We start from the raw sequence: 72,089 nt of genomic DNA, 5'->3' as shown, positions 1-72,089 counted from the left end.
ATAAAATATCAAATGTTAATTGCTGGAGATGTGGTGAGAATATAGAAGCAGACTAGTTGCATATGATGCTGGAATGTTAAATAATATGTGAACTTTGGAAGGAATTTAAAACATTTTTGAAGCATTGTGGTCAGAAAAATGTATAATAAGAAATTCATTAATATTATTTAATGCTCCATTTCCAGAAGTTACTCCAAGAACACAAGTGTTTCTTTTATGGTCAATTTAAGTAATTGCAAGGAAAGTAGTTACTTTAACTTGCAAATGTAAAAATATTACATTATTCTCTGAATTTATAAATCTAGCAAAAAGTGTATGCATAAAAGAATTGTTAACCATTAAGATAAGAACACCTAATATCACGATCAATATGTTGCATGGAAAACGTTGAGTGATTTAATTGTAAAATACGCATGATATTTGTATTAATTTTTAACAAAAACCTTGATATGGATGGTTTTAAATAGTTTCTATTTATGTTTTAATAATATGTTTGCTTTGATATATTGTGATTGTTGTTAAAAAAAATAAAAAAATTTAAAAGGAAGAATTATGTGCTATTTGGTATTCAGATATTATGCTAATTAAATGCCCAGATTTTAAAATGAATGTTACTTTTCACAGATCTTTGTTCTTATTTTCACTGTCTGCAGTTCAAGAGGTATGATCACACTTGTGGTTTCTCCTTCAGAACTTCAGCATTACCATTTTTGTTGATCATTATAATGACAATACACAGTTATTATGAAAAGGTCATTAAAAATATCCACCATTTGCAGTCTTTATTTATCTTGACTGTCTCTTTATCTATATTAGTAATGAATGCGTCTACCTTATAACCAGTGGCATAGCTAGAGTTTTTGCTGCCTGGGGACTGTCTTTGAGTTTGACACCCCTCACAAAATCAAGGTCAAATGGGGCCCCCCAAACACAGCCCTCCCACCGTGCAGCCATTCCAGTGTCCTATTACGTGGCTATTTCACCTCATTTACCATAAACAATGTAATGTACATAATGTTTTCTGCTTTACTTCTACAATGATTATTTGGATTTAATTTGATACACATTTGCTAAACAAAGCAATACAGTCTCACAATGAAAACAGACTTAGCATTAAAACTTATATCACAACCAGAAAAAATAAAAAATATAGTCCAAATATAACATCCGAAAACAGGATCCAACACAGATTTATTGGATAGTCTCTATCTAGCGCCTCGGCTTTCGACTTCAAGGAGAATACTATCAAATACATTTACACACATGTTTATAGAATAAAAAATTAATTAAACAATTTAACAATTAATTACAAAAAAACTTTCCAGTTGCATTCTGCATTAATTCCACTAGGTGTCATAGTACCATATTTTAATATAAAAACTGTTTCTTTATATAAAAGTTTCTTTTTAACTATTTTATCATTTTTATCTACAACAATATGTTCTAGAATAGTAGCAGACATGCCTTGTGGGTCACTATTATGATAATCCTTAAAATGCATTGCAAGAGAACTTTCTATTTTTTTCTTTTTAATGTCTCTTACATGCTCCTGCAACCTCACTTTAAAGGCACGTTTACTTTCCCCTTTGTAAAATAATCCACACGGACACTTCAATGCATATACAACTGCTTCTGTGTTGCATGAAAATTTTCCAGAAGATTTAAAACATTTCCCATTTATATACTCAAATGTTTTACTTACATACTGACAAGAAATACATTTCCCACATTGCTAAGTTCCCATTAACTTCACATCAATATTTAAATTCACCTTTCGGGTAAGAAATCCAGCATGAACCAACATGGCTTAAGGTTTCTACCTCTCTTGTAGGAAAAAATAATATTTTTGGAAACATATCTATCAAATCTTTATACTTAAATAATGAAGTCCAATAAAATTGAATTGCCTGTCTGACTTCTTCCGATAACAAATCATAAGTCATTACCATATAAACTTTTTCTAAATGTTTAGATTTTTGTTTCCTATCAAAATATTTATTTATTTTCTTACCCCCTTGTTATATTTAGCATTAAAACTTCTCTGCCCTTGAAACTCACATTCATTGAAACAGCATTGAAACCCACATTCAAAGAAAAAGCATCTAGCCAGTGGTGGATAAAGTTTACCTTTGGGCTGTTTTCAGATCATAGCCCCTTGCACACATATTTAGGACAATGCAAACTTACATGTGTTCATTGATTCACCATCCTGAGTGTATTAAATTATATTCCTTGTATAATACAGCACACTTGTTAGACTATATTTTACACTTACTGTTTTGAACATTTTTCCAGTAAGCAATGAAACAAAATGTATGAACCAATAATGACAAAACTACCCAATTCAGAACATTTCAATTATAGAAGTTTACTCAAATTTCTGTCATTACAATCCACCAATATCAGTAAATATGCACAATCTCTGCAGAAGTAAATGTAATCTAAATAATTCCACATTAAAGATATTGAAGAAGAGGTTGCTGCTAGCAAGCAACTTTATATTTCATTGTTTCATCTACAAATAAAGTGCCTATTGCACTTTTTGCATTTAATTACTTAATCATACACTTTGTCATCAGTATATACACATATGGTTACCTATCAAAACATCTACTCTTCATAATATCTAAACTCAAAACATCAAGAACATAACATCTAATTTTCAAAACATCTAAAGCTCATAATATCAAATCTCAAAACATTGAAAACTACAAAGCAACTATAAATAACATCCCACACACTGTTTGCTACATTTATGCAGGGGAGCAAGCCCCCTGCACCCCCCCAAGTGGGGGGCTCCTCCCCCACACACCCCGTAAATTAAATATACCAATTCCAAGGTCGCAATACAGTGGAGTTAGGAAATTAACTTTTTCCCCCACTGTAGTGCGACCTTGGAGTTGGTATATTTAATTTATGCAGAGCTCCCCCACATGGGGGTGGCAGGTGGCTTGCCCCCCTGCATAAACATAGTAAAAACTCTGTGGGATGTTATTTATAGTTGCTTTGTAGTTTTCAATGTTTTGAGATTCGATGTTATGAGTTTTAGATGTTTTGAAGTTTAGATGTTATGATCTTGATGTTTTGAGTTTAGATGTTATGAAGAGTAGATGTTTTGATAGGTAACCATATATATATATATATATATATATATATATATATATATATATATAAAACACATATATATATATATATATATAAAACACATATATATATATATATATATATATATATATATATATACTAAGAAATGAACTTCGTGACAATAAAAGCATTCAATAAAATAGTAAATAACACCAACAACTCTTGTAGAACTTTAACGCTTTCATCTTATTTATTATCAAGACTTCTTCAGAAAGACATGTTTCATAAGTATGAACAACCATTTTCACTTCCTTTATATACATTAGTTCTAGCAGGCCATTTAAATTAACAACAGTTCCTTTCCAATAGAAAAGTGTGAACAAGCAGGGTGATGTGTGCATTTTCATTAACATTACAATTGCAGTTACATAAGGCAAATTGGTCAGACAGTAATAGCCTTGTGGTGCCGTGTGCATACTAAAAGGGATTAGTGTGCAAAAAGGGATCGTGTGCAAAAAAGGGATTGTGTGCAAAAAGGGATCGTGTGCAAAAAAGGGGATTGTGTGCAAAAAGGGACTGTGTGCAAAAAGGGATTGTGTGCAAAAAAAAAAAAAAAAAAGGTTGGGGGGGGGGTCAAATAGATGATCTGCAAACACACATCCTGCAGGATCCTACATTTATTGACTTCGCGGAAATGTGGGACAATGTACCACACAAAATTACTAGGCATGTGGCGGCACTGATTGAACGCAAGAAAGGCAAATTGCTTAGGGACATTAAACAATATGAGGAAGGAAAAGCATACCCGATCAGGCCCACACGCTCCTTACACACACGGAGAAGGCCAGACAGATATCCCACAAACAATCCATTGTCCACAACTGAACTAAGGCTTACGACAGAATTACAAGAACCCACAAATGGACCCAACACACCAGAGGTGGATAGACTACTCATCACATCCAGCCCACTAGCAGGGAGTAGTTCCCAGATGATGGTGCATATTCCTGCTAGGGGACAGCCAAGACCAGAAATGCCTCTCCAGAATCAGCCGACACAGAGAGATCCAGACACCAGCGAACGTGACCACCACGACAACAACGAGGACAACAACAATACAAACCGCAGGACACCGGACAGTGCGATCAATCAAGAAAGGGTTTATCAGACCCCACAAATCAACGACCAGTCTTCCAACAACAGCACAAGTAGCAACAACAATGTTTTTTTATCTTCAGCAGGACTCACAACCAGAACCAGGACTTATACCAGGTTCAGACCTGGGGGTAATGAACGAAACTGGAACCACAACACCAACAATATTGAGGGAAGGAGGGGGAACAACAATCACAGGGGAAGAAGGAGCGGGAACGGGATACAGTACTAGTATTACTGGGGTGGACCACCCTGCTCACCCTCCCCATTCACTGATACCAGCACCTGATAGCACTGACTTCAGGTCTCCAGCAGGGGTAGGTGACATCTTTAACCTCACCACACGAGATTTCTCGGAAAGCCATCATAAGGTACTGAAGAAAGGCTTTTCTTTCATCCCGGCGCAGAGAGCCAACACGGCGGATGTTATCCTGGACCTCAAGTGCTACCTGAGAAAGTTACAACTAAAATTAGATATACAACAATATGAAGAGGAAGAAGATGAGGAAAGCTCGGAAGATAACAACAGACCCCTTACCATGAAGAGCCTGTACACCCCTGCACTCTCCAACACACTGAGCCTCTTTGCGAGTACCTGCGAAAGGGACATCAGGAAACTCCTTTCTGATAAGCCCTCAGCAAAGTGGCACAACCTGAACAGGGAAGAAAGACAGGCTTGGAAGGAACTGAGTCAGGACAAATCCCTACGGATCATGAAGGCTGACAATGGATCCGGGATAGTAGTGATGGAGCAGGAGAGATATATCCAAACACTTGAAGCATCCCTCATGAATAACCAGTTCTACAAAAAGGTCAACATCAACCAGGTACAACAGAACTTTAAACAAATTGACAACCTACTGTTGGAATTGTACCTCAGGGATGAGATCTCTCAAGACGAAAAAGACTTCATGCAGGTTATGACACCCAGCCTTGGAAAATTTTTCGGAATCCCCAAGGTTCACAAGAACCCTGAAAATCCACCTTTCCGCCATGTGGTATCGAACCGAAGGACAAAAACAGAAAAGATTTCACAATACGTGGACCACATCCTTAACCCCATTGTACAGAACAGCAAATACTACATCAAGGACTCCTGGGCTTTTCTAAATGACATCTTCAAACTAAGGCTGGATGGAGGGGAATATTTACTGGTCACCCTAGATGTAGAAGCACTCTACACAAACATCCCCACGCCAAAGGACTGACCCTCACCAGACAGTACCTGAACAGGCACTCCAACCTAAGCGGGACTAAGATTAATACTGTATGCAGGTTAACAGAAGCAGTATTAAGAAATAACTTCTTTCAATTCAACGGGAAGATTTACCACCAACAGAAAGGGGTAGCCATGGGGTCCAAAATGGCCCCAGCATATGCAAACTTAGTCCTCAGTGCCTGTGAAATGGATAAGGTTGAATCACTACCCGGGTTTAACAACACCATAATGTACAGGCGTTATATTGATGACGTCTTTTTTGTCTGGAAGGGGGACAGACTTTCTCTGAGCAATTTTCTGGAAACCCTTTTCCAGAGTCTGGACTTCCTGACCCTCACGGTAGGACATATCGGAACCACCACTCAATTCCTGGATATCCACCTCACTATAGACCCGGAAAATGGACAGTTTGACTCCAACATCTACCGCAAGCCCACTTTCCGGAATAACTATCTAGAGTTCAGCAGCCAGCATCCCCATTTCATGAAAAAGAATATTGTAAAAGGACAATTCATCCGGTTATCCAGACTCATTTTAGGGACGAGGTTTTCATCAAGGAAGGTTTTTACCTCAGAAACTTGTTCCTAGAAAGAAAATACCCAGAGTATCTAGTGGACAACCTGTTCCAAGAGATCATACAGCACAGACACTCCAGGTACCCACCAATCCTGGAAAAGGGATTCACAGCAAGGGCACAGAACGGACCGAACAAAAGGACTGGGTGTCAAGTTTCCCCTTCCAATTTCCACTGATATGTTTGGAATTAGAGGGTCCTCACCAACAATTGGGACATCTTGGGAGGAGAAAAGGTCTGACAAAGTTACTTGGGACATCCCCAAACTTCTGTTTCAAACGAACCTCTTCTTTTGGTGGTGCGTCGAGAGGAATAAAAGCCCATCCCCACAGAGCAAGTATCGACAGAACCTGGAATGTCTGACTGCGGTAAGTGTGTTGCCTGTGTACACATACGAAAAACAACAATGTCACCTTCCGCACTGCAACAGAACTGTCGGTCTACATGACCACTATGACTGCAACACAAAAATGTAGTCTACTGTGCTTTCAAGAACACTGTGGGAATTTCTATATCGGCAAAACGAACAGGAAGCTGAGTAGCCATATTAAAGAACACACTGCAGCAATACACAAACAGGACAGTTTGAATGCCTTGGCTAAACACAGTACTATTTGCCCAAACTTCACAGGATTCAAATTCACAGTGCTGGAAAAATAACAGAATTTGTAGGGGACATGGACACATTCCTGCAAGTCCGGGAATTAAAATGGCAGATAGAACTGAGAGCTGATGTCTATCCAGGTCTCAATGAGACACTGAACATTAAATGTGCACTTAAATGGTATAGAGATTGAAATGTGATAGGGTTTGAAGAACTGTGCAAGAGGGTTTGAAGAATTGTGCAAGTAGATTTAATGTGTTTATGGATTTACAACTGTGCAAGTGAATATAATGTGTTTCCTCTCTCTCTCTCCCTGACTTTTGACTCCCCATACCCCTGAACACATGCTCCCACTCTCTCTGACTTTTGACTCCCCATACCCCCTACACACATGCTACCAATCACCAGGCTAGCCCCCGTTGACCCCACCAACTATACCCCCCGGTCTCACATTTTCACGCAGCCATTCAAGGGGTGATACCACCCAAACCAGCCCACGGGTGGTACCATCTGCACTGACAGTCTTCTGGGGGACACTGTTATTCATAGGCTCCTTGTCATGGGCGGCCCCCTAACAGCCCCCCCTCAAGTCCACACCACATTCCTCCCACTCCCCCATCAGGTGGCATACCCACACATTTCTCTACACACACACCGATGCCAAAGCATAGTAGAACTCTCTACCTGACTCCTCCACCTTCCTCCGTTCCCTTCTTTACTTACCTTTGGAGGCAAACACTCATAAGTTACGTGTTTATATTAGAATCATCACAGCATGACTGTCATCTTTCCTGGTTCCCCCCCCCCCCCCAACCTTTTTTTTTTTTTTTTTTTTGCACACAATCCCTTTTTGCACACAGTCCCCTTTGTTGCACACAATCGCTTTTTGCGCACGATCCTTTTGCACACAATCCCTTTTTGCACACAATCCCTTTTTTGCACACTATCCCTTTTAGTATGCACACGGCACCACAAGGCTATTACTGTCTGACCAATTTGCCTTATGTAACTGCAATTGTAATGTTAATGAAAATGCACACATCACCCTGCTTGTTCACACTTTTCTATTGGAAAGGAACTGTTGTTAATTTAAATGGCCTGCTAGAACTAATGTATATAAAGGAAGTGAAAATGGTTGTTCATACTTATGAAACATGTCTTTCTGAAGAAGTCTTGATAATAAATAAGACGAAAGCGCTAAAGTTCTACAAGAGTTGTTGGTGTTATTTACTATTTTATTGAATGCTTTTATTGTCACGAAGTTCATTTCTTAGTTAAAATTTCTTCTCTTCGTTCAATTTTTTTGAGTGCGGTTAATTTTAGATATATATATATATATATATATATACAAATAAATATATATATATATATATATATATATATATATATATATATATATATACAAACATATATATATATATATATATATATACAAACATATATATATATATATATATATATATATATATATATATATATACATACAAACATATATATATATATATATATATATATATATATATATATATATATATCATACTAAAGGAGCTAGTTGGGCTGGGTCATGATCTGGACAGTCAAGCAAGGGACACCTGACACCCCCAAACACTGTTCTATGTTACTGAGAATGCTATTATTTCTTAAATGCCTTTCATTGGATGATATTAATTAATATAAGTTAAGTCTCTTCTTAGTCGACGTATAGCTACTGACCCTCAAGCAATAATAAGCCTGTCATGGCATTTTTGCATAAACACATTGTGTGATTTTATTAGCTGAGAGAGCTCACTGCCTAAGACAAAAAGAGTGGTTCATGAAATGGTCACTTTTTCCCAAAGCCAACGTGACTTTGAACTAAGAATAATAAATGAGTGCAGGGTATGCCCTTTTTGTCTAGTTTCCATGTGATGTCATTGCACAATCATTGTGAGAATAGAATGTTAATGATTATATCATATTTATTCTCATGTAGGTAGTTTTGTGCAATCAGAACATCTAATTCTGTGTTTAATGGTGTTGGGTTTCATGGTATTATAGTGAAACCTATAGAGTTGCTTCATATGTCTGAAATGAACTGGCTTTCTCAGAATAGCTCTATCATATATTCTGAAGATGAAGGCTACTGTTATAAGACTATTCAGTATGTGCAGTATGACCAGTTATACATCTAAAATTATAACCATTCCCAAATGTAACCCCACTGTAATACAGTCCAACTGCAATTCAGCTAGCTCTAGCCATTCAGTTGCCACTTGCAGTCATCCTTGTTTTTGAAGTCATTAAACACTATTGTCGCGTGAAGTGCATATTTGTGCTCAGCACCCTAGTGCAAGAAGCAAATTCTCACTCTATGGAAAATGCCGCTTGGGGCATTTTACACACACACACACACACACACACACACACACACACACACACACACATATATATGCGCGTGCACACACACACACATACACACACACACACACACACACACACACACACACACACACACACACACACACACACAAAGCAAATGATCTTATCTTGTAGCAGAAAATACGCATTGATCCTTGCAAGCAATGAATAGTAAGAAATGGTCACAAGGCTGCTTTTGTTACCAGAGGCATCTGTTGGAAACTAAAATGCAGTTACTATGACAGCACTTTCACTGTATAACATTTTTTTCAAAATGTAATTCCTGTTTCCTAAAATTGCTCTGAGTGAATTACCCACCAAAAGTGTAAAAGGCTATAGAAGAGATGACTCCATGACTGCAATCATCACATTTAACAAACACTTTTCAGAGAGCAAATAACTCTCTGTAGAAGTTTATTTTCCTAACTGTCCACACTCAACATGTAAACAAACTGTATATAAGAAAGGAAAAACAAATGGTTACGGTGAAGCTTACCTGTCTGTTGTACTGATAAAAGAAGAGTTGCACAGGATGTAGGAAATATAGAAATGCAGACAGGGACACAAGAACAGAGCATCTTCTTGTATTTAAAATTGCATGTGGGTAGAAAGGAAGAACAGGACGTTTGTGCAACAATGCATGCACAGGCATGACATGACATGACAGGTGTGTGACCAGGCCATTCTTAAAGAAGAATGCCCTTAAAAACAAAACCAGTATTTTTTTAATTAAAATGTAAATATGACAGACCGCCTCTCTCACCCTACCCCACCCCCAACTACACCACTATTTATAGTTCAGCTCATGTTGAAAATGGTCCCGAACCATTACCCAGTAAATAAATAAACTAAAGCGAAATAATAACTTTGGCATTAAATACAGTATCCAGAATGTCAACACAAGCAGTTAGTGAGTAATAAGGTTGTTATATTAATGCTTATGAAATCAGATGTAACAAATTCACCAAATCAGTTAATTCAGCTCTGAATTAAACCTGCTACAGAAGTGCTTCATTACAAAACTCAGGAAACCCACTACTGGTGACTGTTGTTTCTGCTGTAGACTGCCATCTAGTGGTAAACATGTACTGCTTAAACATGGATAAAGTCAACATAAAATTCTCTAGCAGCTTCATTTAAATTTCTCTATTGAAAACCTTTTAACAAATGAAGATTTTTAAAATCATAACTGGAGTTATGAACTTAGCTTAATAGAAAATTAAACTTGAGCATTGAGTATCAAGGACAATGAACTAGAAAGAGAAGTAATAAAAATGAATGTGTTAAATGTAGTGACTTTCTACAGCATTAGTTCTACTAAAGTCTTTGTTTCAAATGTTTTGTTGTATTAAAATCCACAATACTTGAAGTAGCGCGTGGTCTCACAGTGCCTATGTGTAGGTTAGCATTTTAACTGCTTAGCACTTAAAAATATGAAAAAATCTTTTTTACTAGTTCCATGAAAACATAATCTACACATGGTATAAATTCTCGGATTTACTCATGACAGCTATACAGTTACAATTTCATTTGCACTTCAGGTACAATTGCAGCTGTGAGTAAATGTAAGTATAATTCACTGCTTATTGTAGCTTTTTGCTGTGAGGAGAGTTCCCAAAGCAATAGGGTTGTACTTGATATATGTGACTTGTTGAGGAAGGTGACCCAGAAAAAAACCTTTGAATATGGTGTGCAGATTCCTGTTGTTGCTACATTGTGGATAGCCAAATTACCACTAAAAGCATACAGCAATGGCAGATAGTGACACAAAGTGGCTGCACCACTAATTTGCATGCATTAACCCTTACTGTAGTAACATACTGAGTGACTGACAGCACCCAGCTTGCAGTGATAGTCAAAGTTAATTAGCCATATGACTGGAGGTTGCATTTGGAGATCCAAGAAGTACACGATAAACAGAAGGGTTCCCCGTACTGATCTCTGATAAATGCCACTAGTCATCCTTTTTCTGCAGTGACACCTGATACTTTAACTATGTGTTTTCTATCTGTCAGCCAGTTTGCTATATCTTAAAACTCACGTATCTTCATTTAGGCCTTTTAGCTTATTTTGGGCTCCTACCTAAAACCTGTTTCTCTCATCATCATCCATTTCAGATTTTATTTTTTTTATTTTATTTTTATTTAACATTTGTTGACCGGGAAAGTCCAACTAGGCTCCACAGAGCCTGTTTTCCGCGGAGGCCTGGGGAGAAATGCTCCAGATGCATGTCTTTGGAATGTGGAAGGAAACCGGAGTACCTGGAGGAAACCCACGCAAACACAAGGAGAACATGCAAACTCCACACAGAAGGCACCCCAGCCGAGAATCGAACCAGAGAACCTCTTGCTGTGAGGCGACAATGTTCACCGCTGCCCCACTGCGCTGCCCTAGTCTCAGATAATTTTTTTTGTGCCATTTGTCCATGACTAGAAACATTTATTCAAAATCAGATAAGCCCGAGTCCGCCTAAGTGCCACGTCAGGTGAAGAAAACATAAAACATCTGATTCAAGAATATCCATAACGTCACTGAAAACTAAAACTGTATAAAACTTCAGTAAAACAAGACCTGAACATTAAGACACTTGCACACTGTCTACAGCTTCAATGCCTTTCTCAAAGAAGTTCACTGAATTCAACAGACAGGATCTCCATTTGAGAAAACCATACTGTTGTGGGTTCATAGCAGTAAGATTTTTTTATATTAATGCTTATGAAATCAAATGTAACACATTCAACAGTTTTGCAAATTAGGCTTGTTAGGCTGATAGTCCTGTAATTCAGCTAATGAGTCTAAAGTTCCTGTGATCTGAGGTGGGGCCCTCTTCACTGAATGGCATAATGGTAGCAATGTTCAATGCCTCAAGGAATATAGTCTGCTGCATAAACTGAATGTTTTTAAGAAGACATCAGAAAGGGTGTGTTTACTGCTCTTGATTAAACAACCAGAAATATTGTTGATCTGCATGGAGGTGATAGTTTTAGCTTTACAGATTGTGTTTAGGACATGTTCCATAATAATCTTGCGGGAAGATGGGATTTGTTGAGCTTCAGTGATTATTTCTGGTATGAAGAAAACACTAAATTTATCTTGTATTAGCAATAACTTTATGGTTCTAATTGCTACCAGCACTATGAATTAATTAAGAGCATTGTTGAGCGTTGTTTATTAATTATCTAATTTAGTTAAATAAGGACTTATTGTTCTTAACTTCTGATGGTAATTTTAATTTGTGTTCCACTTTGATCTTCTTTCTCGTAGCTTTCATATTTTGTTATCTTTTTGATAAACTCTTTAATGGGGTAAATTTTGATTTATTATAGGCCTCAGTTAGCTTTTATCATTTATCATACAACTTATTAATGCTGATTTTCCACCAAGGTGGTTTATTTTCATATTCTCCAATAGATCTGGTTCCAATTGAGATTGTTTGGTTTAAGCTATTTTCTTTAGACAGGAGTAAAATTCAGCAGCATCTGTGACACCTGAACCATTGTGGGACCAGAAATCTGCAAGTTTATTTTAACAACTCATCATATAATTTTAATTGGTTTGCCTTTTTAAAATCTTTGAATTTAGAGGTGTTCAATGTGGTGCATTTAGATGCCCTAAAGGAGGAAATCCCTAAAGGAGGAGTATTGAAATCGGACGATGAGGTCAGGACGATGATTTTGACCCCTAATGGACGGTTTCATTATTTGTATAAAGGAGTAACATATTAATTGGTTGGCAGTGGTGGGATATCCACATCACATATTAATTGGTTGGCAGTGGTGGAATATCCACATCACATATTGGGATTCAGTGGTGTGGATACTGAAGTCCTGTACCCTGAGTGGTCACTAAATAAGGTGTTTGTACTCTCAAGGAGCCACAGGGTAGACATTCAGAGTTTCATATCACAATAGTTTTATTTATTTTTTGTTAGCTTAGTTAGTCAGGGAGAGCAGGCAAGGATGTCAGCAGAGGAGTATGGCAAGTTGACAATGAGCCATTTGGCTGAAATGTGCCAAGCCAAAGGACTGGTCCATGCTAACCTGACTAAAGTGGAAATGATTGCAACTTTAACCATGGGTGCAGCACAGACCAGCAACCAGGAAGACAACCAGACTGACCTTGGGGTTGCACAACTCTCAGAAAATGGACAGTTCAATTTTTCCTCAGAGGAATTAAAAATCTGTCTGGAGTTAAAAGGACTTGAACTGGAAGCCAAACATTTGGAACTAGAATCAGTAGAGAGACTGCAGCATTTGAAGGCTGAAGAAAAGGAGAAATAGATGGTATTAGAATCAGCAGGGAGACTGAGATGTCTAGAAGCTGAAGAAAATGAGAGGCAGAGGCAACATGAAAAGGAAATGCTGACTCTTCACCAGGGTCATGGAGGCAACGGGGAAGGGAGTAACCAAACCCCAGAAGCAATAAAGGTCAGTAAATTTCTTCCACAATTTACAGAAGATGATCATTTTGATAGTTTTATTCATATGTTTGAATGGGTATGTAAACAGTATAACGCTGACTAAGGGCTCTTGGTACAGTTCCTGACCCCCTTACTCCATGGTAAAGGTGTAACTTGTGTTTCTAAATTGTCTGATACTGATTGCTTAAATTATAATACACTTAAAAATTGTTTATTGGAATGCTTTAAGTTAACACATGAAGCTTATAGAAAAACTTTTGTGAGCATAGACACAAGGCAGATGAAAGTGTGTGTGATTATATTGCTGAGTTAAGTACTTATTTTCATAGGTGGGTGAGTGGGTGTCAGGCTACCACTTTTGAAAAGCTGACAGACCTTCTGCTGAGGGAACAACCCCTTATCACTCTGCTTGAGTACATGAGACTCTGGCTGGCAGATTGAGAATGCAACACCCCAAATGAGTTTGGGGAGAAAAGGAGACCTATACCTAGCAAGCAGGACATCATTGTATAGGAAATGGATATCCAGTGCTGCACGTGGGTATAAGGGAACCCATAGTGGGCAGCCTAAATCACCCCAACAGAGGCCATCAGTAACAGGGGAAGCCACTAGTTCAGGTACACAGCCAGGATCAAGGGTTAAATGTTTTAAATGTTATCAGTGGGGCCATGTAGCATATAGATGTCCATGGAGGCAAAGTGGGGAACAAAATATAGGGGAGCCAGTAAGTGGGAATGACAGAATGCCAGTGGTTGTCTGGAGATAACAAGGGTACCAAACTACCACAAGAGGTTATATCCTATTTTAGGGAATGGGAAAGAGGCCATGGCTAAGAGAGAGAGACACAGCCTCAGACCTCACCATTGTGATGCCTGCAATGGTTACAGAGAAGCACTACTTGCCTGGGCAATCTACTCTAGCCAGACCTTTAGGAGGGACCCTATTCCATATACCTTTGGCAAGGGTTCACCTTGACTGAGAAGGTGGAAAAGGAAGCAAGCAAGTAGGTGTGTCTGAGGATATCTCTATGTCCTGATAGGGAATGATTTTAATAATGCAGTACCTTGTGTGCATGCAGTTACATGCAGTCAGGCTTGGAAACAGGCATGTGGATCTGGTAGCCTGGGGACCCAGACAGACTGCACACTTGAAGCCAGGACTGGTGAGGTGGCCACTTTAGAGAGGGAGCTACCCTGTAGCGGTGAGACTCAGGGTGAGTCACAGCTGCTGGTGGGTACTGATGCTCCCTTGAACAGAGTGACTGCAAGGGCAGAGATGAGTAGTAGTACCCAGGCTGACAGTGAGGCATCGCTGTCAGAGAATACCATACTTCCTGTGGAAGGGGAGCTGGGAAGGGTTACAAAGAGAGAGTTGAGACAGGCTCAGCTCTCAGACCCTACATTACAAGGCTTGAGAGGGGTAGTTTGGAGCACACAGAGACATATTATGCAGAACTTTTATTGGCCTGGGATTTCCAGGGATGTAACATGGTACTGCAGGACCTGTGAGCAATGCCAAAAAGTAGGCAAAGCAGGAGACAAAGTCAAAGCTCCTTTGGTGCCTTTGCCTGTGATTGAGGAGTCATTTCAGAGGGTAGCTATGAATATTGTGGGGCCTCTGAGTACCCTAAGTTCCACAGGGAAGAAGTATATCCTAGTGGTAGTAGATTATGCTACCATATACCCCGAGGCAGTGGCTCTGTCCTCCACTAAAGCAGAAAAGGTGGCAAATGCTTTGTTAGAGATTTTCAACAGGGTAGGTTCTCAAAATCAATACTAACTGACAGAGGTGCCGATTTCATGTCAGACTTGCTGGCTTGTCTGTCGAAGCACTGTGGGGTGAAGCACCTAAACACCACCCCCTACCATCCCCAGACTAATGGTCTGATGGAGAGGTTAAACTCTACACTTAAGACCATGCTACATGCATTTGCAAACCAGTTTAAGAGGGAGTGGGACAAATATTTGCCCCATCTGTTGTTTGCTTACAGAGAGGTGCCCCAGAAATCCACAGTTTTTCACCCTTTGAGTTGCTGTATGGGCATAGGGTGAGGGGACCTCTAGATTTGATTTGTAATGAGTGGGAGGGTGAGTGTAAATTTCACAGGAGTCTGTTGTGGCATATGTCCTAAACCTCAGGACAATGCTCAGGTAACTCATGGACTTAGTCCAGGAGAACCTGGCAGAAGCCCAATTGCAGATAAAGGTCTGGTAAGACAGGAATACTTGAACCAGAGAGTATGCTGTGGGGCAGCAGGTTATGGTTCTCATTCCTGTTAGTCACAACAAGCTGCAGCAGCTTGGGAGGGACCCTTCAAAGTGGCAAAGAAGGTCAGTGATGTTAGCTACATGGTAGAACTGCTAAGCAGGAGGCAGGGGCACAAACTGTACCATGTTAACATGATGAAACCTTACCATGATAGAGATGCCCTGGAACTATTTTCATTACAAGGCAGGAGGAGTCTGAGGGGGATCTATGGCTACAGGGAGGCAGCCAACAAAATCCCAAGTTACTATGATGGAGCCAAGGGTTGCAGGCATATGATATGACAGTGCAGCACTGTACTGGGGTCAGCAATGCCAAGGCAGGTGGAATCTCAAGACAGTAAATGGGGTAATGTATTCCCAGATAGGCTCATCCCTCTTAAGCAACATTTCTCAAGGGTCACTTGAAAAACTAGTTTGAGTCTTCAAAGAGAGGAAGAAGTGTGACAAAAAGAGGTACTGCCAGAACAGGTAGCTGAAATTTTGTAAATAATTATATGTCATTTGTGAATATCAAACTAATTTATATAAGATGATTGTGTTACAAATGTATTAGAACTGTATGTCATGTGTATATCAGGTATTTGTAAAGTGATTGTGCTTAAAATATATCCACAGAGTGCCCTACTGGAAGAGAACAGAAATGTACATACACTATTGTAACCGTTTAAATGGTTATGTTAACAGAGTAAACCGGAGGGACACCCTCAGTCCAGCAAACTTTAGAAAAATATTTGAAATTAAATTACTTTATAGGTTAGGCCATAAAGAGGCTATCTGACAGGTTTCAATGCAGCTAGAGAAACAAAGTCTGTGCTAGTAAGCTTTCTATATTGTCTTTAGGTTGAACTAATTGCTACTTTGGAAGCATAAAGGAATGCAATTCTTTTATGACTTCCAAGATCTGAGCAAAAACCCTTGTATGAGTATGTTTACAGGTAGATGCTAGATACTGCCAGCTTCAGCAATGGGGGTTTTGCCTGGGAACTAGAAGTCAGATGACCAGAAATAATGTCATTCTGCAATTTATCCCAAAAGTAATATTTTAGATATCATTTTGAGAAGTCTCTTAGAGAGACAGAGCATTCTGCATTCTGTCTTGGACCTGACAACAACAATGAGAACCATTCACCACATCTGCCTTGCTCTAATAAAGTTACTTTCTAGGGAATAGTATAATTCTCTTAGATTCAATCAGAAATATAGTGAAGCTTAGTTTAGATGCTTTTCTTTATTTGTGTGAGCCTGTACTGCAATGTTATTTTAAATATCTCATGTGGTTCTGAACTCTGATATCAATGTAAATATAGATTTAGCATTGTCTTGTTCTTTTATTATTTATTGTTAAATATATTTAAACCTTTCATTATGTCTGATCTCTGTAGAAATATTTCAGTTTTGAGAATGCTTGCATATTTGTTTGGTGACACTGTGTGGGCCACTCCTAATAGCCTTGCTCTTGGTAAAACTACCATTTGTATTAATATTAATATTACACAGTAAGATTGGACACCCTTTGTTAACGGCCTTAAAATAGCTGATAAGGAGTGACTGGTGGCAGTGATGACTACCTTATAGTATGGGAAGAATAGGGCATAGCTAGTGAACCTGTGACAGCGTTTCCCAGATGTGTGTATGTGTTTGTGTGTGTGTGTGTGTGTGTGTGTGTGTGTGTGTGTGTGTGTGTGTGTGTGTGTGTGTGTGTGTGTGTATGTGTGTGTGTGCGTGTGCGTGTGTGTGTGTGTGTGTGTGTGTGTGTGTGTGTGTGTGTGTGTGTGTGTGTGTGGGTGTGTGTGTGTGTGTAAATCAAACCTCAAAGACAGGGGCACAAAGCACTAGTTGGACAGAGACGGTGCTGGAGGTCTTGACTTGGTCACTCATCTGAGATCTCAACTCTATAGTTGTGCAGTAGGGAGTCTTATTGGGGATCTGGAGAAAAGGGAACCAGCTCTGGACTGACTGTGGTCTCTGTGTGCTCTTAAGGGAAATTGGACTTGATGCAGAGAGATGCATCTAGAAATACTGTGTGTGTGTGTGTGTGTGTGTGTGTGTGTGTGTGTGTGTGTGTGTGTGTGTGTGTGTGTGTGTGTGTGTATGTGTGTGTGTACCTGTTATCCTCCCAGTAAATGTCCTGCACTGTTGCCAGTGGTGAGGACTGAGGCTCCTTGATTACTGGTTGGCAGTTGTGAGTTGTCACATATTAATTGGTGGTTAGTATTTACTAAGTCAAAAATGTTTTGGCATACCCTGATAAATAAATGCATTAAATTAGTAATTTAAAAAAGACTGCTAAGATGTGGTGATGTTCTTCATCTCACATTGCTGCAGTCCTTACACTTGGGTAGTCCGCTGTCCTCGGTCGGCCCGAATATCAAAGTATAAGGCTGACGTCGGTCAAGGCGCATTTGACTGACATCAGGACGTCAGGGTACAAATGCGCATGACCGACGTCATATCCTCAGTCTTTTTGCCGCATGGTCCGATGCAGAAGCAGCGTTGCAAGTGCCGGTTGGCGTTCTGAAATTGTTCGATTTCGGAGTTTCAGACCGAGTCAAAGTTGGCTAAGTACCCCGTTGGGGAATATTTTAGTTTTTTCTTGCCTCAGTGGTTTACCGGATGTCAGAAAAAGTGAATAATTGTATTTCTTGTGGGAAACAGATACCGCATAGAGACTACCATACTTTGTGTATTCCTTGTTTAGGGTCTGAGCACGACGTTGTTGGGTGTCGCTCTTGTGCTAGATTCAATAAGCGCACTATTAAGAGAAGATTAGATTGTGCCAGGTTAGTCTTCGGGAAGCGGTGCAATTATAAAATGCCGCCGGATGCCCCGACGCCCGCTTCTTCAAGAAGCGCAAGGACAAAGCAGTTAAACCTAGGCTAGAGGAACCGTCAGTACCGGACGCCGGTTCTTTAGAGGTGTCGGTGGAGCCGGTGGTTCCACCAGAGGTTTCTTTGGGATCCCAGGGAGAGTCTTTGTTATTGCAGGATGTGGCCTCTCAGGAGGCAGGCCAGGCTGATGGGGCTTCTCAGGTTACTGTACTCCCCTCCCTGCCTAGGGTGGTTAGGCCCTCTCCTTCTGTTTCCAAGGCTTCTCCCAGGGGCAGGCCAGGTTTAGCTTCAGTTGGTGTTACCCTAGTTCTTCAGGAACTGTGCCCAAGAAGCATATGCTTAAAATGGCAGAAGATTTGATTACTTTGATTAGGGTTCTATGCCCCTCCTGATAAGAGACCTAGGGTGGAGCCTGAGCTAGGGAGTTTTGAGCAGGCTTCAGATGTTTCAGAGTCTTCGGCTGAAGACTTGCAGGAGTACTCTCCTTATTCTGATTCTGATGTGGATGATTCTACTCCTTCTGCTTCTCCTCCTGAGGATTTTTCTTTTCAGAAACTCTTCATTCCATGAGGGAGCATTTTAAGTGGGAAGGTCAGGACTTCTCTGATTCCAGGAAAAGGCTTAGGGAATTTTTGTTTTTACCCCAACATAGGCCTTTGGCTATACCTCCTGTTTTGGATGTAGTGGAAGATGTTTTTACAGAGGCTTCTCTTAATCCTGATTCTTTGCCTCCTGCTCCTGTTAAACCGGATAGGTATTACAGGGTGCCTGAAGCTCATAAGTATCTTTTCAAGAGTCCTAGGGCAGACCCAGAAACTGTTAGCCAGGGGCCTAAAGGTGTTAAGGCTTCTGTTGTAAAGAATCCGGTTCCTGCAGACAAGGAGGCCAGGGCCTTGGATAGATGGGGAAAGAAAGTTTATACTTCTTCCACTCTTGCTATGAGGGCTTTGAATTGCCAGTTTCACATGTTGAAATACCAAAACTACCTCCTTTCACAATTGAAGTCTAAGGTTGATGCTCTGGCAGAAGGTATTGATTGTAAAGAGTTGCAAGATTTAGTACATGTTTCTGAACAGGTGGGTAAGCATTCTTTGCAATGTGGTTTTGATGCTGTACAGGCCTCGTCTAGGGTGGCTGCCACTGGGTCAGTTCTTCGCAGGCACGCCTGGCTGAGGGATCAAAATTTATCTAACCATGTTAAAACAAGGATTTTAGATGCTCCTTTACAATCTGACGTGTTGTTTGGTTCTCCTGTTGAGGCAGTTTTAAAGAAAATGGAAGACAAGGCTAAGTCTATGCAGACTGTTAAAGATTTTTTGCAGGTCCAGCCTCCAAAGTTTAGTAGAAATTGGCCTACTAAGGGGTGGACGTATCCTTCTTATGATTCCCAGTCTAGGGTTAGATCTAGACGTGGTAGGGGCAGAGCTCAGGGCTCTTTCAGGCCTAGAACAGGGAGTTCTCCTGCACAGTCTTCGGGTGAGGGCAGGGGTCAGTCCTTTCGTAAACAGACCCAATGACCTACCTTTTCAGCTGCCAGAGCCTTCTCGTCTGGCAGCACCTTTGGGAGGAAGGTTGGCACTTTTCAAAGAAAATTGGAGTTTAATTACCCAAGACAGATGGGTATTGGATATCATACACCACGGTTACAGGTTTTATTTCCATACCTTGCCTCCTTTCAAAGGCATGCCAGACGTTCCTCCTCAACAAAGAATAGAGGCTCACAAGCAAGTTTCTCTGTTACTCCAAATAGGGGCCATACAGCCGGTCCCTATGCCAGAAGTGGGCCTGGGATTTTATTCTCGCCTGTTCCTAGTACCAAAGAAGGGGAACACGTGGAGACCAATTTTGGATTTATCTATCCTCAACACTTATCTGGACATTCCCAAGTTCAAAATGTTGATGTTACAGCAGCTTTTACCTCTGCTGGGCAAAGATCATTGGATGGTAACTTTGGATCTCAAGGAGGCTTACCTTCATGTTCCTATAAGACTAAGTTGCAGGAAGTATCTGCGTTTTCGAGCTGGGACTTCTCACTATCAGTTCTCTGCATTGCCCTTTGGCTTATCTACTGCCCAGAGTGTTCACGAAAGTTCTGGCTCCAGTGATAGCTTTCTTCAGGCTAAAAGGAATACAGATCTATCCTTATTTGGACGACTGCCTGATTCTGGCTCAAGGAAGGAAGAGCTTCTTCATCATTTGGAATATGTGATAGCAGTGCTAAGATGCCTGGGGTATTCTGTGAACGAAATAAAGTCCAGTCTAGTACCCTCTCAGGACATGTGCTTTCTGGGTGTGAGACTGAATACAGCATCCCAGATGGCCTTTTAACCCCGGACAAACAAAAGAATCTTTCCTTTTACTTCCATCAACTATCTTATCAGTCCGGGCTGACTGCAAGGACAGTCCTTCAAGCCTTAGGGTTCATGGCATCTTGTATTCTGGTGCTTCCCAATGCCAAACTGCATATGAGGAAGCTGCAATGGTATCTCAAAAATGTATGGACACAGCACTGCCAGGATCTGGACACTGTCATTCAAATAATACCTTGCATTCAAAAGGAATTTTTGTGGTGGGCTCAGGAATGTCACCTAAACAAGGGACTCTCTGTGACCCGGCCAGAGGCGAGTCAGATTTTAACGACAGATGCCTCAGACAAAGCTTGGGGAGCTCATCTAAATGGAAAGTGGATACAAGACAAGTGGCCTGCCAGACTACAACATCTACATATCAACCTGAAGGAGATGTTAGCAGTCCAGTTTGCATTAATAGCTTTCAAGGATTTACTTCTTCCAGGGCAGGTGTTGATTCTAACAGACAACACAACTGTCATGTGGTACATCAACAAGCAAGGGGAAACGCATTCTTATCCTCTATGCAGGCAAGCAATGATTTTGTGGGAGACTGCTCTCAGTTTACAGCTCAATCTTCAGGCAAGGTTTCTGCAAGGAGCACAGAACTCCTTAGCAGATGTGTTGAGCAGCGGAATTATGGATCCCCACGAGTGGAAATTGGATCCTCATGTATTTCAGAAATTGACAGTGTCATGGGGAACTCCAGACATAGATCTGTTCGCTTCTCCACTAAACCATCAGCTGCCAAAGTTTTGCACAAAAAGGTTTCATCCCACAGCTTGGAGAGTGGATGCTCTTTCTTTCAATTGGAGCAATCTTCATGTGTATGCCTTTCCACCTCTGCCTCTCCTCCCAAAGGTACTTCTAAAGGTCAGACAGGACAAGCCAAGGATGATTTTAATAGCTCCAGATTGGCCTCGACAGCACTGGTACCCATTACTGAGAAGTCTGGTACGGAAGCCTCCATGGCCTTTGCCTTGATTCCACACCTGTTGTCACAGGAGGACAGCCATTTGCTCAATGTCAAGCTTCACTCTCTGCACCTAACAGCCTGGCATATTCTGTTTTTGAACCATAGTGGGCCTCCACTTCCTCAGCAAGTTTTGAATGTTATTTTGGAAGCTAGAAGGCCTAGTACAAGGAAAGTGTACGCAGATAAATGGAAGAGATTTTTATTTTGGAGTGCAGCAAAAGATTTTGATGTTTCTGAGCCTAATTTGAGTGTGGCTCTTCAATATCTTACTGAGTTACTGGACAAAGGTTTGTCTTTCTCTTCTATTAAGGTTCATGCTGCAGCAATTTCGGCTCACTATGATTGTGACCCACCATTGTTTTCTCATCCTTTGTTCAAGCAATTTCTTAGAGGGGCAAAGAATATAAGACCCCCACGAAGAGCTCCTACTCCTGCTTGGGATCTCAATTTTGTGTTGGAGAAACTCACTCTACAACCTTTTGAGCTTGCAGCTACTTCTGAGTTGAAATATTTATCATGGAAGACTGCTTTTTTGTTGGCCATTACCTCTGCAAGAAGGGTTTCTGAATTGCAGGCCCTTATGGCGGTTGAGCCTTTCCTGATTTTCCATAAGGATAGGGTATCTTTACGTACTAATCCTTCCTTTATGCCTAAAGTGGTTTCTAGTGTGGCTTTAAACCAAACTATTCATTTGCCTACTTTTTATGCAAATCCCCAAAATAAAGGGGAAAAGATTTTGCACACTTTAGATGTACACAGGCAGTTGCGATATTATTTGGACAGAACTAAAGGGTTCAATCAGTCTCAGCAGTTATTTGTTTCTTTTGCTTTGAGTTCTCAGGGCAAGCCTGTGTCAAAACAAACTATTTCTAAGTGGATTGGGTTTTGCATTGCTTTCTGTTATTCCCATCATGGCAAGGAGATTCTAGCTGGGATTAGGCCTCATTCCACTAGAGCTACTGCCACTTCGACAGCTTTTTTGAGGGGGGTGGCAACCAAGGATATTTTGGAGGCAGCTACTTGGAGTTCAGTGCATACTTTCTCTAGGCATTATCACCTGCCACTTTACTCTAAATCCAGGGCTGGTTTTGCCACTGCTGTTTTGCAGGGCATTTTGGCAGCTCCTGCTTCCTTATAGTTAGCCATCCTCCCTTATCTCTGCTTTGGGATTCTACCCAAGTGTAAGGACTGCAGCAATGTGAGATGAAGAACATAGTACAGTTTTGTACCTACCATAAATGTAGATGTTCGAATATCCACATTGCTGCAGTCCAATTTACCCTCCCTCCTTCCCCTCTGTAGTTAGAGGTGATTGTGTGGGTTGAGTTGTAAATATTGTGTATATAGTGTATATTTTGTACATATAATTAGGGCAAGGGTGCTTGGTTGTTTGTTTTGCTGTCTTTTGGTTTTGACCTTTATTTTTAGGGTCTTCTGACATCTGGGGCAAGAAAAGACTGAGGATATGACGTCGGTCATGCGCATTTGTACCCTGACGTCCTGACGTCAGTTAAATGCGCCCTGACCGACGTCAGCCTTATACTTTGATATTCGGGCCGACCGAGGACAGCGGACTACCCAAGTGTAAGGACTGCAGCAATGTGGATCTTCGAACATCTACATTTATGGTAGGTACAAAACTGTACTTTTTGTCTGAAAGCTGTAACACTATGAGGCATTCCTTCACATACATCAGTAGAAATTAGTGAAATACAAGACCTGTGATGTACAAATGTTCTCCTAGCAGTGGACTATCACAAAAGGAGAAGTAATGGTCGCATATAACTACAGTGGAGTATACATCCTAAACACTTGGATTCCTTCCTGAAATTAATTTATTTATCAATGTAAAAGTCACTTAGCACAAGTGTATCTTATTAGCAGTGATTTGAGAACTCCGGTCTTGTTAGCTGGCTTACTGAGAGTCATTCGACATACAAGTGGAGACTAACAGAATCAAACCCAAAAACTTAATGTTAACTTATTCACTTAGCTAACTGTGCTGAACAGCCAGATATAAATCATTGTGATAGCATTCATGGCATGGGTATAATACTGCACAGCAAGCAAGGTGGTAAAACTCAATTGCAGAAATAATAGAATCTGCATCTTTATGATACCAGCTACTGTTAGGTGATCAATAAATTATATTGCCTGCTAACAGCTATGATCTACACAGGAAAAATGAGAACACAGTAAGTAAACTCCAAATCGATTCATGTTTTATGCATTTTTCAAAGTTTGCATTTGCTTTGGCAGTGTTTGCAGAAACTCACAGTATGTCTTAAACCCATCCCTTCACCACACACATGCAGAAACGCACTTACTATCACATAGGAGTTGTGTAGATAAACATTGTAAAATATGCAATACTTTTCATCTCTTTTCTGACACATTTTGTATGATGTAGGAAGCCAGACGGGGAAAAGCTAAAGTTTCTTTATCACATACAAGTGACAAAATAAACTCTGGCAGTCTTAACGTATTGCACCTTCATGTGAACACAGATATAAAAGAACAGTGTAGAGCAATTTCATGTTGAATGTCCTTCTCAAGGCTTAACTGTATTTCTTAGTTTAAGAAGTGCCACATGGAAAGCAGAGCAGTTTGGCAGGGAGTGATACTTTGCACGTAGCGCAGATTACAGCGCTGTAAATTCCTGCACATCTATTTCTCACACAATGTATAAAAGTCCTTTGTAAAATGTCTACTCAGTGCACTGGTATTACAAAAACTGGGGATGTATGGTAACTTTCATACCATGTGAAGGTAAAACTCAGGTAGGGAAATTACTGTATGTATGTACTCAGACATACTTTACCTTTAATTACATATTCCATTTCAGAGAAATCAGATTCTGCTGTTCTGCATAACAGCTGAGAACACTCACCACTGTACTAACAAGGAAAGCTCACAAGCAAACATATAAATGCAGCAATTTTTTTACCTTGAGAATAAAATAAAATATATGGAACAAAACATCTTTCGGGGAATCATTAATAAAATAGTTTTGGAAATACAGTAAATGCTAACAGCAGCCGACTTTGCTGTTGTAATTTTTGAGATTACCATATTTTGTTTGTGTGTGTGGGTGTGCATGTGTGTGTGTGTGTGTGTGTGTGTGTGTGTGTGTGTGTGTGTGTGTGTGTGTGTGTGTGTGTGTGTGTATGTGTGTGAGAGAGAGAGAGAGAGAAAATATAGCATTGTACAAAACAATACATGCATATGCCTGGCTGCTTCTTACCAGATTAACTTAACATCAGTAATAATTACACCTGCAAAACAGTGTAAGAAACTTCTCTGTGTGGAAGGTTTTCAGTCCGACTAGAGATATCTAGTTAATCACTGTATATTAATCAGATCAGACAATAGTAGTAGAAGTAGTGAACTTAAACTCGTCAAGTAAAAAAAAAAATAAAAAATATATAATTGTACAGAATTATTAAGTATTCGAAAGTAATCAAAGCAAGGCGGGCAGTCTGTTTCCAGTCGAAAATACTTTATTAAGTACACAGACAAGTGATCCAAGTAAAACAAAAATATAGAGTGATTAACTAGAGATATATGGACTGAAAATCTTCCACACAGAGAAGTTTCTTACACTGTTTTGTTTTTGGGACCCACTATACTTGTTTAGTGTGTTGTTTTTGAGATTTCGGGGATACCATGGAGATTACTTGTAATTATTACACCTACTGATATGGAAGAAACAGAGCATACAGATCAAGTAGACCCGATGCGTTCTGCAGCTGAAAAGAGATACTCTTCCAGAAAAAAAAGTACACATTAGTGTATATGTCCTTTGGGATGATCAGTACAGTTTTAAGGTTGTCTGTAGAATAAGCAAAGCTCCGTTAACAATTACAGATTTCAAATACAACGTGGGCTGGATAAGCACCCAATAGTAAAGTTTAGTGACTTCAGAGTTTATAGTGTCATTAATTCACAGCATTACTGAGTGTTATTTCTTAACTGCTTGATATAGTTAAAGAATGATTTATGATTATTCTTAGCTTTAAATACTAAATTTAATTTGTGTTCCTCTGATTTTCCTTATGATAACTTTCAGCTTTGCTGATATTTTAGACAGAGTACTTAATGTGGGTATGTTTTGATTTATTCTACACTTTGTTTTGCATTTTTTTCTTTTATTATAGAGATATTAATTTTGGCATTCCTCCATGGTGATTTATTTTTATGTTACCCAATATATCTGCGTCTTCTTGGAATCACTTAGTTCATGCTTTTTGTTAGATGGGAGTAAAATAACCTGGCATAGATGAAAGCTGAGGCTACACAGGGGCTGGATTAAAGTCTTTGATTTCAGAGGTATCTGTTGTGGTGAGTTTAGATGTCCTAAAGGAGAAGATTTGTGCTGGGATGCGATGTCTGACCAGAGATGAGCATATACTATAGGAGCAGTACAATCAGGTGTATTACATATGAGGCTGAAGCAGAAGCTTTTAACCTCCTAGTAAGCTTCACCAATGGTTTGGAAAATGTTCTATCAGCTGAACTCTACAAATCAGGGGCACTAGATAACACATTACAATTCACTTCCAGTTATGCCCATTACAGAATGATGAGAGTATAATGAAAGTCTACATTCATGCTCCTTTCACAATCATAACACAAAGCTCTGTCATTGTCCCTCTTTGCATAACAGCACTTGTCACCTATCCTGCGCTTGGCCACCACACATTTAATGCAGTGCTGTATGTTACAAATCTGGTTCTTAAATCAGATCTGTACCCCACCCCCCACACCCCATAAATCTACTCTCCTATTAAGAAAGACATCAGACTGACAGGTGTCTGGCAACAAATGAAGTCTCCTGAAACTCTCCATGATCCAATACCTACCCCTCTGGTGCAAGGAGAGGAAGTTCTGACTGTAACCAAGATGACCCATGTTCAGTTATCAGCATGGGTCCTGGAGGGGACAGGGCAGAGAGGATGATGACCCATGTTCAGTTATCAGCATGGGTCCTGACTCCTGCAGGGGACAGAACAGAGAGGGTGAAAGTGAACAGCCTCTGTCAATTTGCCCATGGGGGGAGGCAGCTCTCTCTTTCTGCCTGGATGACACCCAGGGGAAAACTAGGTGTTTCACCTACAGGGCATTGGCCTACTGGCACATGTTGGCAAGAGGTATTAGACACACAGCAAGCTTGAGGAATAGTATATGAGTGTGAAGGCATGTACTCTTCTACCAGGTAAAACACCAATCAGGAAGTCCAAGGCAGTTACTGAGGGTGAAATGAATGTGGCAGTGGAATCTGTCTGGCCATGGAGCCAACGGCTATGTTGAAAAAAATGAGGACTGTAATTATTGAGAGAGAGACGTTATAGCAAACACTGAGAGACAGGATCATATGTAGGACCTAGGACCATATATGTACATCTCCATGTGCAGTATGAACTACTAAAGGCATTGGGAATTCCTGTTGCTATACTATTTTTCCACAGTACACCTTGTAGATGTTACTATTACTCTCTTCCTGCTAATGTTAGTACATTATACATGCATACTGTATAAAACTGTTGTGTAGTGCGTAGAACATGTGCGTGTGTATGTGTGTGCGTGTGTGCGTGTGCGTGTGCGTGTGAGTGTGTGTGTGTGTGTGTGTGTGTGTGTGTGTGTGTGTGTGTGTGTGTGTGTGTGTAAAGGTGATGAGTTTTCAATGATTATGCTCTGATATAGTGAAAAAGTCAAAGCAGTTATACTCTCATCATATAGTGCAAGACCTAATCATAACAATTGTTAAACAGCCCTATTTCACTTGTTATGATCAGGCATTGCCCTAGGCAGTAAAATATGCCTGTACTGTACTGGCCAGAAATTGACACTGACTGAATTAAAAACAAATTTCTTTCTGCCTGCTGTCTGTGCTAGTAATCTGTCCCTGCCTTTTCTTGACATAAAACAATGTGTTACACTATGATTCGAACAGCACTTGCTAAGTGCTTTATAGCTTTGAAAGCCAGCACAACACTTGGCTCTTTTTCTTTTTTCTGTAATCAATAGTGCATAAAGCAGTTAAAGTTCCATGCACTATAAAGAATTATGATCATGTCTCCGATAATAACCTTTATTATGTGTTCTCGACATGGATGGCAAGTTTCATGTCTCAAGGTGATTTTCTTATTAAGTCAATATTCGCATTTATAAATTTCCTAAAGTGATCAAATAAATGATTTATTAGATTTGATCTAGTTAGTTTAGTTATATTATATTGTAAATTTAAAGTCAATGAGTACCATAATATATTAGCCTTATCTATAGTAATAGTATTTTTAAGTAATTTGTTTTCATTTATTATTATAGTTGAATGTAACAATTTCCAGTTGGATATATAACTAGGATTAATCAATTCAATCACAGTTTTAAGTAGAGTAGCTCTTATATATGATTCAATGTCTGGAAAATGTATTCCTCCCTGATCCCATTGTCTGATATGATGGGTATATGCAATTTTATTTCTTTTAGGATACCATAAGAATCTTAGCAGTATTGCTGTTATTTTCTTAAGATATGTTTTCTCAGGAATTAAGAAAGTAGCTTCTACTACATACAAAATTTTAAGAAGAATAACCATTTTGATCAGCTGTAGCCTATCTTCGAAAACTATAGTTTCATAGTTTCATAGTTTAGTATTAGGCTATCTGCCCTGGGGCATTTGTAAGCCTAGCCATAGTGTTGTGGCTTTCGCCACCCCATGAAATGGTACAAAAATGCACAGAATAGATTTAGAATACTGTGCCTCTGTCTAGTAGTGACACAATGAAGGTCCCCTTATATAATAGAATGAGTTTACTGTGCCCCTGTCTAGTAGTGACACAGATGTGACCCCTGGGGTAAACTTATAATCTCCCATCCACTCATCAAGATTTCTCTTGAAGAGAGTCAGTGAGGGGCTCTGCCTAACATGAACTGGGAACTTGTTCCAGAGCATGGGAAGCCTCTGGGTTATGAATCTATCCCTCCAGCATGTCCTATTCATACTTGTGCTGGGGTTTAAGTCTTTAGCTCTCGTGGTTCTGATGGATTTGGATTTTTTGAGGTGGAGCATGTCCATCAGATCCTGATTGGACATGGCCTTGTACGTCAGGCAGAGATCACCTCTGAGCAGGCGGTATGCTACTGAATAGAGCTGGAGTTTCTTTAGTCTGGCAGAATAAGACATATGTTGGAGACCCTTGATCCTCTTGGTGAGGTACTTTTGTGGTTTCTCCAGCTGTTGCAAATGCCAGATGAGGTACATACCAAATGGGGCATTGTACTCAATCATGGGTCTGATGAGGGAGGAGTATAGGGGTACAATGACATCCTTGGATCTGGATGTGAATCCCTTCATGATAAGGTGTGCAAGGTAACCACTTTGGCAACGTGGGTGTCAAATGAGAGGTCGCTGTCGACTTGGGTCCCTAGGTCTCTGATTACTTTTTCCATACTCAGTGGGTTGCTGTCTATGTGATAATTTGTGGGTACTTTGTTTTTCCCAAAGGGGATGACTATACATTTTTTGGCATTTAGTTTAAGGCCATGACTCCGGCACCAGTTGTCCGTTTCAGTGAGGCCTTTTTGTAGGATGTATGTGTCCGCTGGTGTGTCAACTATGGTGCCTAGTTTGCAGTCATCTGCGAACTTTGTCAGCCACAACCCTCCCATGTTTGCTTTAACATCTGAGAAATAAATGCCGAACAAGAGGGGTCCCAGGACAGATCCCTGTGGGACACCACTTGTGACTGGCTTTGAGTCTGACATTGCTCCAGCATTTTTAACTTTATGGGTTCTGTCCTTTAGCCAGTTTGCAACCCATCTAGTGGCATAAGGGTTTACATTTAAGCTGTTGAGCTTATCTATGATGCCTGAGTGGGGTATTGTGTCGAAGGCCTTAGCCAAGTCCAGGTAGGCTGTATGGACTGCTTTGCCCTTATCAGTGGCTCTAGTGACTGTTTTGAAAAAGTCAACCAGGTTCAAAAGGCAGGATCTGCCCTTTACAAAGCCGAACTGGTTGGGGTCAAGTGTCTGTAGGTCCCCAGTGTCTCTGTTTATGAGTTCCATAATGATTCTTTCCATAGCTTTGTAGACCAGGCTGGTTAAGCTTATTGGGTGGTAGTTCCCATGGTCTGTAGAGGCACCCCTCTTGTGGAGTGGGACCACTGTTGCTGTACGCCAGTGTTCAGGTACATATCCCGAAGTAAGACTAAGGTTAAATAGCGTTTTTATGTGTGGGTTTAGCTCCTCTTGGAGTTCATGTAACACGCACCCCGGGATACCGTCAGGTCCCATTGATGCTGTGTTTTTTGCTTTGTTTAGGGCGGTTCTCACTTGGACATCTGAGATGACAGGGAGATTACATTCAGCTGGGATAAGTATTTCTTCTTTTGGGGGTGAATGAGGCGAGAAATTTGCACTGAACCTGTCAGCCAGAATGTTAGCAATATCTGTGGGTTCAGTGTATTTTTTTTTGTTGTGAACCAACTCTGGGCATATCTGAGGGTTTCCGCCCAGGTTTCTAACATAGCTGAAGAAGGCTTTGTGGTTATCTTTAGTGTCCTTAGCGATTTTTCTCTCAAAGTTTGCCTTGGATGTTTTTATGAGAGAACGTAGTTTTCTGCTAATGTTGATCAGAGATGTCTTCCCTTCATGGGATTTCGCTCTGACGTGCAGTAGCTTCCTTCTTTTGTTATACAATTTGTTTATGGCTGAGGTCCACCAGACAGGATGCTTACATTTGGTGGAGAGGGACTTGGATTTGTTTGGGATTGCATGATCCATGCATTCTTGGAGATGTCCATAGAAAGCATTTGTCAAGGATTCGGCATTGTGGGATGTGGTATCCACTGGCACAGTGGGCTTAAATGATACCATCTCAGTCTTAAGAAGAGTGAAGTCTGCTTTTGAGAAGTTTTTCACTGTGGTCTTTTGTGCTGGGGGTGGAGGTGGGATCTGTATATCCAGGGTGATTAGTTTGTGGTCAGATCTCACTAGTGAGGAGTATACTTCCGGTGTGGAGCATTTTGTCCCCATGTTTGTGATGATCAGTTCTAGTATATTAGCTCCCCTAGTGGGAGAGGTGACTAGTTGTTCCAGTGCATTTGAATTTATGAATTCCAAGTACCTTTGGGCTAGGGTATTAGGGCTAGAATAATGTACCCAATCTATGTTTGGGTAGTTGAAGTCTCCCAGTATGATGGTATTTTGTGATACATTCATATCCTCTAATGTCTTCAGGAAGGCTGAGTGGGGTTCTTGAGATTGGGAGGGTGGTCTGTAACATGCTACCAGTTGTATAGCAGTTTTGCCTATGGTTAGTTGCACCTGTATGGTCTCTGATGCTTCATGTGTTGCTACTAACCTGGAGGTGTGGGTGTCCTTTATGAATATGGACACTCCCCCTCCCTTTGTGGTTCGGCCCGGGTTTTAGGGCCGAAAAGCATGATACGAGGTATAGCCTGGTAGCACTGGGGTGTTCTCAGGAGCCTTGAACCAGGTTTCAGTTACTGCAATTTCCATGTTACTTAAATTTCCTATGTTACATAAAAATGATAAGCTAGTAATATCGCAATAGGGGATAGATGGCAAACTGATAATAGGTTCATCATTACTAGGTATCTCCACCAAAGAGGACATTCTCAGGACTGCAGCATCCACCCCCTTTAAAGGTACAACACTGTACAGTATTATCAACAATGCATCTATATAGTGGGGGAGTAGAACCCACATCCTTCTGCATCAAAAGCACATAGACTACCTGTTGTGCTGTTAACAATTTAAGCAGACTCAGAATAAGCATCACTAAACTTCTCTTCAAGCTCTCAGGTCCATGTAAATTCCACTTGACACTCAACTGTATCTCTCAACTTTGAAGCACAAGAAATTTGGAAAAGGCCAAAATTTATTGGGGGGACAAAAGACCAAAAACTAGGGACACATTTTAAACATTGCTTGTATAACCTTGGAAAGTTGCTAGAATAAAATGCTGTGTTACCGCCATGTGTTTCACTGCCAAGGCTTGAACCCAGGATCCTGTGCATTATAATCAGATCAACATACCACTATGCCAAATCAGCTGTTTCTTGAAAGACAGCTAGACTGAAACTTAAATGGCTATCATTTAGTGAATTCAGTTCTCACCATAGCTCTCAACTTCTTAGCACAAAACACCTAGACAAAGCCAAAAATGGGGGAATACAGCCCCGCAAACATATTCAGTTAATTCAGTTCTCACCGTAGCTCTCAACCTGTTAGCACAAAATATTTGGACAAAGCGAACAACGATCTTATAAACAGAAAATTGCTAGAATAAAAGGCTTTGTGTTACCAAGTACTTTCTAAGAATATGAAGTCTGAAATTCAAATGCCTGTCATTAGTTTCCAGAAAACCACAGATTTTATGAGGAACAGAACAGCAATATGAAGCAAAGCATTCACAAGTGGTGATGCATAGGGAATTCAAGCTCCTGCTACCTACTCCCAAGCTACAGGGTTTGAGTCTAGCCACTAACAGGTATATTTCCTGAGGGACATTTTACATACACACACACACACACACACACACACACACACACACACACACACACACACACACACACACACACACACACACACACACACACACACACACACACACACACACACACACACACACAGCTCCATTTCAGCAATAAAGCAGTACCTGTCCATAAATAAAGGCATAAGCACATCCCGCCGTTCAGCTCTGTTTCAGCAATAAAGCAGTACCTGTCAATAAATAAAGGCATAAGCATATCCTGTTGTTCAGCTCCATTTCAGCAATAAAGCAGTACCTGTTCATAGATAAAGGCATAAGCATATCTTGCCGTTTCCATAAAGCAGTACCTGCCATTTCTACAGATACACACAAAGCTCTTTTTCAGCAATAAAGCAGTACCTGTCCATAAATAAAGGCATAAGCATATCCCGCCGGTCAGCTCTGTTTCAGCAATAAAGCAGTACCTGTCCGTTAAATAAAGGCATAAGCATATCCCGACGCTCGGCTCAGTTTCAGCAATAAAGCAGTACATGTACATAAATAAAAGCATAAGCATATCCTGCTGTTTCTATAAAGCAGTACCTGCCATTTCTCAGCATATCCAGTTCCAGAGAGCCGAGCAACGCATGCATGCGTGCGAGCACAGACTGCTGACTTGGAAGTCACAGTTGGCAAAATGCTTATCCCGTTCCAGTCTATGCGGCTGTAACTTCATAGACTTCTGGGGCATCTGTGAGACTGCTGCCTTATTCTGACTCCAGACTGGTTAAGCAGCAGTCTGGATTAGTTAAGCAGCAGTCCAGATTTGAGTTTTCCAGTCACGCATGCGTGAGTTTTGGGATTTCCCGATTTTTTTATTTTTGGTTTTCAGCTGGGGGCTGCAGTCCTGCAGATCAATAGGATGAGCCACCACTGACACACAGGCACAAACAATATGAGTGCAGTTGTCCTAAAGAATTTATTCTGAGGTAGCAAACTGTGTAAAATAAGGAGCACACAATGCAGTCTTTGATGAACTAGCTGAAATTACTTTAAGCAATAATGAGATCTTGAAAACACATTTCCCACTTCAAAACACATGCTGCATGTGGCTGGGGGCACAGCACACAGCTTTCAGTATAAATTTAAACAAAAATTTAATGTTTTTGAATGGATTAGGCAAATAAAAAATAGCTTACAGGAATAAGAAAAAAAATCTTTACAAATTTTGTTAAATGCCTGTAGGCAGATTTAATGCACATTTAATGTTTTTGCTGAAAAACTCCATAGTAAACATTTTATTTGCTCAATGTTCAGAGTCTGAAACTGAAATAATATATATATACATATAAATATCTAGAATATATCTAGATAGAAGCATTCCTTTTAGAAATTAAATTAGATGGCAAACAATTCTGAGGTTAATAGTGACAGCATTGAATATGTGTATTCTTAAATTATGAGAAGTAATCAAATAATTTTGCAACCAATTAAGATTGTACTGAAAAATATATAGTGGGTATTGTGATGCCCATGCACTGGTCTGGTAATCATAGAGCCTCAATCCTCACCACTAACACCGGTGAGGGGTGTGCACATTGGGAAGGATAACAAGTATGCACACAGTAAAGTACAATTTCCCTTAACAGCACACAGAAATCACAGTTAGACAGTGCTGGTTTCTCCCATTCTCTCCAGATCCCCAATAAGATTCCCCACTGGCACAGCTATAGGGTCCCGATCTCAGCCAAGTGGGCAAGCTAAAACCTCCAGCACCCTCTCTGTCCAACCAGTGCTTCATGTCCCTGCCCAAGTAGTTGACACACACACACACACACACACACACACACACACACACACACACACACACACACACACACACACACACACAGACACACACACACACACACACACACACACACACACACACACACACACACACACACACTTTTGATTTAGATACAAACACACAGAAACTCCTGGGGAAGTCTGGCACAGGTTCTCCAGCTATGCCCCCTTTCTGCTCAGACTATAAGGTAGTACCGACTGCCACCAACCACTAATATCAACTGCTATAAGGCCCTTCCCAAAGGGGTGACCAGTTTAACTGTGTAATAGTACTGTTATCCAATAGTAAGTGTGCCGATCAGCAAGACTATTGGAGTGGCTTGGACAGTATCACCAAATACATGCAATGTACTCTAAGAGCTTAAATTATCTCTGCACAAAACAGCCACAGTTGGAAGGTTTAAAAATATTTAATAATAAATAATAAAAGCACAAGACAAATCTCATCAATTCAACACAATGACCATAAAGAGTTCAGAAATCACATGAAAATGTTTTAAAACACTACTGTAGGATAGTCTGACATAAATACAGAAAACAGCTAGACTAATCTGGCTAAATTCCTGTCTAACTCTCTCTGAGATAGTCTTAAATTAATATACACATTGCTGCTGAGTCATTTCACATTACATCATTTTTGACACCTCTGTTGAATTTTCCCAGGCTCGCAGAACTCAAAATGTAACATTTGTTTGTAATCTTGCACCTGCCAGGAAAACACAGCAATAAAGGACACTTTACATATAAAACCTAGTAATTAACTCTTGTCCTAAGAAAATAGAAAGAATTTCTTACTCCAGACATCCTGTCTCTGAGCTTGAGATCAAACTGTTACAAAATGCTTCACTTATCAGCTTTCTTCGGGTGCACTGCGGTTACATTTTTGAAGCTCAGAACATATAACAGTTTTCTTACATTTAGTTTACTTACATTTGTAAAAACATGCCTGTGGATCATATTAATATTTAAAATTACATAGAATTATCTACAGAATTTATCTAGCTAGGCTGGCAGCCTTCACAGCTATATAAAGCTATTAGAAGTTGATGTAAAACTTATTTATAAGAAACAAAACTAAACATAAACATTGATAATAGAAGAAGGCAATGAACCAGGTTTGCTGGATAGAACATTACTTGAACAAAATGCATTTAGAGGGGTGACAAATAACATAAACAATTCTGAAAGTTAAGGTTTAGAAAAATAAGGTGAATGTTAAACACTGAAGTGTGTTTCAAGATTGGTGCATGCTAAAAAGGGGGTCGCAGATAGTACTCAGTTTCCAGCAGATGCTAAGTCTGTGTTTCAGAACCAGATTAGCTTCTTCTTGGATAATAATAGTCAAAAGAGAAGTCAGAAATGTGCAATAAATGTGAAGTAAGCAACCAATTACTAATTAATGCACCTTTACATCTATGGGAATAGCTGAGAAGCCGTGATTTGCATTGAATTGAACTGTGTTGTCAGTTCTCTGGGAATATGTTTCTCATTTTAATAGATGTTTATTCTAATTCCTGGATGTATATGCCTTGAATTCTGCTACTTATTTTGTAACCACTGCAAAAAGAAGACAAGGTTTTAGTATATATTGTATTCTAGAAATGCTAGTATCTTATAATGGATCTTGTTTTACTTGTATGGAAGTCACAGTTGGCAAAATGCTTAAGGTCTTTACCATCTTTGTACAAGGTATAAAGTTCAATCCTGATCTCCAGCCACTGCCTATAAGAAGTTTGCATGTTCTCTCTGTGTCTCTGTGGGATTCCTCTCAACTACAAAAATATGTCAAGTGTTTCCAAACACACCCAAGAACACAGTTGGGGGCAGCAGCACAGACTCTAAACGGCACCTATTGGTGAAGAGTTGTATAGGCCAATTGATTTTGGCATCAGCTGTGGTGCACAGTATCCCCTAGATAGGAGGACATGGATCATAGACAGTGCAGTTTGTCAAGGCTAACCACTCTGGTGTAAAAATCGGATGTAGCTGACACTGTCATGTTGACTAATGGCACCAAACATGGACATCTGTATTTCCTGGTGAAAACTGGGTTGAGAACCCAGCCTACTTTGATCTATGGCAGGAACCCACTCCAGCAGTGGGATGGATGGATGTCCCCCTGTTGTCCAAGGTGTGTGCTTGCCATAAAGCCCAGCACCTCTTAGTTAAATAAGCTACTGGCTGATTGGTGTCCAGTTTGTGATCCCTGGGTAATTCGGTTGAGCAAAAGCTGTATGTAGAACCAATCAACTTGTCAAACATGAGCTGATTGACATGAGTAGGATTGCTCTACTTAATATATGTTCACTGACAGGATGCAGCTTGGAAGTGGATCACATGATGGTAAGGAGAAGGATGGACCTATTATGTATCCAGGAGACAAGACAGAAGGGCAGTGCACCAAATCCATCTGGCTTGGGATCCAGAGTCTACTACACAGAAGTAGGGCAGACTAGAAATGAGTGGGAATTGTGGTGAGGGAGAGGCTTCAGAAGACAGCAAGGGATGTCTTTAGAATTAGTAACAGACTCATCGCAATTAGACTCTATTGTAAGGATAGGTCACTGTTCATAATCTCAGCTTATGGCCACAGCAAGGTTAAGAGAAGAAAGCACTGCATTCAGACTGTTACTGGGCATTCTAGAAAGAAGCAGGACAACCTAAATTGGTGCTGATAATGGGTGATCTAAATGTACATATTGGGACAAACAGAACAAAATATGAGGTCTGACCATTGTAGACTTCTGTCTGGCAAGTGGCTTGCTGACATCTAGCACATGAGTTAGCAAGAAGGGCAGTCACAAAATCACTTACTAGAGTGGCCAACATGCAACTCAGGTAGACTTACTCCTAGTGAGGAAAGGGCATTTTGGTAGACACAGCAGTCGCAAAGTTATGCCAAGTGAAATAGTTGGACCACAACATAAACTATTGGTTGCCACAATCAGCTGCAAGTGGTGGTCAAAGAAGGCTCTAAGGTAACAGAGACCAAGCTGAAGACTTAGAAGATGACTGGAAAGAGAACACAAAAGTTAAAGAAACCATTCAGGGCTCTAGCACCTCAGGAAAAAGAGGAAATGGTAGAGTTGAAGAACAATGGCAGTGCATCAAAACAGGATGTGTGAGGACTGCAGAACAGATATGTGGCTGAGCCATGTATGGAAATAAGGTACATAAGGAAAGCTGGTGGTAGAATGCATACGTCCAGATAGTTATCAAAAGAAAGAAGAAGTGCAGGAAATGTGGGAAATAGAAAAGATGAACTAGGATTAGCAGGATTACTATTTGGCTAGCAAAGAGGCTAAGAGGAGTTGCAATAGCAAAGTCAACATTTTCAAAGGCACTGTACAAGAATTTTGACAAATGATAGGCTAATGGAATGCAAAGCTGAATGCCCATAGGATGAAATTGAATACAGATAAGAAATTTGTAATGGCAATAAATGGGGGAAATCAGAAGAAGCTGAGAACTGAGATAGAAAGGACAACAGTGAAGCTGGTGAAGAGTTTCAAGTATCTGGGAGAGGTGGTTGAGGAGAAAGGAAGTCTGAATGAGGAGGTCAAAGCTAGAATCAGGGGGACTGCAGCCAAATGGCATGGAGTGTCAGGTGTAGTGTATCACAGAAGAATGCCAAAGAAACTGAAAAGTAAGGTGTACAAAACAGTGGCGTGGCCAGTACTATTATATGGTATAGAAACCTGAGAATAAATACAGCCCTTCAGAGTCTATCTGCAAGACCACATCATCTGTATATAGCAACATTGTTGATTTGTTCCCTTCAAATGTAGTCCATCACCAGTATGAACAGTTGTGAGCACAGAGCTGAATCCTTGTATACACCCACTTCCACTGGGAGTCCTTCTGTGAGACTGACCACTGTTCATAGTTGAGACATTGACTGGGTCCTTGTACATAGCCTGCAGTAATTCTACCATTGTCTCTGGGACTTCAAACCACCACAAGACATTCTAAATAAACTTTCTCGGTATATTGTGACATGCTTTCTCCAAATCTAGGAATGCCATTTGGACTCTTTCCTCACCTCTTCCCAAGTAAGGTCAGTTGTGCTGCATTCTGATCTGAAACTGAACTACTCATCTCCCATCTTATTTTCTACTACTCTCTGTTTTCATTTATCACTTACCCAGTCCAAAACTTTCATGCACTATGATAGGAGTTTGATACCACTGTACTGCCCACAGTTGTGAATGTCCCGTTTGTTTTTGAATACTCATATGAATATGCTTATTCTCCAGTCATTCGGGATACACCTTTTCTCTCGACACTGCTATGACTACCAACATCTTTATCATATCTGCTGTGACCTCATCTGCCCCTGCTGCTTTTCCTGACTTCATTTTCCTTAGTGCTGTTCTTACTTCTTCCATGGTGGCCTCCTCCTCTTCTTTCATTGTAAGCTGTGTCTGGGGTAGTACAGCTTCTGTGGCGTTTTCTTCATTCAGAAGCTACTGGGAGTATTCCTTATATCTACCTTTGATGTCTTGAAGGCTGGTGAGAAGGTTTTTACTGGCACCCCCTATGAACAGCATCTAACTATCTTCTTTTTCTTTCTGTCTGTCTTGGAACCTGATATAGTTTCTTTGTGCCATCTGTTAAGTCACTTTCCAGAAGCTAATAGGGTGCCTCTGATACCATATATTTTGCTATTGCAGCTCTTCTTTTAGTATCTTTGTTGCACAACCAGTATTCCTTCCTTACCTAGTTAATTTTTTGTATCTCCCTCTTTTTCCTGTACTTCTTCATTTTTCATTTTTAACACCTTTATTGAGTTTTCAGAAAAGACACAGGCAAACATACATTTATATATATAAAAACATATTAACATAACCCCATTGCAAACATTCTGCATCACATATATTATTTTGTATATTTATCATCAATTCAACATTACATAACTTGATCATTTCCTGCCTTCCTTTAAACCTCACTTTCCCCCAAAAACATTATTCTGCATTTATTGCTCCCACAGTTTCCATTTTTATAATGTAATTGGTTCCTACACTTTTCTAAAGATCTCATTTCCATTTTTTATACCTATTGTAATATTCAGCACTTCAGATGCAGTTGGTTTAGACTTTGATTTCCATTTTCTAGTAATTTGCTTTGTAACTTTACACTGCCTTACTATGTACAGTATAGGCAATTCAGATCCTGTATTACAGCTTAAAAAATCATTTCCTTACTTATACCCATTTGCTCACCAAATATTTCTGACAAAGTATTCTGTATGGAATTTTTAAAATCTGACAACTCATTCCACTCCCACAAAACATATACTCCCAGTTGTATCTTTCTTTCCCATTACACCTGCAACATTTGCCATCTACCTATGGAAAAATTCTTTGGAATCTGCTTGGGGTATAAAATACATATGCAAACACTTCCAAGTAAAAATCCAAAATCTTCTAGACTTTGTTGTATATTTGGAACCATACATGTGTCCTGTTATTGTTTCCCTGTGAATTGCTTATCCAATTGCTCTTCCCAAAATTTCTAACCTACTCTGATTAATTCCTATAGTTATCATGAAGTATTTTATATGCCTTAGTAATCATCTGTTTTTAACAGCAGCTTCTGTTTGTTCTAGATTTGATTAAAAACTCTACCAGAGTAGATTTTCCTCTTTGGATTCCCCTATCCCTTTCTCTTTACCTATACTCAAGAATCAACCCTTGATAAGGAAGACAGTCTTTAGCCTGCAGTCCAAATGTCTTCTTGGATTTTTCCCATTCTATTACCTTTCCATTCTTCCAATACCTTGGTTTCTTTGCCAGTTTTCTCCAGTAAATTCCAATACTCTCTTAACTATTTTCTGTACCCCTAATTGCAGCCATTCCTATTAGCAACATCTCCTTTCTCTGTTCTTGTGTTTGTTTAATTCTTAGAATACTTTCTGCTACTTAATGAATATAATATTCTGTGTGGCTGTTGTTATACTCCTTAAGGATCTGCATCCGAAGACCCACTCTCACGTTATTTCTTGAATTTCACCCCTGCTTCATCATCTCCCCTTTCTACTTTAGTTATAGCTTTCTACTTGTGTTATGTATATGAGCCTTAATTGTGTAGCTGTAAAATATCCCTTCAAATCAGGTAATCCTAATCCACCTTGTTTTATTGGATAGATCAATTTATTCCACTTGACCTTTGCCCTTTTCCCCTCTGAGAAGAAATCCTTCAACTCATAAATTACTGTCCACAAATTCTCCTTGGCACTCACTCCTTTCTTTCCTTCTTCCGTCCTTCCTTTTTTCTTTCTTTCTTTCCCAGACACCTTTGTTGAATTATCACTTGTGACATGGGCAAATTTACATTCATATAAAAGTAATCAAACTATATTAACATAACAAACATTATACTTCACAGATATTGCTATATATCATATAACCTAAGCAATATTACATCACTTTTTCAATTTCTATCTTTTTTCTTTTCAAACAAGAAACAGCTTCATTAAACCATCACTTACTACAATAGGCAATCATGCATTTATAACACAAGTGGAAGAAACCGTAAATAAAATACTAATAAAAACAAACAATACGGTCCATGCAGCAACAGAAAAATGGCTGTAGAACAGTTCTTTTAATAAAAAATCACCACAAGCACTTTCACCCTGACTCAAATGCAGGGCTTTTTCAAGTACAAAAAAAAGTAAAAGTTACTTTGAACTATTATGCGAAGAATAGTGTGTGTTTTAGAAAGGGTAATTGCACCACTAAAGGTATAGTATATCTGGCTTTGTGTAAAGGTTGCCCTAGTTTTTATGTTGGAAAATCAGAAAGGGCACTTAATAAACATATTTATGAACATACCTATAATATTAGGAAAAAGAATTTAAATAGTGCATTGTATAGGCACCTACATATGGAACCTACCCACACTGGGTTTCTTTTTGGAATTTTGGAACAAGTTCACGTAGATCCCATGGGTGGGGATTGGGAGAATTGGCTATGTTGTAGGGAGATTTATTGGCAATTAAAATTAAATGCAACTCAACCTCCAGGACTAAATGATCATATTTCCATTAAACCCTACTTGGTCAGGAGATCCGAGAAGTTGTGATGAATTTTCAATATGGGGACTATTTTTCAGTAAATTTTACTGTACTTCTATCGTGTGACAACTTTTTGTTTTTTAGTCATATATGTTATTCAAATTCTATAGGTGTATTTAAATTATGTTTATGATGAGATTTCGCTATTGGATTATTTTGGACTTATTTTATTTATTTATTTTATTTATTTATTTTATTTTACATTTGTTGACCGGGCTAGTCTAATTGGATATATGTCTGTTTTCAATAGAGGCCCGAGGAGAAAAGCTCCGAGAAAGATACAGTTAATACAAAATGCAGAAAGATACATAAACAATCACAATACTATTAGATAATTATACAATCATTTACAAATTGATTTTAAGCAGCAGTAAGCAAATTGGAGTAAAACTATGATGTTAGATAACTATACATTCAAAACAATTTGATAACTATGCATTCATGTACAGCTTATTTCAGCAGGAATAAACAGGATAGGGTACCATTCTGAAGATTATTGTTTCAATCATTTGGTGCAGCATTGATCATAGATAAGTATAAGCATTAGTTAGTTGTTATGTTGTGTAAGAACATTGACACAGTAATGAAGGGAATGAAGAGAGTAAAGTATTTCGAGTTTTAGATGAGAGAGCCACAGAAAGGTAGTAGGAGAAGAAGAATTGGTGTCAAAAAGCTAAAGGGAAGGGAAGATAGTATCAGTCAGGCTTGGTGCATGGGCATTTGGTGTCAAAAAAGCTAAAGGGAAGGGAAGATAGTATCAGTCAGGCTTGGTGCATGGGCAAAGCCATTTGGATTTTAAGAACATTTTTAATTGGGTCCTGAAAAGGTGGGTGGATGTGGTTGAAGTTAGTTCAGTTGGGAGTTTGTTCCATGTCTTACCAACAGAGTTAGAAAACAGACAGTCCCCTGATTTGTTTTCAGATTTTAAGGTGGCTACTTGTAATCTATTAGCGGAATGAAGGGTTGGAAGGTTTTGATAAGGATTGAGGAGGTTACTGAGTATAGGGGTGTTAGTGGGATGGTGTAAGATTTTGTGGATAAAGGTGAGTTGCTGGTAGAGTAGTTGATTTTGTATTTCCAGCCATCCTAGTAGTTTCAGATTTTGACAGTGGTGGGTTCTGAATGGGGTACCTGTGGCAAATCTGGCTATGTTGTTGTAAGAAGTAGCCAGTTTATTTAAATTGCTTTTTGTTAAGTTTGTATATATGGGAGAGGCATAAAGGAGGATTGACATTAGGTGAATTTGGGCAATAGTAATCTTGGCAGAGGCTGTGAGAAATGGTTTGATTTTATACAGGAAACCAAGTTTTCTATTTACAGATTTAATAGTTAGGTTAATGTGTGTGTCAAAGTTGAGGTTATTATCTATAGTTACACCTAGGAGTTAAGTGGAAGTTCTTCTGTGAACGTATTCTGTGAATATTTTAAATTGTAGATGTGAATTATGTACTTATAGCTTTAAAAGGTTTTGGCACTCTTTTACACATAGGGGTATTTAAATAAGGGGGGTTTATGTGTTTTTCTTTGTACTTGAAAAAATCCTGCATTTGAGTCAGAGTGAAAGCGCTTGTGGTGATTTTTTATTAAAAGAACTGTTCTACAACCATTTTCCTGTTGCTGCCTGGACTGTATTTTTTGTTTTTATTAGTATTTTATTTATGGTTTATTCCACTTGTGTTTCTTTGGTTTTCGTGTGTGGAGTTGGGTGCACAGATGATGGCTACTTACAATGGAGAAACGGTTTTGGGTGAAGGAATAGGTCAATCGGACCTTGATGGTTTACACTTGCAACAGAAAGAAGTGGCAGCAGTTTTACTAAATCTCAGTGGTGAGATGAGAAGTTTAAGATCTGATTTTGCGCTCCTTACTGAAACATTGTCTCAGACCAACAATTCGTTTCCCTTTGTTTCAGCTTCCCTGGTGGGTTGTGGAAGCCAGTCATTGTTTTTGGGGACTTATACTGGGGAAACGGAGGTACCTACTAGGAGGGAAGGACCCATCGGTGCCCATAATGGACAGAACGAGTTACATTGCGTTGAGGTTGAACAGCCTGGACTGAAAACAATTTAAGGTACTTTTACACATACTGCCCAAGCTTTGGAGGCAGAACTAAGACATTATAATAATTTAAAAGAGTGGTTTGATCAAACTAAGGACAATGAGCACACGTTTAGGATTGATTATAAAAAAATTATGTTGTTGTTGAATGTTCTTTTGCTATGAGCTCCTTGAAGGAGGGTATTAAGGACTTGGATAACAAATTGTACAAAATTAAATGTGTTAATTTAGACATTTTGTATTTAGAGGAATGTATTGCTAAAAATTTGTAACACAGGGACTGAGAGTATGCAAGTACCCTGATGGTTTTATTTATGATAATGTTATGCTGGGTGAATTTAATAAAGTGTTTGATGAATGTGGAATTAAAATTATGGCTCTGATGTTAAAATACTCTAAGAAAAAAGTTGATTACTTGTTGAAAGAAGCTGAAAAGCTTAATCCAGCTGTTAGGAGTGATTTATTTGATTTTAATAAGGATATTTATGAGCACATTTTCACTCGTGTAGAAAGGAAGTGTGACAATGTATTTTTGAGGAAACAAAAAAAGTTGTTTGGGGACTTTAAACAGTACAGTGAGAATAGGGCTTATGTTTTTAAAGGAAAGGTTTCAAAAGTTATGGTACACACATTATCTAATCATTTAGAGGTTGTAGACCGAGTTCAGAATGACAGTGGAAAGAAGCTTGACGAAGGGGCTAATTCACAGGCCTTTGTAAAAGTTTTTGATAATAGTCCACTTTCCCCCGTGTTTAAACACCCCTAACCATTTAGACCCCAAGGTGGGTCTAGACTTCATTGGACCAGTTGATCTTGGTGGGGAAGAAGGGGAGGTTGGTGAACAGGATTTTTCTGGGGGGAAGGGGAAAGGGAAAAACCCAGTAAAATCCAAAAAAAAGGGGAAGGTATAGTTGTAGGTAGAGATAAAGTGACACACTCTTACAATGGCTTTAAAATGTTTCACTTGAGTGGTGTTGAAATTAAACAGGAACACTTTTCCCTTTTTGCAAAAGGGTTTAAATTTGTACCCTCTGTTAGGTTTGATATTTGTGATATACTTATTGAGCTAAAGTTATTTACAAGAAAATTGAACTTTGCTTTAATGTTTGATCACTCGGATGTAGGTGACAGCCCAATTTAGGAAGGCAAGGACATACAATATCCCCCTGCATCCAGCTTTGCAAGTTTTTTGGGAGGTTTGTGTTCTTATATTTATATTTGTAGCATGGATAAGAAGTTTAAGAAGAAGTGTGGTTTTAAAACTAATTTGACTCATCATCTTCTTCCGGCTGTTCCTGTTAGGGGTCGCCACAGCAGATTATCTGTTTTCATTTCTTCCTGTCCTCTGCATTATGCTCTTTCACACCAACCGCCTGCATGTCCTCTCTCACAACATCCATAAACCTTATCTTAGGCCTTCCTCTTTTCCTCTTACCTGGCAGCTCCATCCTTAGCATCCTTTTCCCAATATACCCAGCATCCCTCCTCAGCACATGTCCAAACCAACGTAATCTTGCCTCTCTTGCTTTGTCTCCAAACTGTCCAACCTGAGCTGACCCTCTAATATACTGATTCCTAATCCTGTCCATGCTAGTCACACCCAGTGCAAATCTTAACATCTTTAACTCTGCCACAACCAGCTCTGACTCCTGCCTTTTCGTCAATGCTACCGTCTCCAACCCATAAAACATAGTTGGTCTCACTACCCTCTTGTAGACCTTCCCTTTCACTCTTATTGGTACCCGTCTGTCACAAATCACTCCTGATACTCTTCTCCACCCATTCCACCCTGCCTGTACTCTCTTCTTCACCTCTCTTCCACACTCACCATTACTCTGAACTGTTGATCCCAAGTATTTAAACTCAGCCACCTTTACCAGCTCTACTCCCTGCATCCTCACCATTCCTCTACCCTCCCTCTCATTTACACACATATATTCTGTTTTAGCCCTGCTGACCTTCATTCCTCTCCTCTCTAAAGCATATCTCCACCTCTCCAGAGTCTCCTCAACCTGGTCCCTACTCTCACTACATATCACAATGTCATCTGCAAACATCATAGTCCACGGGGCCTCCTGTCTAATCTCATCTATCAACCTGTCCATCACCGCTGCAAATAAGAAAGGGCTCAGAGCTGATCCTTGATGTAATCCCACTTCCACCTTAAACATATCTGTCACTCCCACCGCAGTCCTCACCAATGTCACACTACCCTTGTACATATCCTGTACCACTCTTACATACTTCTCTGCCACTCCCGACTTCCTCATACAATACCACAACTCCTCTCTAGGCACTCTGTCATATCCTTTCTCTAAGTCCACAAAGACACAATGCAACTCCTTCTGACCTTCTCTGTATTTCTCCAACAACACTCTCAGAGCAAATATTGCATCTGTAGTGCTCTTTCCTGGCATGAAACCATACTGCTGATCACTAATCATCACCTCCCTTCTTAACCTAGCTTCCACTACTCTTTCCGATAACTTCATGCTGTGACTGATCAATTTAATCCCGCTGTAGTTACTACAGCTCTGTACATCACCCTTATTCATTTCTGTAAGAGCAATATTTAAAATATGTTCTATTTTTGAGTCTTTGATCCCCCCATAATTTAGACTTTATCCGGATTTCATGTCCTAAGAGGCTGAGACATTTGCATACCTCTTAACTTTAAGGAGTTGCAGCCAATGCTTGATCTCCCTCTCTCTCTCTCTTTCTCTCTCACACACACACACACACACACACACACACACACACACACACACACACACACACACACACACACACACACACACACATGCACACACACACACTTCTACTTTCATTCATGCAAGCACCCATACACTCATACATTCAGATTAAACATAACCACACTCATTCTCTCACACACATACACACACACACACACACACACACACACACACACACACACACACACACACACACACACATAAACTTTTTTTTATTATACATTTGTTTTTAGTTTTACACTCGCTAAACAACATGCATGCGCACACACACACATACACACACACACACACACACACACACACACACACACACACACACAAACACACAGATGTTATTTATTTTTTTAATTTTACACTGACTTAATAGCAGAAGTGCTGCTTAATGAGTATAAAATAATGGCAATCTTCATCTCTGCTACAGTCCAAGTTCCATTGCAGCTTATTATGTTGCAGTGAAGCAGCGGGCATGTTTTTCAGCAGGCATTACCTGTAATTATCTCCCTACTGGAGAATGATCATTCTTCAATGACAGTGGCAATGTAGAGGTCGCCCATTCTCTAAAATGAATTATCACATTATAGTCAATTACTGATCCAGATGTATGGTCACTACAGAGCACATAGAGTACTTTACCAATTAGAATAGTTAACACTCAAACTAAATACACTTCTTATGGGTGACGTCAGCTATCTGGACATAAACTAGCAAACATATAATGCCAACATCTAATATCTCCAGAGATTTCTGGACTTTGCTCATCCCAGTACACTTGATCAGTTGTTCCCTACTCACCAGATGTGTTAATCTTCCTAATCTCAGAGACATGGCTTCATATCAACTAATGCACTCCCACTAGTCCTGGGTATAATGCCTATCATAGCTTCAGACCTACTGGCAGTTGCTGGGGAGTATCGGTATTTGTCAATGATGTCATCACCTCACAACAGATTCCTTAGGACACCACATGTAGACCCCTAGATGTCCAGGTCACCATAAGCAAGATTAATTACCAATTCATAGCAAGTAATAGAATGCCTTCTGTGTGAGTGTGTGTGTGTGTGTGTCTATGTATATATATATATATATATATATATATATATATATATATATATATATATATATATGTGGAGTACTACACATTGAATCATTGAATACACCCAATGTTGACATGCAAAACATTGATGTAAACGTGTCAAAAATACCAACATTGGCACTTAACTATACATGTGCTAAGAAATAGCCTCTGCACATGCAAAATTTAAAATTAAGAAAGAAAGAAATAAAAACATCATTTTTTTCAGTAGGCAAGCACCATTGCAACTCCCATTAGCTGAAATCCACATTAAACCCAGCACCTTTCTACTGGGGGATTTTAACTATCCATCAACAAACTGGCTCACCTACAACTGCCAATAGTAAGCATGCCCAACAATTCCATGATATTATAAATGCTAGCGCTCTTTTACAAATAATAAATCATTCTACTAGGGGTCCCATTATTCTTTATCTAGTCCTCACAAATATGACCACTTCTTGGATATTTCCATATGTATCATTCTAACTTGTTAAATCAGACCATATATTAGTAACGATTTCCTTTAAAACTGGTGATACTTCCCATGTAAATACCTCTGCATTTAGGTACTTTTCAAAAGTAAACATTCTTCAGTTACTTGATGACTTAAATGCATTCTGCTATAATCCTCCTCAGATGGATTTCACTGTTAAAGCTGTAAAGCTACTTAAATAGTTGTATTAATAAGGCAGTCGTTAGCCACACCAACTGTGATGAGAAATTTATAAACAAACCCCTTGGAGGAATACCCATAGAAATGAATTATATAGCAAGGGAAAGAAAATGTTTAATGCTCATAAGAGGTTTCCTTCTACCTACCTTAAGAACACACTTAAGCAAACTAGTAAAGAGATGAAAGGAATGATTATGAAGTTCAAAACTGAGTATGAATTTATACTAGCTACTAAAACCAAAAACTAACTACATACATTTAGTTAATTCTGTCAGGAAGTTAAGAACTAATACTCAGTAATGTTCTGAGCCAGTCCACAAAAATGCTACACATTCAGATGCAAAGGAAATCGTTATTATCTTAGCTGACAAATTTACTAAAGATTTTACTATACCTATAGATATAGCTATTCCACAGATTCCTCAGTAAAAAAAAACACCCCTTTAATAATTATGGGACAAGTTCTCCCTGCCTTCTCAAAAGATAAGAGCATTTCATTTATTATTTATTTATACTTTGTTGACCAGGTTAGTCCCACTTGGCCAATAATGTTTTTTCAGGGGACACCCTAAAAATTTGGCCAGGGCAACAGGGAACTTCCCCTCCTCGTTACCACATTCACTCGTGACCCACAAATCCAATGAGCATGTGTGTGTGTATGCTCCGTTCCCAGCACAGTGGTAGTTGGCAGAATGGCACAGTATGGCAGACAGAGAGGAGCAAGCAGCTGAGGTGAATGCCGGTTCCAGAGCATAGATCAAGACTGAAGGACAGAAGAATCAGAAGAGGTTTTGCTATATTCAGAGGATTTATTTCAGAAACAGCTGGTTTTTAGTTTGAAGGAAGATGAGCAATCACAAGTTACTGTCATGATTACATCTCTCCAGTTGTGAGGATTATGAGATGATTTATTGGTTATTTTGCTAGAGGAAAATGAACTGGAGACAGGAAACGATTTAGTGTGGGGAGAAACAATGGAAATTATTCAAAAAGACGAGACAGAAGAAAGAAATAGAAAGCTGTTTGTAGAAGTAGTGAAGGAGAAGAAAGAAGGGCTAAGAGACAATATAAGAAAAGATGAATTAAGAAAAAGGAAGTTTGTAGAAAATATACAAAGAAAAAAAGAGGAGTTGGACAGGTATGAAATATGAGATGCATTGATTCCCTTAGTAATAAAAACTGAAGCGGTAGGAGCATTTGTTTTGAAAAAAAAAGAAGACATATTGTGACCTTTTCTTTGAAACTGCTGCAGGACTAAAGACTTTTTTGGGAAATTATGAGGAAAAACAAAATAGTATCCATGGAATAGGTATACTGTTAAGATTTTTTATTGTGAAACACAAAAGAAAGTGAATATTCAATTTGAACAGAGACTGACCAAGACACTGTTAAAAACATTTATTACAGAATTTTTGCAAAGAAGTTAAAAGCATTTCAAAAATACTGGTAATGGGGGATTATGGCCTGGGGTTAGCATTCTAATGTTATACTGAAAATAGAAAATGACAACATTATTCATATTCCTCGTGTGATTAATGTGGAAGAAAATAGAGCTGTTGCAAGATACTGGAGGCAACCAAAACATGTTTTTCTTTTGTGAAAATGAAGATCATTTTGTGGGCAGTTGTAATAAAAAGAAATGTTTATAGGGGGGTTATGTTCATGATGCAAAAACATGTGAAATCGATTGCTATAAATGTAAACAGACAGGGCATTTATGGGCAGATTGTAAAAACAGGAAGAAAGGAAAAGTTATCTGTAGAGGAAATGCAATTAACAATGAAAAGAGTAAGGAATCAAAGTTACAAGAAGGTGAACACTCTGTACATGTGATAAAACGTAATAATGAATAAGAGTCAGAAGCAAAAGAAAGGAAAGGAGGTAAATTAAAAATTATATCAGATGTTAGTGAGAGTGGATAGGAGGTATAATTTGGAACGTGGAAGAGACTTGTTGAGGAATAGCAATATTATATAATACAGAAATGTTGGTATTAGACTTTATTTAGATTAGGTTGATTATCTGTAGTAGATTTAAGATGAGAAAATAAGTATATAGAATTATAGCAGCATAGGCATATGTATTACATAAAGAGAGAAAGATTGCTTAAAGAGATATTTGATTACATAATTGTTAATATGAACATCATAATTACAGGTGATTTTAATTGTGATTTAAGGGATACAAAGAAAAAAGATAGATCACATAAGAAAATAATGAGAGAGCTTATGAGCTGTGGAAATTTGGTATTAGGGAATATGAGTGCAAGTACATGAAGGAGAGGAAATCTTAAGACAGAGATTGACTATTTTTTTAGTGTCAAAAAGTACAAAGGTAATTATAAAAGAAGCAGAGAAAACAGGTTTTTCAGATTATATGGCAATATGAATAGAAATTGAAAAAAATAAAGAACATATAAAATTGGGAAATTAATTAAAAGGATAAATGAGAAAATATAGAATGAAAAAGGAAAAAAAAGCATATGTCAGTTATGAAAGATCATATAACTATGAGAAATTGTTATAATAATTGGACAGAATGGTGATTAGATTCCAAGAAGGTGGTGACACCGAGGTGCTAGAATAAAACAGTTATTTTACTGTGTGATTGCTTTTTGAAGTGCTTCAACATCCATATTTTACTTCCTTATTTGGATCTTAGTTATTGTATTTGTTGGAGAGTGGAGTTTTTTGTCGTGGTTTATTTAGAATGGTGGTTAGGATTTAAAGAAAAATATAAACCAGATTATTTACAATGGGAATGTGGATTAAGACAAAAACAAAAACAAGAATATATGCAAATACAGACTAAAGCTTAGAAAGCTTGGAAATAAATTAGAATGCATATTATAGAAAAAAGAAGAGATATATATAAAAAGGAACTAAGGAAAATAAAGGGATTGTTGTTTAACCAAGATTCTTTTGGAAGGAAAAAAGTAATAGTTATTTTTCCTTATTTACATAAAACACAAAAAAGAAAAATCTAGCAAAGCTAGACTTCCCACTGCATGATACCTTAAACATCTTGTATCAGAGGCAACATGAGATATATGCAAATTACCTTTAAGAATATAAGGTGTTTCAGCTAAACAGCAATTCCAAATGTCCATGACTTTTTACTTTACTTTTTAGTCAATCTATGGACAATTTCAGGCCAATAAAGCCAAACCCTCTAGCTGTGGACATGCAAGTTTCTACCTTCTTCTGGCAACATCAGCAGAGCATAAGAAGAGCATTTGACTTTTGGAAAACACAGGGTTGTCATATCCAACTGATATCCATAAACATTAGGGTGTCTACAAAATATCCTAACTAACAAACTAAAACAAGGAGTATAAAGGCTACACAGGAAAACCAATTGGTTACAAAACACAAAGAAAATTCTAGCAAAGCTAGACTTTCCACTGCATGATATTTTAAACCTCTTGTATCAGAAGCAACATGGATATATGCAAATTACCCTTTAAGGATATCAGGTGTTTCAGTTAAATGGCAATTCTGAATGTCCATGACTTTTTCTTTTACTTTTACTTTAAAGTCTATTTATGGGCAATTTTAGGCCAATAAAGCCAAACCCCTAGTTTAGCTTGTTAGTTGGGATATTTTGTAGACACCCTAATGTTTATGGATATCAGTTGGGTATGACAACCCTGTGTTTCCAAAAGTCAAACATTCTTCTTATGCTGTGCTGACAATGCCATAAGAAGCAGAAACATGCATGCCACAGCTAGAAGATTTGGCTTTATTGACCTGAAATTGTTCATAAATAGACTTAAAAGTAAAAGAACAAGTCATAGACATTCAAAATTGCTATTTAGCTGAAACACCTGATAGCTTAAAGGGTAATTTGCATATATCCCACATTTCCTCTGATACAAGAGGTTTAAAATATCACACAGTGGAAAGTCTAGCTCTGCTAGATTTTTCTTTGCGTTTTTTAACCAATTGGTTTTCCTGTGTGACCTTTATACTCATTGTTTTAGTTTGTTAGTTGGGATATTTTGTATACACCCTAATGTTTATGGATATCAGTTGAGTATGACAAATCTGTGTTTTCCAAAAGTCAAATGTTCTTCTTATGCTCTGCTGATGTTGCCAGAAGAAGGTAAAAATTTACATGTCCACAGCTTTTATTGGTCTGAAATTGATAAATCGACTAAAAAGTAAAGTAAAAAGTCATGAACATTTGGAATTGGTATTTAGCTGAAATACCTTATATCATTAAAGGTAATTTGCATGTATCCCATATTGCCTCTGATACAACAGGTTTAAGGTATCTTGCAGTGGAAAGTCTAGCTTTGCTAGATTTTTTTTTATGTTTATTTATGTAAAATGGTAAAAGAAGAAAGTGGCATGATGAAGGAGATGAAAAATGAAAAAGGGGATGTACAAAAACAAGAAAACAGAATTATGGAAATTGTAGTACAGTATGTTAAAGAGATGGTGAAGAAAAGAGAGTTAAAAAATGAAAAAGATTGGAATGTTAAGCAAGTTTGTAAATAAATAAATAAAGACATGAATAAACAGATTACCGTAAAGGAATTAGACATTGTAATATAGAAAGTAAATCTTAATTCTGCAGCAGGTTTAGTTGGTATAAGCTATTTAATGTATAAGAATCTAGAATTATGGCAAAAAAATCGATAAGTATATCTAATGAATGGTTAAAAGATGGTATTTGTTCTATACAGATATTTAGTGGTATTATGAAATTTATATGGAAGAAAGGAAAGAAGGTTGAAATGACTTACTGGAGACTGGTTGTATTAAATAATACTGACTATAAAATATTTATAATGATAATACAATTAGAACAGAGAATAAGATTCATAAAGTGGTAGAGGATAGTATTAATGGATTTAAAGGAAAATGATGTCAGAAAATATTAAAGATTGTTAGAGAAATGATAGATGATATTTAAAAAGAAAGTAATGGAGCAAGTGTATTGTATGGAATATAAATAAAGCATTTGATACTATAGATAAGGATATATTATGAAAAATGATGGAAAGATATCATTTTAACAAACAAACACAGAATGTAATTAAGTCAGTGCATAGAAATAATAAAATTAGAGTCTTGAAAAATGATTGGTAAAGTGAAGAGTTAGAGATGAATGGGGGCTTAAAACAAGAATGTCCAATGGGTAGGATTTTATTTATGTGAAAATGGCACAGTACATGGTTCCCTATTACATTCTCGAAGACGCACTTACCCGAATACATAAATGCCGACATGTCTTCATCGAACCAGGTAAACATCAATCATCCTGAAGAGCGAAATTTGAAATGTCGAATCATCATGGTCGGCCCTTCCGTGGTATAGCTTCATAAGGTAAGTGTGCGATAGTTACAGACCTTAGGGTTAGGGTGCAGGTTAAGGTAAGTGCATAGATGGTAATGTATGTGAGATTTAGTTTAGGTTAGATGTAGTGTTTTGTTACGTGTATGTGTGCGGATTATTTAGTTTGTTTGGGTATAGCTTGTTAAGGTAATTGTGTGATAGTTACAGACCTTAGGGTTAGGGTGTGCGTTAAGGTAAGTGCGTAGATGGTGGTATATACAAGATGTATTGTAAGTAGGGTTTAGTTTAGGGTTAGAAGTAGGGTTTTGGTTAGTATATGTATGTGTTTATTTAGTTTGGTAGGTAGTATGTAGCAGGTGGTGGGGTGGGACAACTATGACAGTTTGAAATTTTGAATTTCGTGGTTTAGGGCATTCGGTGTAGTTGCGGTTCGCGAACTATGTGTCGGCATTTATGTATTCGGTTAATAGGGCATTCGAGCTTTCAATAAAGACCCATGGTACATACATAGTAATGGTATTGAATATAGGGTTACTATGTCCTATGTGAATGATATCATTCTTATGACTATGGAAAGCTAACTAATGGAATAAGTAATTTTCAGCATAAATAATAGTTTACAAGACATAGGAATATCAATAAATAGAGAACAAAGAAAGGGATTGGGATCAGAAGAGAAGTAGAAAGGAGTTAAATTTGGAATAAAAGAAATATTGGTTTTAGGAATAAAATTCAGTATATTCAGTGTAGTTAATGAACAATTAATGACAATTTTACAATAATTAAAGGACATTAGTATTAAATTAAGTATTTTTATTTATTTAACATTTGTTAGCCAGGAAAGTCCAACTTGGAACGAACCCCAAGGTCCAGGGAGAAATGCTCCAGACGCCTGTCTTTGTAATATGGGAAGAAACCAGAGCACCCAGAGAAAACCCACATGAATGCAGGGAGGATATGCAGACTCCACACAGAAGGCACTCCAGCCAAGAATTGAACTAGAGAACTTCTTGTTGTGAGGTGACAACACTACTGCTGTACCACTGCACCATCCAGATACAGAATATCATATAGGAAAAAAGTGCATTTGCTAAACTCTATATTGATGGGGAAAATAGCATACATGGTTAGCACAAATATGATGCAAAAAGACCCAGAAACCAGTTTATTGGATTAATATTTAGATTCATTTGGGGATTTAGATTAGATCCAGTGAGGAGAGGAGTACTGTATATGAATAGGGATGATGGTGGTTTGGGTTTATTGAATCCTATAATTTATGGGGCATCTTTAAACTTGTATAAGGTGCTGAGTTGGACAAATGGAAAAGAATGTAATTTGGTGACAAGATTATTTAAGATAAAATATGATAGAGAATGGAATTTAATAAAATTGAATAAGAGGGAGGGAGAATGGAGGAATGAAGAAATAAAGATGCATCGAGAAAAAATAAAAATGTGGACATTAAATGTAGGATAAGTAGAAGAAAACAGGAAATTGTGGTATAAAAACAAAATTATAGAAATTATTTAGTAAACTCATGGAATTATTTGACAAAAAAAGCTATAAAGCAAAGAAATACATGGTATATGAAAAATGTGGAATGTCAAGATTTTCTATGGAGATATAAATTAAGGGTTCCTATGAGTACAATGAAAACGCATTATGTCGAATGCGTTTTCATTGACACATGTAGAGCGAATAGGCAAAACAGCGAAGCAGCTGTTCAGCAAAATTTTTCCCTGGGAAAGAAGTCGCTTGACCGCTTCATTGTTTTGCCGTGTTCTGAAGTGTAGTGTGGTCCCTTGCCCGGTATAGCTCCCGAGTGTGATTGTGCAACAGTTACTGACTTTAGGGTTAGGGTGCGGGTTAAGGTAAGTGCATATGTATGAAAGTGTTTACTGTTTTATATTTTATATTAAATGTATGGTTGAGTTACGTGTGTATGTGTTTTCAGTTGTTTACTTTTGTTTTGGGGGGGTACAGTTAGGGTTAAGGTAAGTGTGTATGTGTTTGGAGCTGTTTATGTAAATGTGCGAGAGTTACTGACCTTAGGGTTAGGGTGTGGGTTAAGGTAAGTGCATATGGTTTAAAATGTTTACTGTTTTTTTTTTCATTAAATGTATGTTTGGGTTATGTGCATATGTGTATTTAGTTGTTTACTGGTTTTGGGGGGTATAATTAGGATTGGGTATGTGTGTATGTGTTTGGAAGTGTGTAATGTGTTTTTTTTTTTTTTTGCGGGGGTTGGAACAGCAATTTCCTTCCCTATTAAAGAAATTGCGGTTCTTTGGATTCGACATTTTCAGCTTTCGCTGAAAATGTGTCGATGTAACATCATTCACTGTTTTAAGCGTTCGATGTTGCAATATAGACCCATAAATTAATAGATTGCCAGTGAAGGGAAATATGCCTTATAAAAAAGTAAATGAATGGGTGTGCCTTTTTTGTAATGAATTAGAAACTGCAGATCATGTTTTTCTGACATGTAGAAGTGTAAAAAATATGGGAAAAATAATAGAGAAAAACATTTTGAATTAACAAGATTATAAACAGTGAAATATGGTTATGATTGAATATGGATTTTATGAAGGTGTAAGTAAGAACAATATTAAAGATCTAGACAAGAAATTGTTTTGTGTTATTTGGACTATGAGCAGACTTCTTTTAACAGTATTTTTACGGCTTTATGTATAGTTATTTCGGACTTACTGCAGTATTGGTTAGTTGAATCTGAAGTGACGTGAGTGGCCACTATATCTTTTTTCACTATATGGCTTTACACTTATCTATTATGGATATGCTGAGTTTTGACAGCCAAATCTAAGATGATTTGATTGGACAATATCTATCTTTGCATTGTATGTTATTGGTCTAACTGTAGAAAGGGTTTGGGTGATTTAACTTTGCATTTTATTATAATGTGATATAGGTTTGATGATTGCTAATGTGTTTTAATTGGATTATACCGATTAAAGAATTGTGATTGGTTAAAATATGTACTTTGAATGCTATTTAAAAGTACATTTTACCGATATGTTTTTAAGATCTGAAGAATTGTCATTGAGATGTGAAAGTGTTTATCTTGTTGAATGAATAATTGATGCAACTTCTCACTGCTGGCTTTCCTCTTTTTCATTGCATTTTTGCTGTTTTTGTGTATTTGGGCATACCTTAACTATTCTCTGCCTGCTTATTATTTGGATCTTCTGTGCCAGACTGGGTCTGGCAGTTGGTTTAAGGCTGTTACTCCTTCGTACTTAAGGTACAGGGTTTGACTTTGTGTATTATGTGGGGCATTTTACACACACACACATACACATACACATACACACACAGACACACAAACACACACACACACACACACACACACACACACACACACACACACACATACACACCAACTTATTGTGCCTATAAATCCAAACCACAGTGGAGAATTAATTGGAGTTGTAGCATTGTATTTGTGCAGTACTCCCATTCAAATCTCACAGCATCTCTGCTTTCTCTCATGCCATCTGAAAACAGAAACAATAGGACAGGACATGAACAGAAAGTATTTTAATTCTTAAAGTAACAGTACTATTATATCACTGAAAAACAAGAAACATTTTCTTTTACATTTAATGTTGTGGACAGGGCCCCCTGCCAGCATAGGGCTCTAGGCAACTGCTTAGGTCAACTACTTCTGTATCCAGCCCCGGGTATACCATAGCACTCAGTTTTGGTCCCTCTTCTATTTGTAATTTATTTCTCAGGCTTTCAACTTAGCCTATGATTATATAAGTTTACCAATAACTGTAAATTGAGTGTTGTTATTCAGTCTTCCACTGAGTCACAATTGCTCCAACATGGATTAGACCAAGTTAACAATAGGTGCAAGGACAATGGTGTCAAGTTAATGTAAAAAATGCGGCATAGTTCATTTTGGTAAACAAAGCATTTTCACATAAAATATAGGTGACACAGCTTTCCAATCAGAACTGGCTGTAACAGATCTAAGCCCTCTAGCTGATAATTCCTTGTCATTTAACCATCATGTCTCTGCAGTAGTTCAGAAAGCCTTCTGTCTCCCTCAAGTAATTTCCAAAGGCATCTCCATTGATTTAGATAAGTCTTAACTCCCCTTTACTCATATCTCATCAGCTCCATTAGTGCATACAATGTACCTTTTGACATGTATTTATCCAAACATCCCTCAGCTTGAGAAATCTCATTGTTTCATAACTAATAAGATCATTGTTCTCAAAAATCTTAGCTATCAGGACAAACTGGCAGCCATCTCTCCGTATTCTGTCTCTTATAGAGTTCTTCATGGAAATCTGCATCTGGGCTTTTGCACCATTAAAGAACCACCCCTCTTTGGCCACCTAATCATTCATAGCACAAATGGCACTTCAAATATCCATTTAAAGAAACTAAACCTTCATCAATAGATAAATAATATATCATGGTGTGATAGATTCATATCCCAATTATCCCTCACCTCTGGAGCAAAATTCACTTACATGTCAAATGGAGTAGCACCCTTGTAACCTATCTAAACCTAGATAATTGAATGGACAGCCTCACATCCTTCCCTGGTCTATCTTATCATGTCTTCTTTACAGATAGTGGGGACCATTTGAATTGTTTTTTTTTTTTTTTTTTCAGGTAGGCTTGTAGTGGTCTGTAGATGGATTTCTTAGAACTTACCAATGAACCTACAAACCTATACTCTTGTCCTCTTAAACATTTCGCCCATTTGTAACTTCCCATTTGGTTCCCCCTTCCTAGTCAGATCTGACCATCTTGCTATGATCTTCTTTATGAAATCCTACTCTGTGGCTCCTAATAACTTATCTGCAATTTGCAGATTACTTCAAAACCACGTATTTACTGTTTACTGATCTAACTGATAATTACAAATGAAATGGTACAGTTCCCCAGCAAACTTTGCAACTGAGGTGGCTGCCTTCTCCTCTGAATTTTATTCTTTTTTGGATAACTTGCATGTCACCATCAGTAGCAATCTATCCTAAGCACAATAGCAAGTTTAGGATTAAACATATACAGTGGAAATACCACTTCAACAAATTCTATAATAAAAGAAAAAAGCTTACGGCCGTCTCAAAAAGATATCCACTTAATCATTATAAAAGGAATTTAAAAATGGTGATCAAATCTCTCACACTTACCTTTATGAAATGTAAGGTGAACTGTGAACTTAGGAACTGCACCAATAATCCCAGACAATATCCCAGTATGCCTTCTAAATAGCATGAAACATGACTTATTGTGACCTCTGGTATTACTATTTAACTGTAGCCTCCAAACAGGCTTCATGCCTCATGAATGGAGAAAGGCAACAGTCATCCCTCTGCACAAAGGTGGGCCATCTATAGACCCTTGAAACTACAGACCCATAAGTCTCACTAGTCTTATATGTAAACCCATAGAAAGACTTATCATGGAGATGATCACTAGAGATATAGTTCATAGGTTCATAGGTTGACACTAGGCTATCTGCCCTAGGGCATTTACAGCCTAGCCAGAGTGTGTTTGGCTTTTTTTAGATTTGTAGACTGTGCCTATGAATAGTAGGTCACAGAATATAGTCCCTTTATGGTTAGTTTATTGTGCCTCTGTCTAGCAGGGACCCAGAAGTGATCCCGTGGGTATACTTACAATCTCCCATCCACTCATCAAGATTTCTCTTGAAGAGGGTCAGTGACGGGCTCTGCCTAACCTGGACTGGGATTTTGTTCCAGAGAGATGGGAGTCTCTGGGATATGATTTGTCCCTCCAGCATCTTCTATTTATTTCTGTGCTCGGGTTTAAGTCTCTAGAACGTGTAGCTCTAAGGGATTTGGATTTCTTGAGATGGAGCATGTCCATTAATTCTGGGTTGGACATGGCCTTATATGTCAGGCACAGATCGTCTCTGAGTAGGCGATAAGCAACTGAATAGAGCTGGAGTTTCTTAAGCCTAATTGCATAGGGCATCTGTTTGAGGTACTTTTGGGGTCTTTCCAGTTGCTGCAGGTATCGGGTAAGGTACATCCCACATGGGGCATTGTATTCAATTATGGGCCTGATGAGTGATGAACAGAGTGGCACAAAGACCTCTCTTGATCTAGATGTGAAACCTTTCGTGATGAGGTGGGCTATCCAGACACTGAACCCAACCCAGTTTGGTTTCATCAAGGGTAGATCATGCCTACTCAGCCTGGTGGACTTCTTTGAAAAGGTCACCAAAGCAATGGATGAGGGAAAATCATTCACACTGCCTACCTTGACCTGGCCAAGGCATTTGACACAATACCCCACTCAGGCATTGTTGACAAACTCAAGAAGTTAGGTACAAACCCATATGTCACCCAGTGGCTAGCCAACTGGCTCACTGGCAGGACCCAAGAAGTTTGAACGGGGGAGTTCACCTTTACAAAGAAGCCAGTCAGAAGTGGAATCCCTCAGGGATCAGTCTTTGGACTGCTCCTTTTTGACAATTACTTCTCAAAAGCCAAGGCCAATCTCAGTGACTAAATTTCCAGATGATTGCAAATTAGGAGCTGTCATTGAATCTCACACAGATACAAATGTTCTCTAGGAGGAACTGACACAGACAAACAACTGATGTCAGAGCCAGGGACTAAAACTAAATGCCAAGAAATGCATAATATTATCCTTTAGGAAGTCATCCATCCCTAGTAACTATCATACTGACAACACACCCCTTAGGGTTGACCCAGTAGTGAGGGACTTAGGGACACACTTAGATAGTAATCTAGCCTTTGATCATCACATGTTTACAGTGGTGAGGAAATGATTCTATGTTGCACAACTTATAAACAAAGGTATGGCATATAAGCCCAAGGAAAACATTGTTCCACTGTATTCAGCATTCATCAAACCTTTCATTGACTACAATGCCCCCTTTGGTATGTACCTAAGCAGGCATATCCAACAACTGGAATGTCCACAGAGGTTCCTCACTAAAGGAATACAGGGCATAAGTAATATGCCCTGTGCAGACTGCCTCAAGACCGTATCTCTGTATTCTGTCTCCTACAGGCTTTTGAGGGGAGATCTATGCCTGGCATACAAGGCATTGTCAGACACCACTCTGATGGACCTCTTGCATATCCACAAAACAAACAGCACCAGAATTACCTGTTCTAAAGACTTAAACCTTGCCTGTTTTATAAATAGGACCTGCTCGAGAGATAGGTATGTATCCCAGAGACTACCCCATCTATGGAACAGTCTCCCCATCCACGTGAAGCAGAGTTCCTCCCTAACCCAATTCAAGTGCAACTTGGACAACTAGATGGAAAAATGGAAATTCATCCCTGGTTTTGCACCTATGTCTCTAATGGACACAGGTAACCTGTAAATGGTTCATCTCCCATGCCATGCTTACATTTATCAAGGATATCAGAACTTGTCAGAGATTTATGATGCATGGCTAGGCTTAAAAAGGCTATTGTGGTTGTTAGCCTAGTAAATACCTATGAACCTATGAACCATGTATCTGTGGTATTTAGAAACTCCTTTACATTGCACAACTTATCCTTCATAGTAACACTTCTAGGTCAGAAGAAGTTATAGCCCCACTTCAGTCATCTCTTATTAGGCCCACCATTGAAGATAATGTACCCCTCGGCATGCACCTCACCAAGTACCTAAAGCAGTTTGAGAGACCTCAGCATTTCCCAACCAGAAAGATTTCTGGTCTCAGCACCCTTAGCTACTCTGATAGAATAGAAGCCCTGAATCTATACTCAGTATCATACAGACTCCTGAATAGTGAACTCTATTTACCCTTTCCATGATATGAATGACCCAGCACTGTTTGAACTCCAGCACCTAAATAAAATAGAACTAGTAGTACTTCAAATACCCACTCTAGAAACTTGCACTTCCATATCAACAACACCACATAGGTTCATAGGTTAGTACTAGGTTAACTGCCCTTGTGAGCCTAGCCAATTATCCCTTGTGAGACTCAAACTCTGCACTTTGTGTTTGTAAGGCAAACACCTTTACCATTAGGCCACCCTCCTAACCCAACATGACATGATGATACTTAACCCAGCTTATCTCCCCATTTCAGGAATAGCCTGTCCTTGCCTATCAAGCAGAGTACTCCAATAACAAGCTATAAAACCAGTCTGGATAGCTGGTTGGGTGATCACAACTCAATAGGGGACATTGTTAGTGCCCCACCTGTACTTGATGATGTAGCTGAAAGACACAGTGGTCTCCTTGGATGTAAGCTTAGTAAGAACCTATGAACCTGTCCTCTTTACAATTAGATGGGCTATGAAATGTACCTTTCAGACTTTGCTAGATAAGCAATGGTGAAAATTTAAACTGCTACCAAACATTGCCCTTGACCTTTAATAATGTTGTCATTTTTATGATTTTTATCATTTACAAAAAACACATGAATGAGCCAGATGCAGAAATTGCCAATGGTGGGATATGGAAAGATGAAATAACAGTTTTTGCTGACATTTAAAGAGACATGATTTGCAATTCCAAAAGCATTCCAGAAAAGTTATATAGAAAATGCTTATGAAACAAACTCTAGCCTGGGCATGCGATCACTGTAGCAAATATTGCTGCATTCCAGCATTAGCAGTAGAATATGAATCCAAGCACTTGGTATGGGGATAAAACTCACAACCATCTGATTTTCCTGAATCAAAGTTTATATTTTATTTTTATTTTTATTTTTATTTACAGATTTGCAAACTTGAATGCCCAGTTGGGTTAAGGCCCATTTTCAGTGGTGGTGTGGAAACATTTTCTGGGTTAAGATTGTGGATAAGAGTCATGCAGTAGTCAAGCAGGGAATGAGACACTCAGTTTCCAGACTACAGGATGAAGTTATTAGCCTTAATCCTCGGAGCTAAACTGCCAAACTGTTGAACTGATAATGTCTTTTTTTATCTGTCCTTCCCACCCAATTGAGCACAGGTACTGGAGACAGTCTGCTGCTCACAGTCATTATCTGTTCCATTTAAGATAAGGAACTGAAGTAGAAGAGGCCTAGCTAAGTGTCTGACTATGAGTAATACTGCCTGGTTCCCTAAATACCAGGCAGCCCACAGAATGACAGCAGAATGAAAAGTCACACTGCCACAAAAACTATAGATTACAAGAAAAGGATATAACATTAAGTGAAACTAAAAATATACACACATACACACACTCACACACACACATACACACACATACACACACACACACACACACACACACACACACACACACACACACGGGTTTACTTCTGTTTATCGAAGACACACTTTCTCGACAAACAGAAGATCGAACCCACTTAAACGAAAGTGCACTACCTCGACAGTGCACTTTCGCAAAAACTGAGTCAGCGAAGCACATTACAGTGGGGATAAGAAAATATATCCTTTTCCCCACTGTAATGCGATCTCTGAGTTAGTATATTTAAGTAGGGGGGGGTGTGAGAGCCACAGCCTCCAGCATGGGGGTGCAGGGGGGCTTGCCCCCCTGAAAAATAGTGTTTAAAGTATTTTTTTTTTTTTTTAATTCGGTGAATTGGCTTTTGCGAAAGTTCACTTTAGATGTAGTGCACTTTTGCTTAAGTGGGTTTCTACTTTACAAATAACATCAGAAATATTAAGAAAGCTTATACTGCCATAGAAAGAAGACACCACTTACAGTTTTAAAATGGCTCAAGCAAGTTCACAAATGGCTATCAAGGAAGAAGCCAAACTAACTTCACAGAAAGCAGATCCTTTTAATAATGAAGGAGACATGTCTTGAAAAATAAAACAGAGAAGCATAAATTAATAAAATCCTTTTAAGCATATGAACAACTAAAACAGGGTTCAGGCTGCTATGTGAGCTGTAATAATTAAATATGCAATAAATAATAAAGTATGTGCTTGTCTGGCTCATTGATATAGAGGGACAATGCCTGATTGTAAACCAGATGACCCAAACTGGATTAGTGAGATGTGTTCTGGAGAAGCCAGGCAAGGGGTAAGATGGGGGTAGGAATTAGTAGCTTATATCAGTTGCTCATTTTGTGGTAAGGAGATGACCCCATCTGTTGTCTCCACAGTGGACAAATAGTGTACATCATATAGAGCTGGGAGATGTGCTTCGCTCTTACCAGTGTAATTTCTTGGAGAAGCATGCATAGCCTCCAAAAGAAAGCACACATTGCAGTGACCTTGTGTCAGCAAATGTGCATATCAGCAACCAGCAATGGTGGGGAGTTACACTAATGCTAGGAAACCCATCTACCTGGGGGGAGTTACACTAATGCTAGAAAACCCATCTACCTGACTGGCAATCTCCCAAAGTCAGCTCTCATCCCCCACCCCATGAAGAAGGAGTGAATGCCATGGTTAGATCTCACCTCAAGTAAGAGGGAGTGAATGCCAAGGTAATCTTTCACCTCAACAAAGAGGGAATGAATGCCAAAGTCAGATTTCACCTTAAAGAAGAAGTAAATGCCTAGCCCAGTTCTCACTCCAAGGAAGCAGGGGTGAATGCCAAGGTCATCGCTCACCTCAAGGATGAGGGAGTAAATGCCAAAACCAATTCTCACCCCAAAGAAGAGGGATTGAACACCAAGGTCAGATCTCACCCGAAGGAAGAAGGAGTTAATGCTATGGTCAGCTGTCACCCAAAGGAAGAGGGAGTCAATGGGTATAAATTGCTGCAAGATGGCAAATAATTGGCAGGCAGTAAGGATATATAGGGAAAATGTAACAAAACATGTAAAAGTGAGTCAGTTATTGGTAAATTACATGTAATATAAAAATTATGATCTGATGTCAGATCATAACCATTTTGCTGTGTGTGTTGAAAATCATGTCAAGAAATATGACTCCTGAGCTTTAATCTTGGAATGATTTTCTTGACTACATTTCTTGAAGACATAAAATAATTAAGGCAAAAGACCTGACTATAATTCTCTCTTTTTTATCGTTTCAGCTGTACATGTTATGTTATTGTAGAACTTTTCCTCCAGAATACTTCAGGTAATTAGCTAGATTACCTCAGAGCCTTGATTATAAACAAACTAATATAAGTATGCATTAACAACTAACTACATGGAAGTTCTATTGTTATATTCTAATCAATAAATTAATATTTTGTAGTAGCTCATTCTCAGAACTTGGGAAGCATCATTCTATGTGGGATAATTCCGCTATTACACAAACTGCAACAGTGAGAATTACAGACATTTACCCTAATGTATACAATGAATATGGAGCACAAGAAGTTTGGTCTTACATCTGCTCAGCTTCTGAGATACTGCAGTAAACATTAAATGGGTGGGCACTTGTTCTTGTTTAATGTACTTATTAGATAGCTGCTAAATAAAATGGTAATCTCTGCCTAAGAAGTTATTTATTCTTCATATCGTCCTTAAAGACTAATGAGGCTGGGTAACCTGTTGTAAGTTCCACAAATGTGAGAAGACAACACAGATTACAAAATAAATAAGTAAAAGCAAGAAAGCATAATTAAAAGTGACATCTAAAATCTGTTTAATATAGTTTTCCAGGTCAGTGTTCTGTAGTAGAATAGTTACTGAGGCTAGAACAGGTAGAGCCTCACCTCATATGAAATGGGAACAAAATGCAGCTGTCCCCCAGAAAGAGATGGTTATACCCACTCTCATACGAAATAACAATATACAAACGCCCTACAGGAAGGTATGGTTATACCCACCATCATACGAAATAACAATATACAAATGCCCTACAGGAAGGTATGGTTGCAACTGCTACACACAGCTTTTTTCACTGGCTTTGCTTTCCTCTACTCATTCATGTATTGTGCATTTCCAGTGGTCTGAACAATCCTTAGTTAACACACCACTGGGTTGCTCTGTTGCCAACAATAATAGCATAACATTAAGGTTAATCTGGAACACAGCAGCCTCCTGTTGTTCTCATCAGCTCTGGATCTGGTATGCCATGGCTCCTTTCTGTCAAGCAGTGGCATTGTATTACATTACCTAATGACCCAGCCATCTCGACCTGTCTCATAGTGCATGTCAGACACAGCTCCCACTTCAGAATACCACAGATACAGACAGACAAGATTGATGGGGTGGATTGCACAGTGCCAAGCTGAGCTGTTCCTTTGTCCAAAGACGTCCTGCAGTTAGGGATTATTGCTGCAATCCTTTGTGGTCCCCTCTGATTTATTATGAACTTTGAAGTAGTTTCACAGAGACAGCTGATGTTGCTTGAACTTACAGTCGGAGTTCTCTAAGGATATTTCTGATATTAACTGAAATATCAGACACTTGGAGTACATCTTTATAAATGATCTCTTTGGGGCACAATTCAAGGAACAGTCAGTGCTCGCGTCGAAGAACCCTATTATTTCTTTGCTTCTTTCTTAAATACAGTACTTCATAAGTAATAAAGCATGTATTTGGTTGGCTCCTTGGTATACAGAGATGGAGCCCTGACTACAAACCGCATGGCTCTCTCAGAAAAAAATATGGGTTTCATCACTTTTACAAAACAGTAAGAAAATGAGGGAAACATTTATGATTTTATCTTGAATAAAGCATTTTTTTACAAACCACTATTCTGATTGAAAAAGATTATTTGCTTTTTTGTAATTTTCAGCTGCTCTGTGTCTCACTCTCACCACTTCTCTGTTTCTTGTTTTTCACCCTGCTTTCACCCCACACATTCAAAATATGCAAATCCAAACAAGCAAAAGCATGTATCCCCCAATTTATGGAAGAGTTTGTGCAGCTTTATAGCCACCACCATAGCATACAGGGATAATGCCCTGACTACAATGCAGGCGATCTAGGTTTAATTAGCAGCTTGGCTAAAGTGCATTTGCATAGCGTATATGCCACACTTAGATTTCCCCAGCAGAGGATGGAGAAACAACTATGAAGTGCTTGCTGAGGGTGGGCAGGGAGACTTGCTAACATCAGCCCCCTTGCAGAAGTGACAGATAGTTTGGTGTGGTCCAACTATTGCATGACGCATTCATGATGTAGTACCAGGATATGTGCAGAATGAGGAGAATATTAGGAAAAACATTGCTGGCAGCAGTATGATGTGGACGTGGGATGTCTCGATCTGTTTGTTAGCCCATACCCTTAGAAGAACCCTGGAGGATGCCAGGAGTGGTAGGTGGAGGCCAGGAGTGGTAGGAGGAGGCCAGGAGTGGTAGGAGGAGGCCAGGAATGGTAGGTGGAGGCCAGGAGTGGTAGGCAGAGGACAAGAGTTGTAAGAGGAGGCCAGAGGTGGTAGGTAGACTCAACAAGTTTAGAGAGGCACTGGGGTCTGCTTATGGTCAACTGCAGCAAGAAAAAGAGGCAAAAAAGTTCTTACTGCTTTATTTTGAAGTAAACCTTAAATGGATTTTTGAGATCCATTCATGTACAGGGCTTTATGGCAGTGGGTTGTTCCAATGAACATAAGAGCATGTATAAATATATATATAAATATATATATATATATACATATATATATATATATATATATATATATATATATATATATATATATATATATATGTGTGTGTGTGTGTATTTATTTATTGCTAATGATTACTATGGTATATTGCTGGTCATGTAAAGTATAAATAAATGTACATTTCATCCATGTAATATGTTGTAAGATGTCTTTGGTTACTTGCAAATGCAGTATGCAGGATTAGTTTGGTTCAAGTATTCTTTTTTCTGCCTTTGTCTCTGTCTGTGCCTATAAAGGATCCTTATATCATCCAACTTATCCATTTATTCATTAATTTTTTTGAAACCAATGCTTCTGTGTGCTCAGGGTCATGAAGAATTCTGTCAGTCAGTTGGCTGATGGTAAATAATCTTAGACTGAATGCTCAACCATTCTAGGATGCCGTGCGTGTTTGCATGTGAATGCACATAAAGGCACATCCTCTCAGGATACCTAATGATAATTTAGAATCACACCAATCTGGATATCGGCACATCCTTTGGATGTAGGTGGAAGCTGAAGACCTTTGCAAAACCCATACACTCACAAGGAAGATATGTAGGTGCCATACAGATGACATGTCATTCAGGAACTGAAATAGAAAGTGGAGTATTCTGAGGCAGTGATACTAACGATATTAACAGTTTTGAAATAATGGATATTATCAAGTCTAAATGCTTATAATGTATTTCTGTCCTGCTTTTTCTTACACCTTGTGTATATTTACTCCTTTTGATTTCTTTGTTAATCTTCATGTAACTACTTTGTAATATCAACTGTGTAATGTTAGCTGTTTAACTGGTTAATATTTTGTAACTCCTTTGTAATATCAACTGTGTAATGTTAACTGTTTAACTGGTTAATATTTTGTAACTCCTTTGTAATATCAACTGTGTAATGTTAACTGTTTAACTGGTTAATATTTTGTAACTCCTTTGTAATATCAACTGTGTAATGTTAACTGTTTAACTGGTTAATATTTTGTAACTCCTTTGTAATATCAACTGTGTAATGTTAACTGTTTAACTGGTTAATATTTTGTAACTCCTTTGTAATATCAACTGTGTAATGTTAACTGTTTAACTGGTTAATATTTTGTAACTCCTTTGTAATATCAACTGTGTAATGTTAACTGTTTAATTGGTTAATATTTTGTAACTCCTTTGTAATATCAACTGTGTAATGTTAACTGTTTAACTGGTTAATATTTTGTAACTCCTTTGTAATATCAACTGTGTAATGTTAACTGTTTAACTGGTTAATATTTTGTAACTCCTTTGTAATCTCAGCTGTATAATTTTAACTGTTTAATTGATTAATTTTTGAATTGTGGAGCTTTTCTCCCCAGGCCTCCACTGAAAACGGGTTATTTTGGCCCAGTGGACTTTCCTAGTAAACAAAAAGCAAATAAAATAAATAAAATAAAATAAATGAAAAATCTGATGAGTTTCAGGTAGTGGCTGATTACCCAGCTTTATGTACAAGAAGAACTTCAACTTAAAACATGGTTTAGACAAACCTAAAGTAAATTCAAAAGAGGGGTGCCCACAAGCCCAAAGGTACATTCAAGTGTTGTACATGTCCACAATGTCACTTCATTGATCAAGTTTCAAATGCTAAGTTGATGCATAATGGTTCAAGCTGGGAGCTAGGATGAAGTGCACATGCAACATAGGAGTAGCTTATCTTATGGCCTGTGACAGCTGGTAGGCATTCCACACTAGTAAGATATCTCATATCTCATCCCATCTGTCACACAGAATTTAGGAGCATGTTTGTGCTGTTAAAAAATTAATGTATCAGTGCTTTAGCAAGTTCAAGTTCTTTTTCTTGCACTAAATCTTCATACGTTCATAGGTTCATAGGTAGGTAGGTACTAGGCTATCAGCCCAAGGGCCTAAGTAAGCCTAGCCAACAAGGTTCCCTGGCTTTTGCCTTCCATGAAAGTTATTTTCCAGTGCCCCTGTTGAGCAGAGACAGAGAAGTGATCCCAGGGTGAATTTCCTAGTTCCCATCCACTTGTCAAGATTTTTCTTGAAGAGTGCTAATGAGGGACTCTGCTTGACGTGGACAGGTAGCTTGTTCCAGAGTGTGGGAAGTCTCTGGGGCAGGAATCTATCCCTCCAACATGTTCCACTTATTGTAGTGACAAGGTTTAGGTCCCTAGAGCGTGTAGCTCTGAGGGATTGGGATTTCTTTAGGTGTAGCATGTCCAACAGCTCTGGCTTTGACATAGCTTTGTATGATAGGCAGAGATGACCTCGGAGTAGATAATATGCTATGGAGTAAAGCTGCGTTTTTTTGAGGCAATCAGCATAGGGCATCTGTTTGAGGCCGGTAATCCTCTTTGTGAGGTACTTCTGCGGCCTTTCCAGCTGTTGTAGATGTCTTGTGAGGTACATTCCAAAAGGGGCATTGTACTCTATAATGGGTATAATGAGTGATAAGTAGAGGGGAACAATGACCTCTTTTTTTCCTGGATGAGAACCCTTTCATGATGAGGTGTGCCACATAGAAGGATTTCCTGACCACTGTGGTGATGTGATTATCAGAGGAGAGACTACTGTCTGCCTGGGTACCAAGGTTTCTTATCATACTTTCAGTGTTAAGTAGACTGCCACCTATGTGGTAGTTTATGGGTACAGAGTTTTTACCAAAGGGGATGACAATGCACTTTTTGGCACTGAGCTTGAGGCCATGGCTCTGACATCAGGCATCTGTCTCAGTGAGGCCCTTTTGTAGGATGTCCACATTGTTAGGAGTTTCAATTATGGCTCCTAGTTTGCAGTCATCTGCGAACTTCGTTAGCCAAAGACCTTCTGTGTTAGCCTGTACTTCAGAGAAGTAGATACCAAACAGGAGAGGACCCAGGACTAAACCCTGTGGTACTCCACTTGTCACTGGTCTGAAGTCGGATTTGGAGTCTGCTACTTTCACAGTATGGGTTCTGTCAGTGAGCCAGTTGGCAACCCATCTTGTGACATAGGGATGTATACCTAGTTTAGTGAGTTTATCTATAATTCCAGAGAGAGGGATGGTGTCGAAAGCCTTGTCAAGATCTAGATAGGCTGTGTGAACCACCTTACCCTTGTCTATGGCTTTGGTGACTGCTTTAAAGAAGTCTATCAGGTTTAGGAGACATGATCTGCCTTTTACAAACCCGAACTGGGTGGGGGTCCAGAGTTTGGAGGTTGCCAATGTTTTTGTTTATAAGTTCCATGATGATACGTTCATAGGTTCATAGGTTCATACTAGGCTATCTGCCCTAGGGCATTTATAAGCCTAGCCAGAATGTGTTTGGCTTTCGCCATCCATTTTAAATTTATTTTGCTATGCCCTTTTTCGAGGTTAGTATACTGTGCCTCTGTCTAACAGTGACACAGAAGTGATACCCGGGGTAAACCTACGATCTCCCATCCACTCATCAAGATTCCTCTTGAAGAGAGTCAATGAGGGACTCTGCCTAACCTGGACTGGGATTTTATTCCAGAGTGAAGGGAGCCTCTGGGTTATGAATCTGTCCCTCCAGCATGTCCTATTTATTTCAGTGCTGAGGTTCAAGTCTCTCAAGCACGTAGCTCAATGGGATTTGGATTTTCTGAGGTGCAGCATGTCCATTAATTCCGGGTTGGACATGGCTTTATACGCCAGGCACAGATCGCCTCTGAGCAGGCGGTATGCCACTGAGTAGAGCTGGAGTTTCTTTAACCGGGCAGCATATGGCATCTGTTTGAGCCCTTTGATCCTCTTGGTGAGGTACTTTTGGGGTCTTTCCAGTTGCTGCAGGTGTCTGGTAAGGTACATCCCAAAAGGGGCATTGTACTCAATTATGGGCCTGATGAGGGATGAGTAAAGAGGCACGATGACCTCCCTGATCTAGATGTGAATCCCTTCATGATTAGGTGGGCTATATAAAATGTTTTTCTAACCACTTTGGCCACGTGGCTGTCAAATGAGAGATTGCTATCAACTTGGGTCCCCAGGTCCCTAATTACTTCTTCTGTACTTAATGGATTACCACCTATGTGGTAATTTGTGGGCACTTTGTTTTTGCCAAAGGGGATGACTATACACTTTTTGGCATTTAGCTTGAGGCCATGGCTCTGGCACCAGTTGTCTGTTTCTATGAGGCCCTTTTGGAGGATGCTTGTGTCGGCTGGAGAGTCAATTATGGCGCCCAGTTTGCAGTCATCTGCGAACTTGGTCAGCCACAGTCCTTCCGTGTTGGCCTGTACCTCCGAGAAATATATACCAAACAAGAGAGGTCCCAGGACTGAGCCTTGTGGGACACCACTTATAACTGGTTTGGAGTCTGACATGGCTCCAGCAATTCTAACCATGTGGGTTCTGTCCTTGAGCCAGTTTGCAATCCATCTAGTGACATAGGGGTTTATATTTAAGCTGGTATAATGCCCGAGTGGGGTATTGTATCAAAGGCTTTTGCGAGGTCCAGGTAGGCTGTGTGGACCACCTTCCCCTCGTCAATGGCCTTGGTGACTGTTTCAAAGAAATCAACCAGGTTTAAGAGGCAGGATCTGCCCTTAACAAAGCCGAACTGGGTAAGATCCAGTGTCTGTAGGTCCCCAATATCTTTATTTATGAGGTCCATGATGATCCTTTCCATAGCTTTGCAGACCAAGCTAGTCAGGCTTATGGGGCGATAGTTTCCAGGATCCATTGAGGCACCACCTTTATGGAGAGGGGCCACTGTTGCTGTACGTCACTCTTTGGGCACATATCCTGTAGTAAGGCTGAGATTGAACAGTAGTTTTATGTTTGGGTCTAGCTCTTCTTGGAGTTCATGTAGGACGCAGCCCGGGACACCGTCTGGTCCCATTGACGCTGTGTTTTTTGCTTTGGAGAGGGCGGCTCTTACCTGAGCATCTGAGATGTCAGGGGGGCAGCACTCTGCTGGGATAGATATTTGCCCTTTTTGTGGGGAGGGGGGGAGAAGTTTGCGCTGAACCTGTCAGCTAGGATGTTGGCAATGTTTGTGGGTTCAGTGCATTTTTTGTCATTTTGGACTCATTCTGAGCATATCTGGGAATTACCACCAAGGTTCCTAACATAACTAAAGAAAGCCTTGTGATTATCCTTAGTGTCCTGTGCAATTTTTCTCTCGAAACTGGCCTTAGACAATTTTATGAGTGCCCGTAGTTTTTTGCTAATACTGACCAGTGATGCCTTCCCTTTTTGGGATTTTGCTCTATCATTTAGTAGCTTCCTCCTTCTATTGTATAGTTTGTTTATGGCTGGGGTCAACCAGACAGGACGTCTGCCTTTGGAGGATTGGGTCTTGGTTTTATTTGGGATCGCATGATCCATGCATTCCTGAAGGTGTTCATAGAATGCATTTATAAAGGATTCTGCGGTCTGGGCCATATTTTCCACAGGCCTGGGGGCTTTGAAGGAATCCACCTCAGTTTTGAGGAGTGTGAAATTTGCTTTAGATA

Source organism: Protopterus annectens, chromosome 1.part1 (genome assembly GCF_019279795.1).
Source record: "Protopterus annectens isolate FY-2018-M chromosome 1.part1, PAN1.0, whole genome shotgun sequence".
Lineage (NCBI taxonomy): Eukaryota > Metazoa > Chordata > Ceratodontiformes > Protopteridae > Protopterus > Protopterus annectens.
This window is presented reverse-complemented; position numbering follows the sequence as displayed.